Below are 61796 nucleotides of genomic sequence, written 5' to 3'. Positions count from 1 at the left end.
GTTACTGAAGAACTGACCATTAACTAATAGTTAGTTCCTCATTAACTACTCCTCTGAAATTTGATCATGAGTTAATGAAGAACTGACCATTAACTAATAGTTCGTTCCTCATTAGTTCCTCATTCGTTCCTCACTAGTTCCCCAGTAACTACTCTAATTTTGTGTAGCTTAGTTCTTTAGTAACTACTCATTAGTTCCTCATTAGTTACTCATTCGTTCCTCATTAGTTCATCAGTAACTACTCATTAGTTCCTCATTAGTTCCTCAGTAACTACTTGAATTTTGTGTACCTTATTGTAAAGTGTTACCAACAAATCTTTAGCCAGCAGGCACCTTAAACAATTCTTGACTTTTTTGTTCTCTGTTTGAGTTGACACAAAGGCTTTTTGAGTGTCTTTGATAGTGCTTAACTTATAAAACCCATTACTGTATTTGAGAATTAAGTTGGAAGAATACTGTGTTGCACATAAGTAAGGCTAATTGTCATATTTGCATCAGTGTTTGAGAAGCACAATATGTCTCAATTTTCAGAACATTAATTTTTGTCATATAATAAAGGCATAAGGTAAGTGATGGATCTATTTTGCTTTGTCTAAACTGTCATTATTTCTGTTGGTTATTTCCTTCTTATTGTATACTTCCTTCTACAAAAACATTGTTTTCATAGCTCCTGTGAAATACTTCCAGCACCCACAAGTCATGCGGTAAAGATTAAGGCTTTGGAATGTATTTCTGTGTAATCCTCTGGCTAGTCTGGCAGCCTTGTGTATTACTACTTCCTTTCACTTTGACGACCCCTGGGAAAATCTCTAGTCCCAGCTCACCGGCTCATTTCACAGTGACTGGAGGAAAACACTTAAAATATTGGCAGACATACAAAGACTTCAGCCCTAGAACTTTGATTAAATCAGAGGAGTTGTCTGTTACATACACTGAGCAAATGGCTGTGGTCCTTAAGCTATTAAATATTTTGAAACCAAGACTGTTAACTACCAAAGACCTGTGTGGAATTGGATTTTGTCACTATTCCTGTAAAACTGCCTTCTCTGAAGTTACAACAAAGACTAGATGGATGAAACCAAATGATAACATTGCTAGAAATCACAAGCCAGCACATGCTTCCCACTGCCATGCAACTATTGCTCATGCCAGCATGCTGTTCATAGGAAAGGTTGAAAGTACCCACACACCTGGATGTCAAACAGATTGCTAGAACCAGACTTACATTGGCTTGTAATGTAACTGCTTTCATGATTTGTCCATCAAGCAGTCCACTCAATTCAAAACACAACACATGATATGTCATTAGATCGAATAATCCACTTACAATCATGATACATATTTAGAATAGCACAAACTGATATGAGTTATAAAAACTCACCCTCATTCTGTGTTTGGGTTTGATCCATTGCTCTGTACAATAACTCAGTGTCACTGTCGAACGGGTTTTTTCTTTGCTGCAACAAAAGAGGATTGATAAATAAAACACCTGCAAAACACTGAAACATTGACTCACACAGACCTTTTAATATGTTTTTATTTCCCCAATTAGAATCCTACCTTTGTGGGAGACTGTAACATTGGTTGAGGTGTATCCTGTGGTGTTTCATATGGATTCTGGTTTTGATACCTATTAGAATAAACAAAGATGACAAGATGCTTTGACAGTTTCTGTTGCGCAACCCCAAACTTTCCACAGCTTTTCCGCAGATTAGGAAAATCTGCATGCTCAGACACGTTTTTTGGTCAATAAAATAATAATCTCCAAAACAAGGCCTGTCCTGGGTTTTGTCTCTGGAAGTGGCTGTACAAGCTGCAACAATACTTCTCATCTAACCTGTTTCTGGACAAATAATTACGGGTATACAGTTATCAAGAACAGGCAGGCAAATTCTGAAGGCAGAGCAGAATGTGTATGATAAGTCTGCTCGCTCCTCAGAAGCAATGGAAAACATGAACATGTGAGACCTGACCTTGTAAGACGATTACTATGGGGCCAATTACTAAGTATCCATTTACTGTGTGAACAACTCCACTCACTGGCAATCACACCCAAATAATCTGCTCTGCTTGTGCAGCATGTGATGGTTAAAAACAGACAGCACAAAGCCTATGTTTTGTTTATATGTAGACTTACTGTTTTCTGAATGTTCTAAGTTTGAAATGTGTACTTCAGAGATTATTTAAAGCTGCAAGAGGCAAGGCTTTTCTTTAAGTATACACTTGCTATATGTGAACCAAGATGGAGTTTTGAACTTGCTAACAATGTATAAAGAGCAAGCACTGGGTAAAATCTTGCCATTTAAAATCCCTCCGTTATTCTACTCTTCAGGATCAGTCTAGTGATATTCTTTATTGTCAACAAATCCCATATGCAGAGCCAAACCAACAATGAATGTATCCAATAGGCCTACTGTGTGTGTGTATATGAAGCCATGATATATCTGTATCATAGAGCGTCATCATCATACACCCAGAACAGTCCGGTCTCACAGAGGCACAGGAAATTGACACAAAGTTTTAAAGGTCCAGTGTGTAAGATTTACAGGGATATATTGGTAGAAATGGTATATAATATTCAGAATAATATTCATTAGTGTATAATCACCTGCAAATAAGAATTATTGTGTTTTTGTTACCTTAGAATGAGCCATTTATATCCATCCACACACAGAGCAGATCCTCTCCCACAGAGTCATGTTGTTTTACAGTAGCCCAGAACAGACAAACCAAAGACTGGCTCTACACAGGGCCATTTGCGTTTTCAAGTCAGCCTCTGAAGTTCTCCAACATGCTTGGCACACAGAAGTTTCAGTTCTGCCACCTCACTAGATGCAACAAAATCCTTCACACTAGACCTTCAATAACACATTACACGTGGTTGGCACGAAATGTCACACATTACATGCTGGCAACACATAAAAAAATTGAAGTCAATCAGGTCTTTGCAGGGCAGGTTGGAGGGGTGATGGATGGGTCAAACAAACATGAACTTTCAATGAGGAAACCCCTGTTTGTGTCTTGTGTGAAAGCAAAAGTCAACGTAGGTACATGACTTACACAGGTAGGGGAGACCGGGGATGATTGTAACACTTTTTGTTTGAGCAAGTTTAACTCAGTGGTTTTTTTTGTTAGAGCTCTTAAATTTTGATACGTGGTACCCATATTTGTCCGGTATAAATAACACACACTTTGACCTCTACTACATCATCACAGATTATGGAAATTAATGTCAAATACAAAGAGGTATATTGTTACAACGTACCCCAGTACCAGGGTGAGTTGTAACACTAGCTAGGGATGGATGTAACAATTAAATTATTTAGCTTAAAAAAGATTCACAATAGGCTAAATGTATTCAAGCACTTCAATGAATAATAAAGAAGGAACAATAAACTTGTAAGAATACAATAATTATAATATTAAAATAAATAGAAATGTATAACATAAATACAAAAAAGGTTGACGTTTGAACAGCATTTGAACAGCTGAACAATGAACACTTTCGAAGAGTAACTATTATCTGAGCAAACTAAGGCATAATACCTATAGCCTATTTTTAATCTGATTGGCAGTTGTGGCAAATGTAGATGTCCTTGCCCGGGGTGCAGGCTTCGTGGGCCCAAAATCCACACTTTTTAAGAACTGTTACAACCCTCCCCATGCCTAGCAGCCATGAAAGAGCTAACAGTTTTTAGCATTTAGCTTCAAAGCTAGCACTACTGAAACACATCAAATTAAACTAGAGAATCTACTACTTGAACCTATGTAAGTGAAACAATTGTACATACAACACAATGGACAATATGCAAAAAACAACTGTGATGAAAATGTTTGGTTTCTCACCTGAAAAACTGTTTTCTGGCTCTAGAACAGACAAATTTGGACTCAGAGACATGCGGCTTCACCAGTGAGCTCCAATTGTAAATGGGCATGGACTATGTTGATGATGTCACCACAGCTCGTTTCTAATTGGCCAAACTGAGAGTGTTACGACTATCCCTTTGTTACAACCATCCCCGGTCTCCCCTACTTATGTAACTACGCAAAGTATGTACATTTATGTCACTTAAGTCCCATATGTAAATATTTTAAGCGAAACCATGATCCTTTCCTAATGTAACCTTTTTTTTGGGTAAACCTAACCAAGTGTTTTTCTTTCCCTAAACCTAACCAAACTGCGACTGTTCTTAAGGTTGTGTCCATTTCATGTATTTCTGTGAGATTGTGTTAACCCATAAAAACTCACTACAGCACAAAATGTGTATTAATCCACTGCTGAAAGGAGTCCTTAAAATAAAACTACATATTTATGTTTGGTTTTGGTCTTTTAATGGGATTTGCTGGCAATATTGTTTTTTTTTTGAAACACACACAAACATCCTATGTAAACATTTTAAAAAAGTGGAAAAAGTTGTAAACACAGTGATGCTGAACAGTTGCTTATGTGCACATCCAGCAGATACAAAGCAACAGTAACACTTATCTAGACTTGAGCTTTTGGCCCCCTTTTGAATATAAAGGTGCTATTCACTTTTAGCTATGTTTTTGGTCTCTACCAAAGGCAAGTATCTGTGTCTGTGGCTGCTAAATGCTCTACTATGTTCAACAGCTAATCATTAACTGTGTCTGTCTGCTGTTTGGTGCTGGACAGGTAGTGTACAGCCGCTTCCCTGAAAACAGCTGCCTGCTGCTGCTGAAAGTAATGCTGATGATAGTGATGAGACAGAACTGAAACAGTAAAGCTGTAGTTTTGGGGAAATTCAAATCTCAACGCTCAAAAACACGCCAAGCAAATGTGACAATGGGTGTCCTCTGCTCGCAGACTACTTCCTGCTTTGGTTCTCTGTGCTCACCTTTGATTGCTGAGCTGCATGTGAGGCTCCTGAAGGACTCCACAGAGTACAGGTGGGACGAACACTTCTTTGTTTTCACTGCTGACAAAACTGGGCTTCTCGGGCAACACCTGGGAGAGCTCCACTGAAGCACACAACACACAGCTACTGTTAAAGAAAGTTATCCAGTCATCATAACACACATTTTTTAATATTCATTACAACATAATAATGGATTAATAACCTTTCATATTTATGTAAAAACAACCTAGTTGTAATTATAAGTCTCTATCCTGACCAGAAAAAAAAAAACATACAGCTACAAGCTACATCCCCTACAGAGCCTGCAATCATTCATGTGTAATAATTCAAGAAGTCTTTGTAAACCCATTCTTTTCTTTGCTCTGACCTTTTTTGTCTAGAATGCCCCGTGTTGATTTTGTGGATTATCACACAGCCTCATTAAAACATAATCACTTGAGGCAAAAATAGGCTGCCCCTTTTTTAGTTGAACTCCAGTGTGAGTTGCATAAGCAACCTGTAGTAGGATAAGTGCCACCTGTGGTGAATTTAACTGGTAGTTTCCTGGGCTGACCCACAACATCAGCAAGAGTCCATTCATTTGAAACTATCCCAGTAGAAAAAAAGTTGGCCAACCCAACTGTCAGAAAATGTTCGCACTGTTTCTGCAAACCAAGGATACGTTACATTCACATGTCTTATGTTAACAGTGTGGTTAATGTGGGGTTAAATTTAGGCACCCAAACCCCTTGGTTATGGTTAGGGAAGGATCATGTTTTGGCTTCAAATACCTGGTTTGAGGGCACAATTCTCGCAGAAGAAACACCAAAGTCTCTGTAAAAAACAACCACTTTTCATGCCTAAAAAAGCGCTGAAATATAGCAGTGGGTTGCTACAAAACAATCTTGTTTGGAGCCTAAAAAGCTTCTCGAAACACAGCGATGACTCACTAACACAACCAGTTTTGTTGTTTGTTGGTCTTGAACTTTGGTCTGCATTGCAAGGTGTCTAGCCTAGTTATGACACGCCACCCACCAGCCCCCCCACCTTCTGATGACAACATTTTATTATGGTGACTGGGCAGGAAAGGCTGACTGATATAAACACTGGTCTCAGATGCATATGGAAAAAGTATGTCAAGGCTTTCTGCCAGAAAGCCCCGAAGGCAGAAATCCATTAATTTTAACCCAAACCATGATCTTTTTCCTGAACCTACCCAAGTAAAGGCATTCTAGAGGCAAATTTATTCTATTACATTTGGTTTAGTGCAGGTAAGTAAAACAGTTTCAATGAGTTGAGACAAATGATGAGAAGCTGGTTAAAGCAAACAGCTGGGGTTGGAACTGTGCCTGGGATCAGTGGATGTGTCAGCTGAGTTTACGTCCCGTCAGCAGAAACTGTGTTAAAGTGAGTGTCAGGGTTTTATAACGGCAAGCCAAAACTACAGCTAATATCCATCTTATTTCTAGCCCCATGATACCTTGTGTGAATTATGGGTGCGGGAAAAGATTTTACTTAACCTCCCATAAAAAAAGATGTATTTCAAGGCATCATGCTCATTTTACAATGTTGATGCAAGAGAAAGGCAATGCAGGTGACAGAGGAAAGACTCACATATAGTCAGTGGTTTGTATGAGTGTCTCATGGAGGCCCTGATGATCTCGGAGCCATGGATACGATCCTGATGACGCAGCTGCTTGGTCTCGTAGAACCATTCTCCAGTCATGTATCTCAGCACGCTCTTGTCATTCACAGTCCTCTGTAGCTTCCTGAGTGCAGACACATTAGTGGGAAATGAATGCAATAAACATTTTCACCTAAATCTGGAATTTTTAGGTTGCAGATAAATGTACTCTCTACAGTTCTTCAGGACAGACATCAGTTTGTGCCTCTACCCAGTGCTTGAAACATGGAACAACTGATGCCAGGAACTCACTGAACACGCTGCTCCTCAGCCTTCTTCAGCTCAGCATCTCTCTTCAGCACAGCCAGGATGGTCTCCTGCTCCTCCTCCGTCAGAAAACTCAGGTCGATCATGGTGAATGCTGCCGCTGTGTCCTCAGCTGTCCACTGCTTTGAGTTTGTGTCTAGGCACTGAACATGATCACCACTTCTAACAGTTCTTCCTGAAGCTCCCAAAGGTCTTGTTCTGGTTCTTCAAGTCAGTGTCAGTTGTTAACACAAACTGTGAACTGTGCTTTATCCATTGCACTAAATGATGCTGGTTAACGCTCTCCTTATTGCATTTACTCCTCTTTTGGATGTATTTTGCTTTAGCTGGGGTTGTTTCCTGCGGCCATGTTCGACCCTTTGTAGACCAGTTTGAACCTGAAAAAAACCCAGCAAAAACCAAGAGGGGATTATAATATCTGAGATTTATACAACATACATACATCCCTCAACAGACAGCACACAGTTTTGACAATTGTTTGGTCCGTAGGCATTTAAAGGAATACTTTTCATTTTTCATGATTGTGTGTATTTTGTCAGATTATTTGAATTGGCAGGCTGATGAGAAGCAAAAAGCTAAAGCTACTTTAACAGCTAATATCTATGATAATATCTGAATCAATGTGATCGCAGTATTAAAGTGATCCATAACAACATTTTAGCTCATTTTCTAAAATTTCTAAGGATAGCCAGCTTCAGTGACTTTATAAGCCAAAAGCAGAACAACAGGCATGTCCCAGCTGTGTGCATCACGTTTTAGTGTCCCATGGAAAGAATCTCTGTTGTGTTTTGTATCATGTGCAGTGTGTTTCAGTATTTGGTTGTGTTTCGTCTTTTTGCAGCCTTTGTTTCCCTATATGTTGCTCATATGTTGTTAAATTGGTGCAGATGTTTTTTAACGGTCCAGTGTGTAGGATTTAGGAGCATCTATTGGCAGAAATGGTATATAGCTCAATATTCATAACTATATTTTCATTAGTTTCAACTGAAAATAAAATTGCTGTGTTTTTGTTACCTTTGAGTTAATACAATGTTGTACTACAGTAGCCCAGAACGCAAAAAAAAAAAAAAAACTAGATAGGGCTATACATGTTTTCATGTCTGCCACTATAGTTCTCCCACAAGTTTGGCACCATGGATATATGACGAGAAATGGATACAGCATTGGAGGCGCGGCCTCGTTCATCCCTGTGATAACTGCTCAGTGGCGCATAAACCAAAAAGTTTGACTTCCCAGGTGTAAAATAATCCAGATCTTCCACAACACTGGACCCATAGAGCAAGCACATTGGGCACTTCGCCAACCAAGCAGCTAACTTTTGCCAACAGGGCCAGCATCTTCCAGTTTAGCCCTCTGCCGACTTGAATGCTGACAAAATTTCATTGTGTTGCTCAGGATCAAATCCTGATGGTATGCTATGGGGAAAGTGTTTTTGGGTCCCATTGGCATCCTGTGATGACCTGGATGTTGTAGTTACACAGTTTGGTCACTATGTCAAACTGCCTTCAAAGTCTGACGCACTTCCTGGGGGCCTGCTCGGCACACAGGAGAAGTTTCAGATGGTTGCAATCTGCAACCTCACTGCTAGATGCATCTAAATCCTACACAATAGATGTTTTATTTGTAGTGTGTTGCACTCACAGGGCTGCCATGATAATGAGTCCACAATAAAAACATGTATTGGCGTATCCCGTTAGAGTCCGGAGCAGCAGTTTATGGCTTGATATTCAAACCACCACAACAGCTATTCACACTGTAACTACTACTCTCTTCCTCCGTCTGGCGTTCTTGTGTCTAACACACAAACAGTACCTACCTACTGTATCAGAAATCCTATCAGTGTGTGTGACAAAGATAGCATGGTAATGATACTCGCATGAAACTATCTGACAAAGAAGGATGAATGACTGTAGTGATCTTTGAGTTTGTGAGCTGTACTCCAGCCAACAGTCAAACAACTACAATACATAATACAACTTTCACACTTTCAACTCACATTTTTTCTTAATCTCAGCAGAGCTTCTGCTTTCCCTTAAAGAGAAAACAAAATCTCTCAGAGGAATGCCTGCATGTCCCAACAATGTCCATGTTCACCCACATAAGAGGCGACTGTGGGATTTTTTTCCCCTTACCCTCACTTGATTGGTTTAAAGTTCATATCAGGTTAAAACGAGCATACCTACATTTGCTAAACAGTCTCTTTACTTAAGAAAAAAGTAATGTCACTGAGCTGCTATGGAGAAAATGGGAGTTATGTAATGTGACTTTGTTGTAGAAATAGTTGTGCTTGCACTATGCTTGGCACCCATTGTTTATTCATTATCCAACTTAAGTTGTAATCGCCTCCTATTCTCGAGTACAAGGCTGCGTGGAGACTGAGCTGTAAGAAGCCCTGACTAACATGTTTTTTTTCCTGCGTAAGCTGCAGGTTTATGTGGGAGTACTTAAATTTTTTTAAACAAAGAAGAATGTTGCATGTCCAGTTTCTCTAAAAACAGAAAAGTCTTGCTGAAGGATAGATACGTTATTTCCTTGTAGGGGTAGAGATGAATCTTTTCCTTGTTAGTGTTGGACTTCCTTGAGAAAATTGAAGATTTAACAAGTGACATTGTTCTGTTGTCCAAATATATTGACTGTAAAGGGGATATTTTGACCTGCAGATGACTACTGACATGACAACAAACTAATGAACTAACTTCTGCCTGGTGTCTCCTCTGTCTCTGTAGCACCAGCTTTCAAAATTCAAAGCTGGATTCGTGACAATACCTTTTCTAACTTTTGTAGTGAACAAATACATAAAGGATTAAAAGCAATGACTAACGGTGATTTAAAAATGGTGACCATCAGGTTACTTGTTTGAAAAACAATACCAAACCTCAACCACTTAGCTCAGTTAGTCTATAGCACCTCCAATAGCTCTGTGGTCCTTTAAAGAAGATTGTGTAACTGTGTTTTCACTGTGCAGCCTGTAGGTATAAAAAGGCATTAACATAATGTAAAGAAATGTAGATATGTCTTTAGCAATCAGGTGTTCAAAAACTGTTAACAGGTAGAGTTTCCTAATTAAAAAATCTACACCCTATTCCTATAAGGACTTTTGATAAGACTAATATAATGACCTTATAGTATATTGTTACATTTGCAGTCTGCATGTTGGAGTGACACAGCCGAGAGGTTTGGCTGTTCTGATCAACATCACTGCTCAGCTGGATTTCCCTTTCCTCTGCCTTTCACTAAGTATTCCTCCCAAACTGACATTACAGTTCTCAGTCTTAACAGTGTAAGAACATAAACATGCAGAGGAAAGTGAGGTACCTCATTTACAAGAAAAGACAATACTTTCAGAGTGTGAGGTTAGAAAGCAGTCAGCTCACCTCTCGATGTTGCTCCTCGCTGGGTGAAAACCAACCTGTGACTGGATCCTGAGCTGCTGCAGGTGGGAGGAGCTGCAGAGCCACAGCAGCAGCAGGCAGCACAGAGCAGCTGGAAGAAAGGTCTCTGTACAGGTTGATTTACCAGCCTGCTCTGCTTAACACTGCAGGCTGTCTCACTGGAAATATATTATTCTTGACCTTTATACCTCAATACAGTGTTGTACACTGCTGTGATTTAACCACTGTCTGCTCTGTGCTCCTCAGCATTGTGAATAGCATTATACCATTATCCTTATCACTGAATTACATGAATAATCAATTATCACTGTAAAGTACGGTACAGACGTCTTGCTTGATTAAAAACCCCACAACATCAGTGATTAGGTAGACTGGGATTGGTTGGCACACGTTTTGCTTTCTGCTATATTTTTCTGCTCTAATTTATGTTAGTATGTTCTGACCAGCAGCAAATGAAAAGTTAAGGTCTCAGCTATAAATAAATTAATATGTTTTAATGTACACAAATATTTTCTAAACTTTAGTTAATTCGTGATGTTACGCACTTGTTCCAACCAACACCATCACTGGAGGCTCACATCACATCACTTGGTTGGCACATATTATGGGGTTGTTCTGCACAGTGTTAGAACGCTATAAACATGAAGCAACCAATACAAACAATTTAAACATTTACAGTTACAACTGTTACTATTACAGTTGGTTGGCACGTGTGCCAACTAACCCTGCCTACATTTGACCCAACTTTGTGATGACACTGGCCAGCTACCATCGCTCATCACACTATTAACTAGAGGCAACAATTTCCAATAAGTCTAACACAGTTTTATGATACCTTTTGTTCACATACTGTTTTTTATTCTGGTACTATAATACAGAAAAAAGTAACTCAGATGTTTTTTAAAAATATTTTTTGGGCGCCTGTTCGCTTTTATTTGATAAGACAGATATAGCATGAGAGGGGGAGGGAGACAGGGTAATGACATGCAGCAAAGGGCTGTGGGTTGGATTCGAATCCACAGGCTGCAGCTAAGAAAAAGCCTTTGTATGTGGGGTGCCTGCTCTCCCAGGTGAGTTAGAGGGCACCTTGTAATTTAGAAGTTTTAGAACAGTAGATGAGTGCAGGTGAGGAAAGTAAACATTTTGATGTTAAATTTTCTTTCTGGGGTGCCCAGTGGCTTACACGGTGGAGTTAGCATCCCATGCACAGGGGCAGCGTCTTTCCACAGTTCCAACCTGCAGCCCTTTATTGCATGTCGTCTCTCCTCTCCCTCTCTCCCCACCTTCACGCTTAGACTGCCCTGTCCAAAAAGGGCAAAAAGCCAAAAAAAATAAAAAATCTTTAAATATTTGTTACTGTGACCAGAAAACCAAACCCAAACTCCCCTAATTATTGTTTTTACTTTATATATCATTTTGATCACAAAATGTATACAAACTTACATACATACCTGACCCATATACAAAAAACAAAACAAAGCAAAAACAAAAAAACAACAAAAAGCCAGACTGGATAGAGATAAATACAACAATGTTTAGCCTATTACATCAACAAATATTAAAAATAGCGAAGAGTAACCAAACTTGGTGTCATGCGGTAGGGACTTCAACTAATAGATGGGAAAAGAAGGTGTCTAATTGTTGGGCCCCATAGTACTCTGCAACTAATCCTGCAAACATGCAAGGCATGTGAACATTTATGTAAACGTTGCACTCATTGGTTCTTCTCGGCCGTTTCAAAGCACTGTTGCAGAACTGCTGTATGCAATTGTCTACTGTATATGCCAATGTCGGTGTATTTTAGGTGGTCTTTGTAGTCATTTGTAGTTGCATATATAAACTTTTTTTTTGTTTTTTTCTTTGTAGTAATCTCATTGTGTGTTCTATATTGCTTGTTTTAGAGCTGTATATTTTTTATTTTTGTTCTATGATGTCTGTCTGTGACCAATGTTGCTGCCTGTCTTGGTCAGGAAACTCTTGAAAAAGAGATTTTTAATTTTTTTTTGTGGTTAAATAAAGGTTAAATAAAATACTTTTTTTTCATTTCTCTCTGTAGTTTTACATTTGTCCATTTATTCACTCCTGTTTCTTTGTTAAGGAGGCTGGAGGTACTANAAAAAGAGATTTTTAATTTTTTTTTTGTGGTTAAATAAAGGTTAAATAAAATACTTTTTTTTTCATTTCTCTCTGTAGTTTTACATTTGTCCATTTATTCACTCCTGTTTCTTTGTTAAGGAGGCTGGAGGTACTAAGCACAAACAGCAGTTAAATATTTGTATCTGGCCACACTGGAGTTTTGGTCCATCAAGCGAATAAGCAAAAAGCCAGTTTAAATAAATTCTAACTCTAGCAGAGAAAAAGACTATGTGAAAAACAAAAGACAAACTATTCTCTGTTCTCACCTGAATCTGCAGCTCTCATGATGATGCTTCCTGCTGCAGCAGGCAACTGTTTCCAGAGTGAACACTGTCAAAAGCCTCTGTACACCACCAGCCCAGCAGCAAACAGCAGACACACACAGTTAGAGACAAGCTGGTGAACACAGTGGAGCATTTAGCAGCTAAAGAGTAAGATAACAACCCCAAGAGTTGGTAAAGACAGAAACAGAGCTAAAACATTTGACTTCCTGAACTTACATTCATCATGTGGACACAAACACGACACAAAATGAATGGTACTGTTCAGCATGCATAAATAAGCTGTTGCTCATGTTTACCATGTTAAGGTGACATATCAGATGCATTTAGAACTTGTTTGCACTGCCCCCAAGTGGCCCAAACTCTATTCAGTTAATCCATTTACAAACAAATATGCACAAGTACAATAAACCACACAGAGCAGTAAGAAGACACACAAAATCCAACCAGTAGCACACAACATAAACACAGCATACCATCACAGCTATTCCATCAGCTGCACCTGTTGACCACAAGGTGGCAGAAGAGCTTAATTTTTGACTCCTCCACTGGCTGATCTAACATGCAAAGATTTCTCAAACTGATACACCCCGATTGTCTGATTGTTTGTCATATCTATCTATCTATCTATCTATCTATCTAGACCCACCCTGACAGACAGACATTAGTTTACCCAGCTTCTCACTGCTTCTTAATGAAAGACAGAGCAGTTGGTCCAGTGTGAGGCAGCATCAGAATGAGTGCTCGTTATAATCAGTGAAACCAAAGCAAACCCTGCAGCACCTCCATCATTAGGAATAGTTGTCCCTGTCTTTTCCACAGTGGTTCACAGTGACAGGGATGGATGAGGGGGATGCCACAGAACATCTGGAGGAGGCTGGACCAGACTGGCTACATCTCCACACCTCAGGACCTTTGGGTGCTGCCTGGCAGAAGAAGGAAGAACCCCACAGCATACCAATTCACTGTTTTTTCACCCAGTTCACAGGAAAGTCGGTTTCTTCACATTGTAAATGGAAATTTATTCCTGCTTTTATTCCCTATTAATCCTGTTTACGAACATGTTATCAATAATGGCTTTCAGCACATTCAGACTGGTAAATGCCTGTTGAGATATCTGAAATCAAAGCTCTTTTAAATACAAATTTTTGTATTTTGTATTGTAAATACGTCTTCATTTTCCCAGAGGAATCTGTCCAACTCATTTTGGAAGGGAAGAACTAGTCAGACAAGGTTAACTGTCTGAAGACGACTGTGAAAACGAAGGCTTCACTTCAACAGTAAGCCTTTTATTAACTTGCCAATTAATTCCATCATGAAAGTCGGTGTCTCACACAAACACACACTTGCATCTTTCTACTGCTGCATCCAAACTAAGGGGAAGTGGCAACACGACAAAGAATCTTCTTATTGCTGGTTAAGAGGCTTTGCCAAGCAGGATGTAGCGTTTATATCAAAGTCCTTCTGTGTGTGTGTTAAGTGTGTGTTGCTCATGGATGCACCTGTGGGTTCAGCAGCAGAGGCCTCCATAATGATGGAAGGTGGGACACCAGCATCCCAAAGGGTCAAGGATACTGCTTGGATCACCTGGCCGCTCAATTTCCCCTAAATCAACTTGGTTACTTCCTGAATGCTGCAATTAAAGGGAGACTCCACAAAAAAAGGTATTTATTTTCATTTAATTTGCAGCTGACGTAGCTGTGTGCAGGCCTGATGGAGCGTCATAGCCAGTCTTTTTGTTGCTAACCTCAGTAAACATGGTTATACAATTCTAGATGATATCCTAAATAATACACTTATTACACAATCAGTGTCCAAAACATAATTTTCTTTGATAGATAAATAAAGAGGCAGAGGAATGTGGAAGCTTGCACTTTATTGGAAAAATCAAACAAACAAAAATATAATCTGCAGGGACAATGCAGCAAATATGCTCAGTTAATGGATTAAGGGCCGCTTTTATGTTCAGATCATCTTTCATACCTGCACTCGCCCAGTCCTGTGATTGGCAGGAAAAGTTTTATATACACAAAGCACCGATCAACAGTGCTCTATTCTCCTGCACAACTACGCCTCTCTGGCCCCATCCACACCCCTCTGTTACTCGTCTGACCTCAACCTACACCCGATGCCTCCCTTTGCCTCCACATTGTCCTAAACGAACCCTGTGCTGGCCTATGGAAACATGATCTGAGCATGAAAGGGACCCTGCACATTCAGGTTGGAAAAAGGGCAGCCAGGAGCTTTGTTAAATGTAAGAATAAATGGCATGCCAAAAGCGTCAAAAGCATAAATGCAGATTCCTTTCCAATGCAATGCTGCCTCAATCACAAAATGTAGTGCTTTTTGCTGATGTGAAAAATGTTCCCTCGCCAAATTGGTAGAAATCGACCCCACCGATTTCACGGTGTGAATGAATTATTACGTTCATACGCATCCTCCGTGTGACCCCTCGAGCCACAGATAACTGTACAAGGCATCATGCGAGTACAGAGAATATTTAGTGCCCCAACAGCAAAACGTGTCATCTCTTTAAACTTTATATTAACTTCTTTTTTTAAAAAATTATCTCAATCACTCAAAATCCAATTCTACAATCAATCATACCTATAAACCATAACTATAAACCTGAAGACCTTCCGCAAGGAGGAGGTCAGTGACTAGTTACATTTACTTTTTTTGTCATCTTCTATGTAGGTAATCATAAATAAATACAAACAATACACAAGGAATGTCTACTGCAAACAATACATACAAAAAATAAAACAAAGATGTGTGGTATATAAAGAGTTGCAATTATGTTCCTAATTTGGGGATGTTTTAAGAAGGTAATCATGATTGATAATCAAAATAAGTGACTCTCCCAGCCTCACCTGGAGAAAGAGGAACAAAAGAAGACAAACAGTGTGTATGTGTGACAACGACTATTTCCCCCCCAGGTGCATAAACAGCGATGTTAAAAAGCTCTTCCCTCGGGTGATGTTTCTCTTAGTCCAGGATAAAGTAGGGGCTGATCCCTGTCCACATGGTTTTGAATGGCAGCACGCACTCTTCTTCTCCTTTCATGACTTAGACATGACTAGATGGGCACAATGTCCACTGTGATGCCTCTCTGAGATGGTCAGAGCCGCTCCCAGTCACCGTGATTTTATTCAAGTCTTATTTGGGCCTTTCATTCTCAGAGAGAGGTGAGTTCATTAGAAGCAAACTGCAGGTTTGCTCGTATAGTTGAATTTGTCGTGAATCATCTTCAGACGGGAAAGACCCCCCCACCCTCCTTCAGGTTACATAAACTGCATCTGGTAAGGAAAAAAAGAAAAGACAGTGTCAAGTCTTTTTTTGGAACATGGAAAACAGTTGTAGATCCAACAATGCAAGACCAGTAGCTACGGGCAAATATGATCCAAATCACAAAATGGCCAAGTGCAATATCCAAATGGTAGTAGCTGCAATTTTTTTGATGAAAGTAAATCATATCTCAGACATGAGGGAACATGCTTCTTTGGTACAGAGCCCAGCAAACAAACAAAAAATGATCATCTATTTTTTTTCCCCAGTAAAAATGAAATGCAAATATGCCCATTCCCATTGAAATTGCGATTCATATCGCAACCGCGATATTGGTCAAAAATAATCGCAATGTGATTTTTTTTGCATATCATGCAGCCCTATCAGTAGCCAGACTTCTAATGTGTTTCCAACCTAATGCTATGAACGTAAATAAATTAGCTAAAGTGTGTCAATGAGGCAAAATTAAGATGGTGTGTGAAGCTTGGACTGAAAAATAAGAGCTCCAATTCACAAGAGACTAGTCTGACAGGTCATTTTAGTTCATTTCTCTTCGAGGGTTAAAATTTGTCTGGTCTGTGCAATCACCTCATAAATCACATCAACGGACATCTTTTTCTTTTTGTTTCAGACAATGAATCAGATATTGCTGTCGACAAGGCACATTACAACAGCTTAAGTGCATACTGTTTGTCCATGGACATGGAATTCATGCCTACATCAAACTACAAATGTAATTCTCGATCTCTCGCATCTCATTATGACACTAGTCTTGAGAAAGTAGAGCTTCAGTCTCCTGCAGCGGACGAGACGTGTGTGCAGAGTGCAGAGTGCGCAAAGCAGCCAGCTGGGGAGTCACATGTGACAGCATCTCACAGGGAAGTGTTGTGACTGGCACTGAAATCAGCCATTTAATGGGCAGTTCTGCTCAAACAGAATGGAAATAAACATGCGCTTTGTTGACACACTCGGGACCTGGAGTTGCAATTACACACAGATGACGAGCTGTACCTAAAGATGCTCTATAAGAAATTCTGCAGAAAGAGCTGCGCAAAGGGGTCCTTCCCTGCTGCTCTGAGGGGGCTCAGACTGGAAGGACTGGAAGTTGTGGGTGACTGAGTCACAGAGGAGAGGATGGAAACAGCACAGGAGAGAAATGGAGAGCCAGTGATGAGAGAGCAACTCCAGAGGATAAGCTACACTACAGGTGTCTGATCAGAAAATAAAAATGATGCATTACTATTTTTTTAGCAATGCACACAATGGTAATAATGTGTGGATGTCATGCACTTGGTCACATTTTGTTTTTAATCAAACTGTTCCACCTTAGCTAAACTAAAACGTTGCAATATTTCAACCTTTTTCAAATTCTAGTGTTTCCAAACAGGTGTTTTTTGCATGAAAACAGGTGGATGGAAATGCACTTATAGAAAAATTTAGAAGTTTGCAGGGAAACGCAGTGTAAACTGTAGATTGATTAGACTGTGACATTTGACAAAAATAAACTCTTAACCTACGGGGAACCCTTGACTTGGCGTGGAGGAAAACTAAAAGCTACCAGCCAGACCAATCATTGAATAAAACATGGTCATCCAGGGCAGAACAAGTGGACCCTTGTAGATGAAGTGACTATCAGGTATTATGGAAGAACCGAACACAAACATTTATCTGCTTCAGACAGTTTGGGTCACAAAGCTCAGATGTGGAAGGAGTAGGACACTGTAGATGTAGACAGCCATTACCTGTGCACCTGGATTGGCGCCAAAGGGGTTGGCTGGCCTCATCACAGGCTGGGTGTACATCACAGTGGGCTGTGTCATCATCATGGAGCCCATGTGGGGAGGCTGATGGGAGAGATACGGATTAATGCCCTCTAAGATAGCACATGAAAGTACTAACACTCATGTTTAATGATGAAATAAATACTGTACATGTTGGTTACTTTTCAGAATATGCAGAACCCTTGAAAACTAATAATATTCTATAATAATCTTCTGTAATATAATTTTCCATACATCAAGGAAAGCTTCACATTGATGGCATAAAACGTGAACTCTTTAAACTCAGACCATAAACATGGGCGGAACTCTGGGGAGGCATAACAACGTGAACAAGTCTTGGTTCTCTTGTGCTCTATGCGAGCGTGAGTCCGTGTTTAGTTCAGTGTGCACCTGATCCACTAACTGGCCCTTATTTTAGCAAGAAATCCTAATTTTTGAAATGGTTCGCCTCTCATTCCCACGTTTTCCCCCAAACTAAAACAGTGCAGCAAACCAACACAGACTGGTAGTGAGCTGGGGAGAGAAAATCCAAAATGTAAAGTCTGTATGCAAATACAGATTATCTGAATTGATTATACCGATGTTGAATTGACAAGAATATGGTTGACATGTGATGCCTTTTTTATGTGTTTCCAGAGTTGTGTCTTTTTGCAGACACCTAAGGAGTTTTTAATATATCATATTTCTTAAAGGGAGTTTGGCGCAATATTTTTTCTAGTCTTGCAAATGGTGACACTGCAAGATCTCCAGTCCTTACACTTCTTCCATATTAGGCCTACCATAACATACTTTGAAAATACTTTTTTAAAGAATTTTTAATCGCACACTAAAAGATTTTGCATGAGAAAATCTACTCCTACTTGCATGCTAGCAGAGTCTGTGTGTGTGTGTGTGTGTGTGTGTGTGTGCGTTTGTGTTTTCGTGTGTGTGTGTGTGTTTGTGTTTTAGTGTGTGTGTGTGTGTGTGTGTGTGTGTGTGTGTGTGTGTGTGTGTGTGTGTGTGTGTGCCCCAGCTGACTTACCATTGCATATGCCATCATGCCTGTCGGTGTGGTTGCGGGGAAGGCCATGACAGATGGTGCCTGAGGTGACACAAAAGACAAGATGATTCCCTCTACAGAATCAGGACACAGCCTCACCCAACTCACATTTAACTGTTTATTATTAGATCTTAAAATCTGAGTTAGACTGCATGGTACAGTCACTTACAGTAACTACAACAACTACAGTCTCTTCTGGAATTTGTCACAAATAAAGCCTTTGGAAGAATTTATTCAATACCAATTTTAATCCATTTCATATTCAACTCCCTCTTCTTCTCTGATCGCAGTCAAATGATTTTTTTCTTAAGAGAGCAGTCACATGACAAATCTGACCTTGGTCAGACTTGTCAAGCTTGATGTTGCTTTTCACTGCTCTATTTTAAACTCAGTGCCCTGTATGTGTGCATAGTTTTCATTGCAAACCAAGAAAGCAGTTTGAATGGGAGCATGAAGGTAGACGATGGCAATATACTGCAGACTGCAAGTCAATGACAGCAGGATGCAGCCAATGTGGGGGTTAACAGTGGATAGAACCTTGAGTACATCCCTTTAAACAGTTTGCATGATGCTGATCTATTGCCTAGAACTAAAATGCAATAAATCAATGTATTTGTCCAACTAATCCATACACCACACTTAGCCATTTCAAGGTGAAAATTGCATTCTAACATTAATAAAAAAAATAAACAACTGCAATAACTTAATTTTGATAAGTAAACACCCCTTTACTGAATCATCACTTGTTCTAAACTAAAAAATGCCTTCAGGATCATACAATAACTCAACATCCGACACCTGTGTGAAATCACTACAATTCACTAGATGACATAAATAAAAACAGCTGGTTACCATGGTCCCTCTGTTTGGAAGTGCACACAAAGACAGCATTATGGGCTACAAAAACAAGTCCATGATTAAGTTGTGGAAAAGCACACATCAGGTGAGGGGCATAAAAAGATTTCCTAGCCTTTGAAGATACCTCGACTTTGTGCACTGTTAAGACCATCATTATAGAGCAGATAGTACATGGTACACTTACAGTCTACCAAAATCAGGGTGTACACCTAAACTAGATTACCAGGAGGGAAGACAGAGGCTACACAGAATGCAATGGCAGCCTTTGAGGAATACTTTGCCCATTTTCATCCAGCTGTGTATCATAACAACTGTGGGTGTGGTAAACTTCCCTTCATCTTGACAGTGCCCAGACCTCTCTGCTCTTTTGTTTCGTGTCATCCAGTGGATTTTTGCTGGCTCTAGGGCTGAGGCTTCAACTACAAATTGCACTCCTCAACTTTATATGTCCGCCACAACACGACGAGTATAGAAGTAGATTGAAAGAGAGCTGCCCCTCTCTGTCTCTCAACAGAGTGAACTCAGATCAAATGGTAAAACTAGGCAGCCCTGATCAAATATAAACCAAGATTCGGTTACTCTGTTGCATATTTCTCACCTTAAATGTTTCTAGAAACATATTTTAGCTTACAGTTTAACCCTATGGGCCCAAACGACGCAAAGTGCGTCCAAATTCACACCTGTTCTTCTCTATGGATTTTCTCCACAACGGTTCGTCATAGCGAGAAGCCACTCGTATCACGTGAAACAGTGGAACCACAGCTTTCTGACAAGAGCAAGCTGACCACTTGTCGGTAGTCCAATGTTTTCACAAGGAAAAAAATGATAAAGTTACACTAAAATTGTGTATAACAGAGCTTTCATACAGCTCTGCACACACATTACTCTTGGATGGATTACTCGCGAATGTAGGGTCGCACAGAAATGCCACACATATCACAGGAAAGCGCAGGACCAGAGCTTTCCGATGATACCACACACATCACTGTGCTGTCATCCCATCACGCTATAAATACAGATCAATTGTCTACAAAATAAAAACCTGACGAATTTCTTTACAATCCATTATACAGCTCTTGTTATCAGTCACTTCATATAGTGAGGAATATCGTATCTCACCACGTCTGTGTTTCTCCCTGTCTATCCACGTTTGTAGTCCAGCTTTCAAGATGCAAATATTTCCATATTGTCCAATATATGGTTGACACTCCATCAAACTTTGTATGACAAAGTATTTCTGCAATTTGCCTTTTGTTCCAATGATTGAAGTATTCATAAGAAGATCAGCACACTTCACGTCAGGTCAGTTCAGGTCAGGTCAAAGAGCAGCACGGAGCACAGAAAAGTAAGTCAAGATCATGTAGAAAAGAAAACGTCCAGAATTTTTTTTTACTGCAAACAAAGTGGCAAATATTATCTTGGAGGACATCATTGCACTTGGTTGACTATTTTTCTATTATCTTAGATGTAAATTGCATATGTATGTAGCTTTTACAATGACTGTGATATCAGCTTAACAGTAAAGGCAGTAAAAAAATACCCCCAAAAAGGCCTAGGGCCCAAAGGGTTAACTATAATACAAATATGTTTGTTACCAGCCGGCCACCATATTGTTTTCTGATGGGCAACTTGCATTACATCGCCCTCCCGTAGCAGTGCGTTTTGGTAGTTGTACGTTTTCTACCCCTTGAGCAAAAACAAAGGCTACAGCCCTTTTTCTGTTTTCTCTGATCATGTAGCACCAGTTTCAAGGGTATTTGTGTCCTTCTACCGCATAGACAGCTCTGTTTTACGAAGAAATAAAAAACCCCAAACCATCTTTCCAGCAGTGAAATACTTCTCTAAACGGCCAACAGTGTTTTATGGCCAACAGAGGGCAACAAGTGCATCACATTACAATCAAAGATATTGCACACATTCGACCTGTGTGAGAAGGTGGCAAGAAAAAGCTGTTTCTGAAAAAGACCCACCTAGAAGCCTGTTTGAAGTTTGGCTTTTTTGGCATAAATGCCAAATGCTACAATGAGTAAAAAAAAACAATGCCAACCATCACCAAAAATACCATCCCGACTGTGAAAGACGCTGGTGGGAGCATAATGTTGTGGGGATGTTTTCCTATACAAAGAGACTGGGGAACGTCACAAAATTGAAGGAAGGATGGACAGATCAGAAGACAGGAAGATTCTGGAGAAGAACCTGAGGAAGTCTGCAAAAAGTCTGAAAATGGGTCATGCATTCATATTCCAACAGGACAATGACCCAGAGAACGAGGCCAAAACTACCATGCAGCTTGCAAAGAACAAGGTGGATGTTCTGGAATGGTCAAGTCAAAGCACTGACCTAAATACCAATAAAAAAAACTCTGGAAAGACTTGTAGGTTGGTGTACATCAGTGAAAACCAACAAACCTCCCTCTTCCAGCTAAGACCGTTCTGCAGTGAGTGGGGCAAGATCTACAAATCCCTGTGTGCCAACCCTGTGCAGAGCTACCCAAAAAGACTGGTTGCTGAAGTTCAGGGCTGGTTATCGTTCAAAAATTACAATACCAGTACCAGTGATACCATATCAACAGAGAACTCCATTCAATACCCATAATGCAAATGGATGGAGTGTACTATAGCAGTACTTTTGAATGTTTTGGTGGCATCTCGGCACATTGAACTGCCAACTCTGCCAATACACCATGCTCACAGATTGTATAGGTTGTAACTGCTGCTGCTGCAGGAGTGTGAGCTCTGTGCTGGAGACAGTTGTGAGAGTCCACCTGGCTGCACACACACAGTGATGGGGCTGACTGTTGGTAGTCAAGCCGTTTCCATGTCGGTCTGAGTTTGTGGGGACTGTTGGATGTTAGCCACCATTGCTGCGTTAGCTCCTGCACTCTTAGGAAATTGAGACATTTCAGTTTTGTTCATTAAATGCACACTTTACTTTTTCCAAATTACAATGATTTCACTGCATTCATATGGTATCTTGTTTACTTCGGGTCCCACTTCACAGTATGAAGGGATTGAGGGTGCTGTGTCCAAAAAGCACCTATTTGATCAATAACACTATAAACATGTTTCACATTTAGTGTTAAATCCAAAACATGAAGGTGGACAGAGACTAAAAAACAGCATTCACGCCACGAGACACAAACTTTCTACTGAAAACATCTAAAATACTACCACAAAACTGCATTTAAACCAGTCTTTAAGGGTTTCTAGTCTTATCAGAGCTGTTATTTTTAACAAGAGAATAACAGACCGAAGTAAAGGAAAGCCAATAGAAGAGTGTGTTGAGTCCTGGGGGCAGAAGTTGGTTGCTAGCAGGTGCTCGTCGTGGAAAGAGATTAGAGAGAAACAAGTACAGACCCTTTCCTTTTCCTTGCTTCCCCAGCAGCCCCTGCAGTGATAACAAACCCAGATTTGTCTAACGCCCAGCCCTCTCGGGAAGGATACATTTCATTAACTATTCAGTCATTGGCGAGGGAGGCACAAGTGAGTCAGACATGACGCTGGTGCCAAAATTGCTGCTTTCATCACAGACTGTGCTTGTTTCATTGCACCGAGAGCTCTCCTTCAGAATTCCTCCTCGCTGACAATGTTTGGTTTGTTTCAGGGACATCTCACTCAATGTTCCTCAGATAGTTAGTAATGACATGATAAGGCTCGGTTTTTGCATCACGCTACTGGTTATCCTTTAACGACTGATGGATGTTGTGTGTTTCTGCCTCTTAGTGAATCAGCTTCTTTCAAGTCACAAACTCTTTCTTTCTGGCTTCATCAGAGAACACTCATCAGCTTTTGATCATCCTCTGACATTTAGCCACATCATCTATAACTCATGTGTGCTTTGAGCATGATCACAAGCACTGAGGCTACAGTTAGAAGGTGTTCTGCAGATTACTGTCAGAAGCTCTTTTTGAACATTTGACCAAAGTGAGATTGTAGCTTGAATGTTTAATACGGAAACACTAAACTCCAAAAAGCACGATGAAACACAAGTGATAGAAGGTAGAGAGAATGACAGGAGACACAGGCTGCCGTTACTTTGTGAGTGTAGATCTCATGTCTGAGGCTTGTCATTTCCCACATTAGGAGGAAGTTATAGACTCTACTCAGGATATGAAAATGTTGCATGACGAATCATGGCCACACAAAAGATTATCAGGGTTTCCCTTACATGCAGTGCATGCAACACAGTCCTTTGTCCATGTTGGTCAATAAAGGTGTCAGAGGTGTCAGGTGCATTTACAATTTCTTTACTGATAATTTTGGACCTCATGTGGCTACATTTTTGTGGGTTGGTCCTGATTGCAACAATCATTTAATTACTTTGACTGGCAACGTCTCCAATAACTCAAAATGTTGATTTTGAAAAACATCTAAGATGCAGGAGAAAACAGAAAATATAACAGCACAATAAAAGCACACAGTCTGAAATCAGTCTACAGGCATGTTAAACAGTAAGGGAAAGTGAAAAATAAGCCAAAGCTCCAGACCCACTTAAACTGTCATTTTAACAACCAAAGTCACTCAACACTGTAAACCGGCAAGTCAGCAAGAAAAGAGCTGGCAGGGACAGCTTGCCTGGGCATTTCTTGGCAAACAGAAAACAGAGACTTTAAATTACAGTAACCAAAGCTAAACACAGCTCCACTGAGCCCCTCTGCCCATGACTAGGTTGTCCACACAGGAACGGTGGGCTGATGTTGGAGCCCAGGCTGCTGTCTGCTGTGGCTGCAGTGTTATTCCAATACTGACATGCTATGGCTGCTACTGGTGGCATGGCCTCTGGACAGAGTGGTGCTGCTGAAGATGAATATCAACCACTGCATGTCAATGTTGGTCAGAGAGTTTTAACCAATTTCAGCCATTTCTCAATCACAATAATAACAAAAGATGGACTTCGATGACATTGTGAAGTAACGTAGGGTCATTTATTGCAAATGAAAATCTATTTGACGTGACTCCGGCAGAAATCACGTTTACAGGGAGGAAATGTATGAAAGTTTTATTCACATTATCTTTAGCCACGTTACATCATATCATTCTAATTAAATAGCCCGATAGTCAGTCATGTTAGTCAGTCATTTACCATTACTATTAGATGAGTCGACCATACCATGCCATCAGTTGGCATTGGCAATGGCATTTAAGGTGCATTATTACCCTGTATGGGCGGTTTAATAATATTGAAGATTTATCATATCTCTATCTAGGAAAGTTGTATTGAGATAACTACTGTTATCGTTTTATCAGCCTGCCCTAGCTGAGTGCTGCACATTTGGGTCAGTTTTGGGTAAAACACTTCAGCCACTCGTCACTGTCACTTTTTACCCAGCCGTCTAATTACAGTGTAAGAGGGGTGGTACAAATACCACAAAGACCAACTGTTACATTGCTGAACAACAACAACGGAGGCAAAATCAATAATGAACCCACACAGACCGGCAGTTCATTCCTCTCTCCCTCTAAGCGTAAGCCTTCCCTTCATCCAGAGCAAGTACTCTACCTTGTGCCGATATTTTTACTCCCATGGATGAAAGTATAACAAAGCAATCACAGCCTCTCAGCTGAAAACTAGGATTAGCGCCTTGCAGTTGTATGCCTCTGCGCACCGTAAAGTTGCACTTATAGGTTACATTCATGTCTGTGTAAACATGTAAAGCCTCACACACATCTTCCCCCCAGCAGCACAGAAGACACATACAATCAGCTTTGACCTGTGACCTCCAAAATCTAATCAGTTCATTGTTGAGTCCAGTGGCATTTGTGCCAAATTTGAAGAAATTCCCTCGAGGTGTGCTTAAGATATTGTGTTTACAAGAAAGAGACAGATTCAAGGTCAAAGTGACCTTGACCTTTCACCACCAAAATCTTATCAGTTCATCATTGAGTCCAAGTGAAGGTTTGTGCCAAATTTGAAAAAAACAAAAACAAAACAATACATAACAACAATGTATCTAATCTAACCATAATGCTTATTTACAAAGCACTAAAATCAGGATAAATTAAGTAAAGCAACAAAAAATGGCCCCCGCAGGGAGAATTCCTGCACAGTGACAGCCCTACTGACGCTGCCATATTTTTAGAACTTACAGGACTATAGAGGAGAGCCACTGCTATAAAAAGGTAGCTAAAAACTTGTTTATGCCCAACTGATCTGCTTTACAGGCGTTTCCTGGTTATCAGATATGCACAGATAGGTAAGAGCCCTACCATGGTTGCAGGGTTCCAGGTGGTAGAAGGAGCTGTCTTGGGTTGCCAGTTGGTTCCGCCTGTCAGCTTCTTCTCGCCAGGCTGACTCCAGTGAAGATCACTACAGAGATCAAGTAAAAATGTTAGTCGTGTTTAGTATGCACCATCAGGGATATGGAGTTAAATATTACTTGAGTGCACTTACTTCTTTGTTGTGCCGTTGCCAATTCCCAGATCTAAAGAGGACAGAAGCAATGGAAAGAATGCACAGTCATGAAAACAACACACCTACTTCACACAAGGCATGATGTTTAAATTTTAATGTTTTTGTTTATTTCCATGCTATCATTTTGTAATTGTCTATGCTCCTCTACTACTACTGTTTGGTACAAACTTCACCTCATCCAATCTGTTTATAACACTGTTAGTTCTATTTATTAATTGTTTGCAGTCATGGTTGCAAAAAAAAAGGGAGACTTACTTCCGACAAGATTGGCCAGCGACGAGTCCAGGTCATTGGATACCAGTTTGTGGGACTGTTGGCCGTTCAGGGTCATGCCCTGACTGGGTGAGGATGCCACTGTGGGTTTGAGGATGCCACCTAAAACATCTTAATCAAAAGGGGACGAGACAAAGGGAGAGGGGTCCAAAAGAAGTGAAGACAATACAACAGACAACAACAAAACAACACACGAAGACAAACGCAAACAAAAAAATGCACACACATGGACAGAGAGAGCATGTTGAGCGTGGACGAGGCAGGAAGCAGGGCTCACAGAAAAAAAACTCATCAAGCCAAGACTGTGTGAGAGAAGTGTGTGTTGAGTCAACTCACCCAGTCATGCATATGCCATGCAAAAAAGCCAAGGCCCCAGAGAGTGTGTTTAACCCCAGGGAGAAGAGAAAAATATGGAGTGAGATTGTGAACAGCCCAGAACCCAGTGAAGGTGTACAAACAGTATGTGCGTAAGAGATTCGAGGTGCCAAATGTGGCAATTTACTCTTGCCAAATTGATGATGATATGTTGGTTTAATTACCATACACTAAGAAGCAAAGGGTGAAATAGTCATTAACATCAATCACACTCCAGTTGTACTGTTAGTGACAGTGTTCATCAAAATTAAGACCAATTTCTCATTAATCACAATTTATGTGATTTTCTCAAAAAATCTGTCCCAGTGGCACACAATGTTAAATGCAGCGTAGAGCCCATTACAGGCTGCCAATGTTTCAAGTAATGGGCTCATTTGTTTGCAATTACACCAATGTCTATCTTAAGTGATATTTAGATTTTAAATACCACACACAACAGATTAATAACTCTAAAACCTAAAATTCCAGTCACAGGTAAAACAAAAATTCTGAAGTGAATAGTTCTATAAATGGGGTGCTTGTTTTCTCATTGTAAATTACAATAGACAACAAATAATCTAAAAACGAGTCCCTCACAGGTGAAATGATTTCTACAGCCTCACAACACACAATAACACGACATATTTTGCTGCATGCTAAAAATAAATGTTCTGATGAGATGGCTGAAGCACAATTGAGCGGATATTCAAAGATAAGAAGTTCCGATGATTGCTATCTTTGATGTGCTTCGCAGGATACGTCAGAAAGGGCCAACGCCCAACTATGTCATTGTCTTATGAAAATATATTGTGCAGTGTAAAATCAATTTCATGGTCAGATTATGTCTTTTTAAAGGAACAGTACATAAGATTAGGAGGATTTAGTGGCGTCTAGCAGTGAGGACGACAGACTGCAACTAGCTCAAACTTCTGCCAGCTAGAATTCCTTCAGTGTTCTTTATTCAGGAGGTTTTTGAGCCGAATTATCTACAAAGGTCTCTACAGTACCTTTCTAAAACAAACAGACCCAGTGATTTAAATTGGTAAAAATACTAAATAAAGCAGTTTTATGTTACAAGTCAGTGTTTTTACAGCACTCTTCATTGCAGATGGGCATCTAACTACAGTGGTCAATGCAAAAATGCAAAAACACGAATGGCCCTATCTGGAGCCATGTGTTTGGTTTGTCTGTTTTGGGTTACTGTAGAAACATGGTGGCGAACATGGCAATCTCCATAGAAGAGGAACCACTCCTTACGTAGATATAAACAACTCATTCTAGGGTAACAAAAACACAACGATTCTTATTTTCAGGTGATTATACAATAAATAAAATATACCAATTATATTATGTTCCCTTGCTGCCAATATACCCCCCTCAAACCTACACACTGGACCTTTAGGAAGTTCTCACAGAACCAGTGAGTCTTGACGTAGTACGCTGTGTGGGTTAAAATTGTTAGTGTGTATATACCATATGCAGATGCTGTGTGCTATTTGTTCTCCGCATGTTAACAAAGGAGAAATGGGCAATCATCTCAATAATCAGTCAAATCACCCAATCAGTAAAACATTTTGAATATGCTCCGAACATTCATAGTCCACAAAAACCACAAACTGACAAACAAATCAAAGTCCAGCTCTTTGATTTTCCTCAACATGAGCCACTGAACATGCAATCTGTCACCCAAACCTTCAGGTGGCAGCAGAGTACGAGGTCCGCTGGCTCCAAAAGGCCAATGGGAAGACAGAAAAATATCAGTGTATGTTGGACTGAAAGACTTACCTGTAGATTCTATGTTGTTGGCATTGGTGTTGTTGCCAAATACTGAGTCAAAGTCAACGTTAAGGCCTCGAGAGTTCTGTGGCTGCTGGGGAGTTGGGGAGGCTGTAAACCCTGTTGAGACAACAAGAAAGTTAACTGTCTGTATCCAAATATTGACACCACAATACCTCTGTTCCTCCCAACACAACCACAAATTAGTAGAAAACTATCTGGAAGATTCCAAATACCAACCACCGTTTCCAGTCTAAAAGTATTTCACAAGAGTATTTGGGAAAACCGCATAACTACTTGACTTACTGTAGTAATCATGTGCTACTCTACCAATGCTATTCCACCCTACCAACAATGTAGTTGAGTATTAAGTGTAAAAGAGATCAGATGATGTCATGCTATACCTTCAGTTTCTCCATCTCCTTTATATTAGGCCTAAGCACCAAGCAGCCACATCAGATGGTGAAAGATAAAGCTTACATGCAAGTGTCAAAAACTACAGTTCCTCTAATGGCCACTTGAGGCTGGCTCCAGGAACGAGTCAATCCCTTACGACATCAATGTTAAAATGCCAAAATTGACAGAAGATATAAACATGTTTACAGCCTAGTATAGATGGTTTTGGTCTCTATAGCTGATTTCCCCATTCATAACAACTGTAGCTGTAGGATGAATTTTTATACAACTATAACTTTTATGTGATTGAAAACTGAATATTTTGGGGGTTTGAGCTGCTGATAGACAAAATAAGACATTTAAAATTTTAAAGATGGGCCTTGGACTTCAAGAAATTGTGATGGGCAATTTTCACTATTTTCCAACATGTTATAAATGATTAATTTTGAAAATAATTATTAGGTGTGCCTTTAAGGATTAACTATCTGTGTTCAGATCACTCAGTTTTCCCCCCCGAGATCAAACTCTGTTGTTGCTTTGCTGTAAAAACCTCAAATATCCATGTGGACATTTTTCCAGGAGATTAAGAAAAAATACAACACAAAATAACAAAAGTAAGGTACATCTGGTGCATTAGGTGAGATTCCCGAGTAGGACTCGTAACACCTTGATCCACCTGGGAATACCTACCTCTGAATAGACCAGCTACAGCAGGGGGCTCAGATTGGAAGAGTGGAGTAGTGTTGTAAAGGCTTGGCCCACAGAAGGAGTCTGACACACAACAGCAGCAGCAGACAGGCAAAGAACCAGGCGGAGAAAGAAGAGGGAGGAAGAAGGGAGAAGATTATGAAGATATGAGACCAGAAAAAAATCCAGCAGTGAGAGAGCAGCAAGGAAGCCAAGCAACTGTGGGAATGGCTTTTTAACAGAGGAAAAACAAAGATCAGGATTTGCGGGACAAAAGCGGAGGAAGCCGACACTTATCACATGGCTAGACTAAATACAGGGGAAAATTCAGGGCAGTGCATAACTGATGGCTAACCACAAAACAATGCAGGCTCACAACCATTGGCTTGTAGGAAGCAGGGAGGGAGAGAGGCGGCATGTTCAGCAGGAATGCTCTGTGCAACACTCTGACATCTCCGAGAGACACCGTGTCAGTCTAGTTCTACTCATGACAATTCACATATGTTACAAAACAGCTCATCTCCCATGTCAGCAATCTAGCAGCCAGACAGTCGTCTGTACCTGTGATAAATGTCTCTATCTGCGCAGCAGTGTCAAGATCAGACGCCAGGGAAGAGTTTGAGTCAAAAAAGGGATTGTAATGATCTGGGGAAAGACAAACAGTCTGCTTATAAAGATGGACATTCATGCAACAGAGTTATGGCCTTTGAAATACAAACACAAACACAGAAAGGAAATAAAAGATACGACAGCCTTAATCAAAGAGAGTTAAGAGCTGAGAAAACAAACATTAGAAACTTAGCCTGATTGTGGAAGGAAACAAATATTTGGTGCGGGGCAGCTTGCCAGATCTTTGATAACAGTGAGATAAGACTAAAAAAATGCTCTGACCAATGACCCTAAACCACTTCAGGCATTTCCTCCCTTTCTTTCCCTACCGCTCTGAAATGCACTATGTATTCACTACATTTCTTTTTTTAATCACACTGTATCATAAGCCAGGGTGACGTTATGAGACTAGTTACATGAGTAAAACACATCAACATGTGGTGTGGACAGAAAATAAAATCTAGACTGTAAAAGAAAAGACAAGATGCAGCAAAACTATCCCACCAAACACTTCATGGCTAGGTGTCCTAGAGGACAGACTGCCAGCGTCTGAGGACGCCGTGGACAGCTGGACAGCATCGACAACAGGTAGTGTGAGGAAAGGGTTTGAGTTTGGAATGGATTCCTCCACAGCTTCTGCAGCAGAGGTGAAAGGATCTGAGTGGGCAGACAGGGAGAAAAGGAAGACAAGAAAAAAAGAAGAAACAGACAGATTATGGTGGAGAGGAGGGTGAGAAAACTGAAAAGTTAAAAAGGTGCATGCAAGATGATGTGCAGGGGAAAATGTCAGTGATGCAGGTGAGAAGAATTACAACAGTGGTTAAGATACAGCGACAGGCTGATATCATGCACAGCTTTCATTGGCCCAAACTTCAGATCTGACGACCAGCTTTATCAAGACTGCTTTAAGCAGTCCACAGGTTAAGGGTCTTCATTATCAGAACGGTCAGAGTCCAGCACCAGGGCTGATATCCAAAGACATTTGTGCTTACAATTAAACAGCTGTATATGATGTCTGTATTCAGAATGAGTGTCTATTTTGGGAATCTTGGCTAACCTGTTTGTGACAAAATACAGTAAGCGCAAACAGGAACAAGGCAATCATATGGTAACACCTACAGGAACTGTAATTATTTAACACTGTCAAGTCCATTTACTACCAAGCTCTTAAACACATACTTATTACCTCGGGCTACATTCACAATGTTGACGTTTCTCAGGCATGAATTAGCAAAAATCAAATGTGCCTTAAAAGGTCCAGAATGTAGGATTTAGGGAGATACTTTGGCAGAAATGATACTTAATAGTCATAACTGTGTTTTCTTTAGTGTATGATCACACGGACCTAAGAACTGTTATGTTTTTATTACCTTACATAGATGGGACATGCCCACAGCAGAGAGCATCCAGCTCAACTAAAGCTGCTATGCTGAATGCGGAAACCACAATTGCCTGCATGGACATCACACAACTCTTCTCTATTCTTACATGAGTGGTTTATTTATTCTTCCATGCGTGTGGCTAAGCGGTCATCCGACAGGTAACATTCAAATAAAACAATAGAATGCACCTGTAGTTAGAATAGTCAAGTTAATTACTTCAGAATGAGTTAATAAAGCATATACGTGTTCAAACACTGTATGACCAACTGCATTATCACTTGGCAAAATAAATACACAGACAGTGAAGTTGGCACCAACCAAACGCCACAAAGGTTGAGTCTGTGTAGTAGACTGAGTACATTACATTGTTTCTACAGTAGCCCAGAATGGACAAACCAATCACTGGCTCAGGATAGGGCCATTTGTGTTTTCAGGTTGGCCACTGTAGTTTTACTACACCCATGGCACATAGAAGTTTCAGTGTGATGCAATCTACAACCTCACCACTAGGTGCCACTAAATACTACATACTAGACCTTTAATACTTATTTTGGAAAAGCTTTTTCCAATACAATAAAAGCAAAAATTACTTGAAATGAATGAGCATGCTATGTCGCCTTATATTAAATAAAGTAATAAACCATGAGAGGCCGTGGTTTATAGTGATTTTAGAATAGCTGAGGAGCTTTGTTGGGCATAATGTGGAGTGGCTGTGGCTCAGGAAGTAGAACAGGTCATCCATGAATCAGAAGATCAGCAGTTCAACCCCTGGCTCCTCCAATCGTCATGTCGAACTATCCTTGGGCAAGATGCCAAAACCACAAATTGCTCCCCACTGGTGTGAGTGGGTATCAATGTTTAACTGATGAGCAGGTGGCACCCTGTATGGTGACCTCAGCCACCACTGTGTGAATGGGTGAATGTGGCATGTATTGTAAAGTGCTTTGAGTGGTCAGAAGACTAGAGGGGCGCTATATAAATGCAAGTCCATTTCCATTTACCAACCCATTCACATATACATGATGACCTGAGAATATAAATCTAGTACACGTTCAACAGATTTAATTACTTATTGTGCCTGATAAATAGTGATGTAACAATGTTTGCAGCCAAGGTTTGTAAAATATCTGTTCACCTCCACCTCCAGGGCAGTCACGCCTGCTGCCATTTGCATGAGTAATGAGGACATTGTGTTTGTAGAGCCAGAAGTTGATGTTTTACAGAAAAAGCAAGACACGAACCACAGTTCAAAATACATGGCCAACACCGCACAATAAAAGACATTTTAAAAGGATACACTCAGTAATACCCATGTTTTATTCTCTCCCTTTGTGTTTAATTCTGTTGTTCTATATCTAACCAAAATGTATGTCTGTCAGTCTGTCCTTTGATTTTCTTAACAACCACGCGTCTGATCGACTTCATTCTTGGTGGGTGTATTGCTGAGAACCCAAGGAAGTGCAGTGTCAAGTGGGAGCTCTTAACATCTACAGGACATGTTTATTAGTAGTGTGTGATTCACACTCCATGAAGTGTACTGAGTGAGAACCCCTATTAACTGTTACAACCACCAAACGGCATGCTGGGTACAGCTCACTCACTGTGGCTTACTACAGTACATTCAAAAACAGATGAAGAAAGAGAGACCAGAAAGACTGGAGATGTTACACTGTAGCAAACTCAAACATTACAAGCATCAGTGATGTAACTTAGGAACTCAAGCTTTTGTTACTAAAAATAGCCTGGTCCTAAATAGCTATCTGTTAGCAAATGAAGTGTGTAGTCTAGCACTGCTAGGGGACACAACCATGTCATGGCAGGTGTATTGCACAGGACCCAGGGAAGTGCAGTGTTGAGTGTGAGGTTGTTTGGACGGGTGGGTTTTTCAAAAAAAGCTGAAAGGAGCAATACTGGAGGTCAAGCAATCAGCCCGTTCCAAACAGGCATGTTTTGAACAGGCACTGCAATAATACAATATTTAATTTGAATTATCATACATCAACCTCAATCCTTCTTTTTCACAAAAGGTATATAAATTCTAAGGAATCATACCACTAAATGTGTGTACTGTGGGGAGTGTCTGAAAGATGCCTGTGTGCTACTGAGTATGTGTCATGTATGTGTGCTTGGAAATGTGGTAGCAGTGTAGTGACGTATTGTGAAGAAGGGTGAAGCTCTCACCTCCCCATGTGTTGGTGGTGGAGAGAGGCAGCGCCTGCTGGAAAGCCGGCTGCAGGTCCAGCAGTTCATTGGCTGCCTTAGAGGTGCTAGAGGGTATGCAGCAACACAAGGACATGGAGGATAAATCAGTCACTCATTAAGAAAAAACACATTAGGTTCAACATAAGGTTGCTATTAGAAGTAAAAAAAGTATGACAGCAGTTTCATCCTAAGTAATGCAGGGTTGACACACAGATATATTCTTCATTCTTATTTCTGTGTACAAATTTGGATGTTTAAAACATTGACAGTGTTATGTTAGCATGTTATGTTGCCCCTTTTTGCATAAGTACTTTTAATACATTTTCTTGCGCTCCATCTAATGTTGTCAGCACTGCTGCTGCTGCAGCGCCCCAGTTTCTGTCCAGGGATCAAAGTTTCATCTAATCTTAGAGAACTCAGAACCTGTGAAATCACTGTGAAATGTTTTAGCCATCTACTTGGATTTAGGTAGTAATTCCACCTCAGGTCATTAAAATCAATTGACTAACCTATTAGCTGTAAAGGCACAACTTAGTAATTCTTTTTTTTTGTCTTCAACGTCCCAGACTTAATTTATGGAGTTCACTGAACAAAATGATCTGATCTCTTTTTTTTTTTTTACCTTTAATTCTGATATATCTGCAAAAGAAAATCTGGTCTCAGTTTAAATGAAAAACCTGTGGCCTCACCTGTTGGTGGAGCTGGGGGTGGAGAAGAGGTCAATGGCAGGTGCTGAGTTGATGGTCCCGCCCACCGTGGAGACAGGGGAGGAGTCTGTGGTCGCTGCAGCAGGATTCTTCTGGAGCTCCTTCAGACGCTGCTCCTTCGATAATTAGGAGAATATTGTTAGCAACACAGTTTTTGTTGAGTATTTAGCTTTAATCTGGCAGCTCATGGCAACGCTACTGTAGTTTTGATTAGTTCTTATTTTTATTCTCATAATTTCTGTTTTCAATTCTCTGAATTAGTGTACAGAGTGGATTTGCTCACTTCAGTTAAGTTTTTTTTTTTAATGTTTACTTTTAGTTTTTATTAGTTTCTAAACCACCTAAACCATGGGAATGCCCTTATACTCTATAGTCTATAGTTGGCTATGCATTTGATATAACCACTGTATGGGAATTCTTCTGACTACAACAAACAGAAAAAGGTACAGAAAAAAAGCCTGCAGGCCTGAGGTGCACTAAGCTGAAAGAAGTGAAGGTGAGTGAAGAAAGAAAATGCACCTTTAGTGCTTTTAGGCGAGATTGCTCTTCCTCCAGGGCTGCCTGTTTTTCCCTTTCGTCCACTTTGGTGAAAGATATGCCTGTGTTGGCCAGGGAGGAGACCGCATTGGAGAGGGTGCTAGCCCTGAATCAAAGGACAGATACAGAAAATAGCAACAAACCAAAAATCAGTTCAGTGTCATCAAAAAACTCCCCAATACCAGTGAGATTTGCCCAAATTGACTTTAACAACTGGAGTTTGGTACCCTTTGCTTTACTTCTCTGTGATGTCAAAGCTGACTTGTTTCTACTGTGTTCTGAATGGTGACACATAAATAAATAGTTTTACTCTGAAGAAAGTTCATCTTTCCATCTTCCATGCTGAAAAAAACCTTCAAAATCAGTCCAATGCTATCAAGTTGCTAAAGCAAACACGAGCCTTAGCGCTGAGCTTGGATGGCAGGGAGCTAGATGAAGTGAAACAGACCTACCTGCTGGCTGCTGTGGAGTCTTTGACTTTCTTTCCCTCTAAAGAGGCCAAGTGCTGCTCCAGGGCATCAAGCAGGCTACTGGGGGCCTAGTGTGAATGTCATTGACACACATTTAGTTTCAAAGACTGAGAAACGCCTAATACAAGATGTCCTCTTGAAGAGGAAGAAGAAAAAAAACACCGAAGCATGCCAAGTTATTGCCAAGAGTCCACAAACGGAGACAAACAGAGTCCACAAATAGTCAGAGACAGAGAGAGAAAAGGTTCAGATACTTACACAAACTGTAAACTGAAAATGGAGAGATAGAAGGAAGGGAAAATACAGAAAATAAAGGTGGCAACAGTCAAGATATTATTAAGAAAACCTTTGGGAGAAAGCTCTCCAATTCTGGCTTATCTGCTACAGTTACAAAGTTCTACTTAATACATAATGAACAACAGACCCTTCAAATAAGTGTATGTTGTGCATAATGCACCAGCTCAGCGGGCAACTGGTCTACATAAGCTGGACCTATCATATCCCAAACTAAAACCCTTGATTCACACCTTTATTTGCTGTACAACGTGCAAGGTCAGGAGTGAGTGAGTTGGAAGGTGTTTGTAAGTGCAATAGTGGGCACATGCATTGCCTGCCTAGCGTGCACAGCACTTGGTGTTAAAACTTGTTAGGCTGGAAGCTGCAGGGGTTAGCAGCCTGTGAAAGGACAAGAATAGCCACATTTTGCAAGTTCATATTATGGAGGTCACTAAAGCACTTGAGCACACATGATGACCCACAGAATATGCACCCAAAGCTTGCAAATACACCTAGACTTATTATGGTATGTCAATATACTAAAACACCGAAATCAAAGGCTGCATGACAGTGTTTCCTCAAAAAGTACAGCAGTTTACATCTTACCACCACAAGTTTATACAATAATGCTGAGTTCTGCTTATTGCTTATTTGGTGAACTGACCCTTTAACATATCAATAATACCTTCAGTATTTTGCTGATACTAGCACATCATATAGAGGACAGGCAGCAGATATATTTACTGCTTACTCAGATGAGACTCAGAGTCATTTAAAGCAGGTACTCCTGCACAGTGACAGTATGTAAGACAGCCATTATTCCATTAGATTTGCTACAAATCTTTTTGTTACAAAGTATATTCTAGCAATAGAATAATACATAATACATAATATTGCTTCCCCCATCGACCATTCTCCCTGTTTGAGTTAAGCAAAGCCAGCACATAGGTGAGGAGCGTAAAGTCACGGCAGGTTATTCAAAGAAACTACAAAGATGCCAAGTGGTTATCTTTAGACTGAGCATCTCAGCTTACCTGAGACAGATCTGGGATGTCCCCTCGATCAATTCCGACCTGCTGCAGGATGAGAAAAAACACCATCAGAATTGGACTGGCAAACATAGCCAACCCATCCAAATGATCCCAAGCCCCTCTGTAACACCCGACAGGCTTGTCTGGGTTCCTGACTTACCTCTGCAACTTTGAGGAACTCTGAGATTCTTGTCATTCGTGTAAGGAATTTCTTGTAGATGTCAAGGCCTTCTTTGCACTGGACTTTCTTCATGTCAAAGTATTTCTCTGTTAACAGAACAAGAAAATAAGCTTGATTAGAAGATTGACGGAAACAATCATCATTTATGGTGTTTTGTCTATTACTTTGGCATTCTGAAGTTTATATTTTCCAAATTAAATGTATAGTCTTATGGGGATAGTAGATCCTGAGGGTATATACATAAAACTATTATGTCTCAGCAGATACTGATATATGCTTGCAAAATCCAAAGGGAAAAGGAAAGGTGACTGGAAACTATGAAAACAAATCATTATTCACACTAATGTGTTTGGAGATTTGCATAGTAAATACTGAAGTTCCATCATATGATCATGAACACTGGGGACTACTATACAATTAAAGTTACTATTCAAACTGCCCTGTTGCAGCAGTCTTTCCTGTTTCACAGTGTGCAAACTTACTTACTGACACCTTTTTTTTTTTTAAATCAACAAGGAGGTGAAACTGTGATGGACTGCCTTGGTAAAAGCTGAGCAGTGCATGCTCATCTCACTAAAGCAGGAGAAAAAGAACTTTGCCATGTATTCATTTATGGGTCAGAAAAGAATTCATGAAGTCTGCTGGGAAACAGTTTGTGACAGCCCCTTAAACTTTCTTTGAAATAAGCTCATTACAGGCCTGCGGTTCCAGGAAGCCATCAGTTTTTCAGTCCTCCATTTTTCTGTTAATTTTAAGACTTACATGATCTTTAAAAGACTGCTGACGAACATTGTAAGGACGTCTGCAGTAATTCATTAAGCCGTTCGCCCCATGGCCTCTGTGCCTCCTCATCTGATTAGGGCTGGACAGAATGGCATTTTTTGGGCTCTGGAGCTTTGGTTGTAATCAACAGTGAATATTCTATGATTTGAACATGTTAGGGGGTGATCACACAGAAATGAGACACTAGAGACGCGGACGCTTCAAAGACACTTGAAACGCTGGAAGCGCTTATTCAATGCGCGCTAGCTACTGGCATCTGACGCTCAAAAAAGTTGAAAATATTTTAACTTTTCAGCATCTACGCGTGTCTAAAAAGAAGGGTCTACAAAAATGCGCTTCTAAAAAGATGCCGGAAAAACGCCCGTCTAAAAAGACGCTTGAACGCCAGTCAGACGCGCCGTATCATAGGAAAACAATGGTTTTACTGGCGTCGCATTTCTAGTGTTTCATCTCGGTGTGATCGCTCCCTTATATGTACTTTTTTGTGCATGTGATAATAACAGCTTGTGACTCTTGTTGTTTTCTTTTGTTTCTTATTGTGAATAAATTATAGAGCTACATTAATGGTCATAATAATAGGCTCTAAATCTGTGACAATGCCTGACAAAACGCTGTGAAACAAAAGTGGAGAGCATGGAGCAAGGAGGGGCTAAGCAAGTGGATATGCTGCATGCAGGAAGGCTGTGTCTGACTCAGAATTATGTTAGTCTAATTAGATTTGGCTGTTCAATATGAATATTTGACCATTTGTTCCTTTTTTTCCCCATACAAGAGTTTGAGAGCTTGGGTTGGGTGAACAGGGTTCAGCAAGATGCTCCATGTCAGTGACATTTACATAGTGCACTGAACAAGCTAACTATGCTAACAACAGATCTGAAATGTGCAGCAACATTTTTTGCCGACACTACATATCAAACAAAAGCCAGAGAAAGTATTGTTTTAAGGTGTTGTAGACTGTAAATTCATCACTTCTAAGCAGAAGGCAGATAATGACGCTATCTGGGAGCGTGACGGGGCAAAGCCTCTCCTCCTCTGAGCAGCTCCCTCTGTGTCCACAGCTGCCAGTACCAAAAAGCAGTGTGAAAGTAAGGAGGGCTCACTCTGCAACTAAATCTGGGGACTGAAACACCCCCAGTGGTGAACTGTACACTAAGTGACAAAAGGAAAAAACAAACAAACAAACAAAAAAAGCTCAACTTGAAGGACTCTCAATTTACTTAGGGGTGTCCAGCTGAGGATCCAACAACACACCTAACCAACAAACAAATATTCAAATAGTTGAATATTCAGGTCTAGTCTAAATCTGTATTTACCCTTCAGGCAATTGAACAGGACAGTAATGAAAATCCTACAGTCCAAATAGTGAATTTGCAAACCCAAATGCTTGTTTTTACCCAGGAGGTTGATTATTCCTTCATTGTATGCTGCAAACAGTCGGATCGCATCTTTGAACAGAAGCATGAACGCTGCGTTGATCACACCGTTTGTCAGTTCATTGGCATTGACCTGGAAGAGAGGTGGAGGTGTTGAACAAAATCAGTTTGAGGTTTGTCTGAGACGACCATTTTAAAAACCCACAGAAATGTGTCAGTTCTAGATGCCGACCAGTGCAGCCACTCCTGAGCACTCACATTGAAATCAAGTAACACATCCATCTGATTCTGGATGATAGGGATGGTCTTGAGGAGTTTCTCTGTGTTCATGGTTCTCATCACTCCATCAGACCTGTGGAAAGAGAAGAGAAGATAAGAAAATGCTCTAATCTAATACAGATCTCTTTGAGATCTTTGAGCACGCTGGCACTGATGGAATTGGGCTCTCTAGAGTTAATTGTTCATTACTCATTATTTGATAATTCTGCACTGTAAATCAACATGGCTGATCCCTATGATCTCGCAGTCATTGACTCAACACAACATATGTACAATTTCAGTGAATACACCTCTCTCACCACAAGAACATCAACATCGAGCTTTGTGGCTCAGGTACAAGTCAACACCAACACCCCAGTCTGTCAGTAAAAGTGAAAGTTCCTTACCCTCTTTTCACTTTAGTGAAGTCGAAAGCGACTTGTCTGTAGGACACGGCCTTCTCATTCAGGTAGCGGCTATACCTCCTTATGAACGTTGACATATCATAGCCTAGATTACAAACAGAAGTGAGGGGGTCATGATGAATGTCATGATACGGATGGATATTGGCTGAGTATTCAAAGACCTATTGCTGAACAATGTGTATAGTGTTGGTTAATATACCTTGTAAGCCACTTTTGTCCAGAAAATTGCTGAGGTTGAATAGTGTGTTCCTTGACGCCAGGTACTGTATAAATCTCTGCAAGAAAAACACCATATGAGGAACTCTGGATGCTTGCAAAACAGGCATTTACCACAAGTGAGAGTTTTGAAACAGCTAACTGTTGTGCAATGAACAGCTTTGTTTGTGGGCATGTAGCATGTGCACTAGGGGTGAAAATCCCAGAGTAACTCACGATACAATATTAACACAATACATTGCCCACAATAACGATGGTATCACAAAATAGCTATTATGGGGACACCTGCTACATTCCAGGGCTATCATCTACGATACATCATGATGTTGAGAAATAAATACCCCTAAAAAGGCAAAAATCAGGTACTGTGTATTTAGCCACTGAATTGCAGTGTTGGTTTCACAGAATTTGACAACTGAGATGAAACAATGCACAAAAAAAAAAAAAAGAGTCTTAGGTTAGTGCCTCTTTAACACAGGGTCGCAAAACACAATCACGATTATTATAGTCAATACTGAGATCACAATTATTTAACATAATCACTCATTGACTTTGGAAACATCATGCATTCACTGAACTTTTTTAATAGTGAATCTTCTTGAACCTTAAATATAATTCATCTATGGTCGCCTCATTGACCATAATTCTTCCTGTAACAGTTAAGGCACTCAAATACTGGCTTACTGTCAAGAAAAAATGAATAACAATAATGTCAGTAATTCTCCATTATAAGACTCTGATTTCTTGATAATTCCTGAACTGCAGCTACACAGGGCAGGCACAACGGGCTGACTAAAATGCACACACGAGGGCACATTGTTGCGGGGCTCAAGCACTTTGACCATTATGCTTTAATTCTGCATTCTCTACGATGCACAGTAGCCTACATGTGAGTGTGGCTGGATACCTGCTGCGATTAACTCTAAAGCTTCAGTTATTACTTTGGCATGGTCCAAATCTGCAGTGGGAGACTGCCTGAAAGCTGTGGAGAGAAGGATTCACCTTCCACTTTGTTTTTGTCTCATTCTGCTAATCAACACATTTGGGTGATGCCTTTGTAAATGAAATTTTAGCATCCATCCTGAGAGCTCTGCCTTTTAACATTATGAGAGCTCAACAGGTTGCACCTGCAGCAGTCACAGTGGCAGCAGGTTATTTTTAGCAATGAAGTCACTAGAGGGTCTGATCGGTCCCTAAATCTAGCAAGGAAGTCGCCAAGTTTGCAAAACTGAGTGTACCGCTGTAAAGAAAAGAATGTACTGTAGCTGATCCTGTTTTTTGTCCCAGCTGTGTTTTAAAAGTCAAAGTGGGCCCAATCTTTTGACTTGTGCCTCCCTCATTTGTTTTCCCCTGCTTGAGTTAGTTACTTAACCTACGGTACCTGTTACCGTTACCCTAATTTATTTGATATACGACCCCAGCAAAAGTCATTCAGAAGTGACTCTAGGAAGTCGAATTGGTAGAAAACTCCATTATGACGGCCTGCATGTTTTAAGAAATACCAATTTTTGCAAATTGAATTGAGTTTGAAAGTGACAATATTTTGTCCCACCCTGAATGTGCATGAATAAGAGATGATAACAAGCCACATCATATCCTGTGGATAAAACAGTTGTTACTTTAAGTCCTGACCTCATTGCCGTAAACCATCAGATGGTGTGTGGCGGTGAGGGACTTGAAGACAACCACCCAGCTGGTGTTGGTGGTCCTCTCAAACAGTGTGTCAGCCAGCTGAGGGATGTTCACATTCATTTCATTTGTGCACTGAATCAAGTCTGAGGGAGAGACAGAGAGAAAAGGAATGGAGGGAGGGATCAATGTACAGCACCTCAGAAGCACAAGTTTGCTGTTGAGTGAAAGCAGATATTTTTCTCTGTGTAGCGTCCTCGTTTTCTTTTATCAGTTTCTTTCATAACACCATGCTGATGACCACAATCAATAAAATACTGAGGGGGCAATGGAATGCTGGTGAGTCAAAGTTCAGGTAAACAAACTTTCAGAGCAAACATTTCTAAAAATCCATGGAACAGGAATATGTTACACACTTTATTTAAGTGAAAGGTATCATCATCTTAACCTCTTATCAGTTGCTTGTTACTTGTAAAAACACAACACCTCAAATTTAATAAATCAGAAAATATGGATGAGCTCAATTTCACTTAAATCAGACATTTAGAGGTGGTAATAACAAAATTGACAACTTCTTGTAGCACTGGGAAATGAGGCTTTATTTCGGAAAATTGGACTACAATGTTTTCACTGTGTCTCCGTGCTATCCTGAAAAAACGTCAGTGGGCATGCCTCCGATTTGTCTACGGACAGGGTATACATCCTCAGCATGGCTGCCATGGCAGTGCGCCACAACCATCTGGCCTGAAGTGAAAGCAAATGCACTACTTCCTGGTTGCTCTTTCCATCAAAGCCATGGGACTGATCAATGGTGCCAGAACACATCAGAGCGCCCATATATCTTCACACACACAGCCCTCTCTTAAAGGAATACTTTGCTGATTTTCAACCAGCTTTGTATCATAACAACATAGGCAGTATGTGTAAATGACCAGTAGTAAAGTTCCCTCCAGCTTACCAGCGCCCAGATCTCCCTGCTCATCTCCCGGTTCGAATCATCATATTTTCTCTGGCTATAGGGCTGTTGCTCAAACTACAGATTGTACTTTTGCATTTTCTTATGCCCACCACCACAAGATGGTATAGACGGGGATCAAGAGAGATCTCTCTCTCAGCAAACCAAACTGTGAAACTGTGCTGTGCTGATCAAATATAAACCAAGATTTGCCTATTTCTTCTTCAAACATATTTTATTTTAACGTTTAACAGTAATTCGAGATTGTTAGTTACCAGCCAGCCACCATATTGTTTCCTGTGTCATAATACACAAGCTCGCATTACATCACCCACTAGTGGGAACGTTTATTGGTCCAGTGTGGCCCAGTGCATTCTAGTAGTTGTAGGTTTTTTACCTCTTGAGCAAAAGAAAAGGCCACAACCCTTTTCCACTGTTTTTTTTTTCTGGTCATGTAGCACCAATTTCAAAAGTATTTGCATCTTTCTACTGCATAGACAGCCCTGTTGTGCGAAGACCATCTTTCCAGCAGTAGAATTCTTCTATTACCTGCACATCTTGCACTCAAACTTATTAATAACCTATGATGCCACAATATTTGATCTTTTGCAGTAAGGGGTAAGAGTGTATACTTGAAGTAAGAAATATGTGCTTGCTCAAAAACCTAATGGCTCCTTCATTGAAAAATATCTACTATGTGGATGCATCACCATTCATTCATCTCAGCCTTTGGGTTTTTCTAAACTGTGACATCCCTAGAGATCCCACTAAGCCGAAAATGACTGTGAGTTAGGTGAGAATGGACGTAGATGGCGGAAAACAGGAGGATAAGGAGCTCAATTGACTGCTGTGTTCATATGCCAACTAAACAGAAACAAGACACATTCTTCTACAATAAAGCCAAACTTGTATTGCATCTGAAAAATCCTGAGCAGTAAACCGTGACAGTCACTAAACAACGTCATCTGATTTTTAGAGTCCCAGAACATGTAATCAGGTGTCAAATTTTGATGGAGGTGCCAATGGAATTTATTTATTTTGTCCTCTTCTAGAAAATCACGTGACAGACTAACTGTTGACAATGATCCCAGCTATCCAATATTCATACCCATCAGATGCCAAAAAAGAGGCTTGGCAGGCAACGTAAATAAATATTTAAGTGAATTTTATATTTGAAGAGAGATGAATGATCCTCTCCAGGCCCTACTGATTCCTCAAGATGTGAAATAAAAAGCAACACTCACAAGCTCTAGTTTATAATCCCACTGTTTCTAATTTTGTTTTTATTGGATGTGGTATTACTGGAGATCAAAATTAAATCTGAAATGAGTTCAGGCTCAAACAGGGCACCAAAATGAACTATGGATAATAGTGAGGTTTTTACTTCACACCAAACAACTGTCACAACCTCAGCAGAAATCTTTCCAACCATCTCACTCAACAGAGCCACATCAATGAAATGACAGAAATAGCCTGTTTAAGTTAATAGCTAATGTTAACTGTTGTGTAAGAGGCGGCAGTGCTACCCATTGAGGCCTGTTTACATGGGTGGTCTATGAATCCTCCTCAGTGTTTGTCGAAAGCCACACAAAAGGATTTTTGCTTTTTACATACACAATAGGCCACCCATGTGACAACAAAGGCCTTTTCAGACGCAACTGAATTGGCTGTGGGGAGTACAAGCTCACCACCAACTTTCTCCACTGGTGTTCCTGAAGTTTGTTTTGTAGAAGCACAAATCATAACAACCTGCACTTCTTGCTCATCAGATACACACGTTATAATACTCTAAAACAGTAGTTCTCAACTAAGGGTCCAGGGACCCGCAGGGGTCATTGAGGGAGTTCCAGGGGACTCCAGAAATTGGGGAACAGTTTATTTTTGCTACTTAATTCACTCTATAAGTGAGCCCAGAGTAACAGTCATAAGAGCCACTATTTTTCTATAGGTTTCACCTCCTCCATGGTTATCTCCTCAACTGTAGTTTACAACTATAGAATTCTGGTCTTAATCATATCTAACAACCACAATCTTTTCAGATAGAGGTCCCTGAAGCAAGATCTTATCAAACAGGGACCCATAACCTAATGTTTATCAATTCAGGGGTCCTTGACACAGAAAAGGTTGGGAACCACTGCTCTAATATACTTCTGACTGAAAACACTGAACTCATCATGCACAGATAAACTGAAATGAGAGTTTCAACTGGAAAAGTCTTCTTTTGTACAGAGAGACAAGGTCACATTATATTCCCCTGGTTTCTTGTCCTATTCCTGTATGCAGCTGACCTTCTGTTGTAAGTGTTTGGTCTCACACATGCTGATTTTCATTCCATGGTTGTGTATATCAGGGCCTATATAGCATGTCAGTATTCTAATGTTAGCATTCAAGGCTGGGAAGCTGCAGCTTAGACTGATCAAAGTTGAGCTCATTCTGACAATGCAGTGCAAAGCCTGACAAGCAGAGTCTGAGGTGTCCTTAAATGGCTGATGTACAGAGGACATACCCTTTGGATTAGATAAAAACATGACCTTTACTCACAGGCTCTGAAAGTGACACGCTACAGTGCATTTTAAAATTATCTGAATTTTAAAAAACGGACAAGTATTTCATGCTTGAAGAAATGGATGACGAAATGGCTAGTGAGGTCACTTAAAACAATTTATGGTAAGTCAGTTATCAAAAATAGCAACTGTCCCTTGTAACATGTGAACAGAATATCAATTCACAGTATGTCTGTACATGAGAACTTGGCCTATAAATAATAGGCTATATCACGATACACAATACCTATCTCTATCCTATATTTTTAAATCTCCTCTAAACTACTGTAGACTACTAAAATACTTAATTAACTACAGTTACAATTAAGTTAATTTAAGTAGCTACTATCATATAATAAAGTTGAATAAAGTACTGCTATATAGTTTAGTTTATTTATTTGCACATACGTGTGTATGGCAAAGACAGAAGAAACACCAAAAATAGCTTATGGAAAACCCTCCCCTACTAAATAACAATAATCATACATAAAAAGAAAAGATAAAAACAAAGATTGCATGCAACACACCTTGCCTGCTTACACACTAAAATGCAGGCGAGAGTGGTATGATTGGGTGGGGGAGTGTATGTGTGACGAATCATGCTTGAGTCTTTGTTTCCCCTTTTTGTGTCTGTGAGATGGGAATCAAAATGTCATGTACTGGTGGCTTAAAAGAACTGACATGAGACTTTAAGCTCTATGTTAGCGATGTAATCAGTTTTTACATAGCACGTGGAACAAGCCGCAATACATCCAGTATAATTAATATATCGCTGACCCCTAATGAGGACATGAGGGATAAGGCTGCATCCAAACAAGAAATGCATAATGAGTAATAAAGGTTGTTCAGTGCTACAAAGAAGAAGCCATGATGTGACCTCAGACATTTCTATTAAGCTTTGTTAGAGTTCCAACACTGCTGCTTAAATCTTAAACATAACAGCATGTAATATATGTGAAACTAAGTTCAACAAGCTGCTCAACTCCAGTTCATCAGAAATCTGTGGTTTTATAGTATGCATGAATGACATGATATGGCTTGAAATATGTTTCTGTTGTTGTTCTGTTGAACAAGTTCAAAAAGAGTTACCTCCTCAAAAGGAAGAACTCTGCCTTGCATCAGTGATTGTGGTTTGAGATCAGTGGCTTGATTCTTCCACTGCTGTCTCCATCTCTCATAACTGCCTCTGCTGCTAAATGTCGCTGACTGGGTTGAGCTACCTTGTGGTATTCTGAGAATGTGTCAAAGTAACTGTTTGTGAAGTGGCCATTGTGTGCGTTTTGTTTTTCCAAACCCCACTGACTTCCTTAAAATGTAACTAAAAGAGAACTGAAATTGTTAAAAGCCGAAGCAAATACACTCTCTTGGAAGGCCGCTTTTCTAAAAATCATCATCCTTGCGCAATTATTTCCAAAGTCGACATTAACACAGCTCTTGGCAAATACTACTTTTTAAAAGTCTTCTGTCAGCAAAATTCCTGAGACACAGAGTGCCATATAAGACAAAAAGAACTTTATTTCCTGCTCTCTTTCATATGCTGGCTAGGCCACTATAAGCACACATTAAAATGTCATTATATGCTCTGTAACAAGAAGCTTATAGAACCCACACATAATCTGTGGGCTGGAATGGCCTGCATACAGTTTAGCTGGCCAGCAGACTCATTCTTGCTGTAAAATTTTCATCAGTTATCATTTCACTAATACTATATCCAGACATATTGGAGATTCATGAACTTCCTGAATTTACTGTAACTACAAAGGTAGTGCGATCAAAGTATGAACTTTTAACTAGAAAAAAACACTAGAGGGGAAAGAGGAATAGAAATTATGATGACATTTGTTTGCAAGTTGCACCCTGATGATATAGTTCTCCACAGAGAGGATGGTAGTACATATGGTATCTTGGTGACCTTTTTTTTTTTTTAAGCTCTGCCAACTCTGCCATCTCAGAGATTGCTCAACTGATTCCGGCCGCAATGTCAACACATGAAAGGTCAAGAAAATGTGACCTATAACAGGAAGTCAATATAAAACAAGGCAGCTGGTAGAACTCAGACAAGAGCTTAGTTATAGGCTGCAGGGTTCTAAGGATTTTGGGAAGGTTTGTGTCCATGAAGATTTTCCAAAAGGAGTAGCATGACAGGGTGGTGGATATAAGAAGCTCAGTTAGGATGGCTGCATAATCAGATGAAACTGACTGACAGTCCTCTGAGAAAGGAAGTGATGAGTAAACTCTTTCGCAAAGAGGATACAGGCGGTAAGTGCTACTGTGCAATGGGCTTGCAGTAATCGCAGGGTAAATGAACACACTTGAAAAACACTTCTTTTTGTTTCAGCACTTCTATTTGAGACAACTGTTTTATAAATTATCAAATATCCATTTGAGACAACTGTTTTATAAATTATCAAATATCCATTAGAGGGTCACAGATGGCTGGAGCTGATCCCAGCTAACACTGGGCGACAGGTGGGGTACACCCTGGACAAGTCGCTGGTCAATCACAGGGCTGACACAGAAATGGACAACCACTAACGCCCACATTCACTCCTATGGCCTGTTTAATCACCAGTTAACCTAATCTGCATGTTTTTGGACTATGGGATGAAATCATAGCATCTGGAGAATACCCCCAAAGACACAGGGAGAACATGCAAACCTTACAGAGAAGGCTCTCAGCTTGTGAAATGTCTTTTATTGACTCAACAAAGCCACAAAAGTTGTATTTCACATGAAACTGTATTCAGTTTAGACTTTAATCTGAATAAATTAAGTCAATGAATAAAGATGAGCCAATAACAGAGACAACAAATTACTGGCCATTCTACAATCATCCTTTCTATCCTGCTACAATCACTTCTTTCAAGGTTTGCTGTAAAAATTTAGACATGTGGCCTTTGTGCAGATAAGTTATTATAAATTATTAGCATATTATTATTATTATAATATCATATATTAACTATGTCAGAAACCGTTTCAAAAATATGCCAAAGAAAATATCTAATGGCATTTGACAAAAGGGGCTAACAGGCTACCTACCAGTAAGTACATTAACATGCACTCTACTTTTCCACTATTCTTCTGAATATGACAATATTCTGAATTCTGTCTGGATTTTCTGAATTAGGCCTCAGGATAAGATAATGATTATTGTAACCAATTTCTTTTAATTTCTCATGCAGATTACCATAGTAATGAAACAGACAGCTTTGCTACTTACTTAATTTTATGACTGTTCCAAGATACAATACAGCTGTTTCTTTACGGGGGCATTACGTGACCAGGCATCAATCCACATCAGCCACAGGTGCTTTCCCATGTGCATTTGTTTTCCGTCTACATCATTAGCAGCCATAAGCTTAAAGGAGACTATGTTTATCATTGAGAGGAAATGACTCTTTTTCCTGACATTAGTTTCTTTCTTTCTTTTTTTGTCCTTCATTGATAGGACAGCTATAAAGAGACAGGAAACGTGGGAGAGAGGTGGATGATATGTAGCAAAGGGCCACTGGTTGGAATCAAACCCAAGCCACCGTCATTTAAGATGATATAAATCTATCTATTATTGCATGAATTGGTTAGTAACTACCAAATAACATATGATCAGTCACATCTAAAAGGTTTTGTTGTGTCTCAATTGCATCTGTTAAATAAGAGGCTTCATTCACCAGAGCCCACAACACATCAAACAGACTCTGTTCAAAAAGATTGCTCCACCAGCGGTTTAGTTTTTTATGTTTAAGGTTACAATAAAAAATATACAAACCACCAGAAAGAGAACCTATACAAGGACCGACTGACTTTTAATTAGTGATCTGTGGTACAAATAGCTGATATAAGACACAGCTGTCAGAACTTTAATTTAAGCTTCTACTTGAGCAGCTTTGGTAAATGTGTGTACTTCCTTTCTGGATAACGCCCAAGTAATTCTCAATTAGATGCATCTCAGTTTGGAAATCCTGTGGACTTTAAAGATAACATGATTATAACATGTCTGGGGTGTTGAGGGCATTCCAGTGGTCAAGTGTGGTTGCTGGTATCATGCGTGCTTGTAATCAGCAGCGTAATTGCCAGGAAATGCATCAAATGTATGCCAGCCAATCTCACATTTGATCAGCTCAGCTTCCCTGTGCTCTGGAGAGGGGCTGGGTTATGTAATGACTTCCTTTTGGCTGTTTACCCTTAGCAATCTAAGGTTTGCTTTAGGAACTAGAGGAACACTTCCTGCTTCAGGAAATGTCTATCCTTATGATCCAGTTACTCTGAACATGATGTGGGCTAAAGCGCACATGGAGCGCCTGAGACTCGACCCACACCAGTGCAAAATTCAGATACACTGTGTGGCTTCACTGGAGAGCTAGCAGAGACAGGCTAGAGCAGGGTGGGAAATTAACTGTTTTGTTTGGCTGGTGAGTGAAGCAAATCTAGCAGCCACTTGCATATTTTACCAGTATTTGGCTTGTAGCTGGAGCCAATTTCCAACCCTAGGTTAGAGGTGTGAACGACAGAGTAAAGGGATTCCTATAAACTGATATCTGCGTTTGGTATTGGAAGCATTCTGGTCTCTGAATGTATGTGCAGATAATCTATTATTACGATAAGCCAAAATGTTGTATGGACCTGTCTCAATTTGCCAATCAAAATGTATATAATGATCAGTGCACAAAAGGGGAAGTCTTGCCCTGGATATCCACTGGCTATACCGGAACCGCCCAAATATTTGCCGTTTCCCCCAGAGGCTAGCCCTCAGACCGATAGCCGATGGGTTCGGAGATTGCCTATAATCTGCTTTACAGACAGGCAGTAACAGAGTACTTGCCAGTTATTATTTTGGGGTGAAGCATTCTGTGTCGAGAAACACAGAGAAAAAATCAGGTAACAAACAGGTGTCACATGTTGACAAAGAATTCTCCACTAAACTGTAAGCTCTGGTGGGCTACAGGAGCAAACACATCATGATGGCTAGGTTGAGTCGTGCTATTGAATCTCACAGGCCTTTCACAGTCACAGCGAGCTCCATTCAGCTCAGCTGGTGGACGGGGCGTCAGCACTCTTTTTAAGAGTCGTCACTTGATGCCACTGCAGTCACATGCTGCCTGTGCAGCATTGCATTCAGCATGGGGAGGGTAAAGCTATGGGGCAGGGCCTCTGGGAGGGTGAAAAGGTACTTTAGTGTGCATGCAATTATGGTTTAGACAAAGTCTCAACACGTAGCCAAGACTGAGGTCTCATGGAGTACAAAGTCAGGAGGAAAGACAATGGCCACCACCTTCACATCTGCTGGGAGGCCTTAAGACTGGGGAGAACTAAGGAGGTGAAACATCTTCATTACAGAGCACTGTTATCAAACACCATCTTGTTCTTTAATGATTTGCCTAATACTGGGATTTAACACATCTACCCTCTTCCACATTCACATTTTGAACAGTCCCAACTCCTCAATTAAACCTGTCTTTATTCTCCAGAACACACTGTCAAAATGCAATTCTGTAAGACCTTTAAATCCTCTGCTTAAACATTTTACATGACTAAAACTCTTCCAGAAACTAAGTTTACATCAACAATTTCTGCAAATCAGAAAACCCAGACTCCTATATTAAGTAGTTTTACAGAACAACAATGTCCGACCACAGTCAGCCATGTAAACTTGCCTTACAGGCCATGCAATTCCAGTGGGCAAGAGTTAAATGGTGCCAACAGAGAACCAGATGAAACCAAAACCACAATCCAGCCATCAAACTCAAAACAGGTGAGACATGAATGAGATCTTTCAAAGCTCCACAGTTTCATTCCATACAGATTTGCATGTAGGCCAAGGGTGTGGGTGAGGCTGTCGGAACATAAAGGCCTCGCTCAGTAACCTCGTAGACTACAAACTGTAGCAAACAGTAAACCAATGGATTGACCAAAGGTGGAAGAGGAGAGGCTTTCTCAACACTGCGTGCTTTAAACTATGAACTGTATAAAAATGCTGGGAGTAGCCACCATGACATCACCCATTGGTTTGTGGACTTCACTTGGTTTTGAAGCCTTGAGTGTGGCATCTTAACTGTTGACATCTTGTTTTTTTGGTGGAGCTGGAGAGGAGCATGAGTGAATATGACTCCCCATTTCCACCAAGCACTTTCAGTATGGTACCTTTGGGACCAAAAGTAACCCTTTAGACATGGTACCTAGACCCGAGGTCCGTTTAGCGTTTCCACCGCAAACAATACTCTTAAATGTGGGTGGGGTTGTTGTTACTCACTGTTCTGTCCAGCTGCTGCAGTATTTCCTTTTCATCTGTGACATCATTTATCATCCACAAAACGAGGTTGCACACTGACATTTTCAGAACAAAAAAGAACAGGTTGGAGTGAGTCTGACATAGGATATATTTAAAAATAGCGGGTTTGTGTATTCAGTCCTTCTCAGGCAAGTGCAGGGGTTTACAAGAATGACGCTCCGCAAAGCTTTTTTCCCCCTCAAAATGAGGGTTTGAATATACATAGTTCACATTATCTGGTCGAAATTAGCATATATTTTTAAACACTTGAAGATCCACTCATTACTAAAAGTGTATGTCATCCAAGAGAGACAATAAAAACAAATGGAATGGTCAAAGTTGTCACAGTAAAAATTAAGGTGTGCAGATGGATTCATGTTGTCAACTCATGCATTGAGAAACATTACAAGGAAACATTACACCTTAAAATTTGCTGGCAGACATCCCAGTGAATTAAGTTTTATTTTTCTCAAAATACAGCTGCCGCGAGAGGCAGCAAATCTTCCTGTATTTTACAGTTATAATTTACTATGTAAAATTTGCCACAGTATGAACAGTGGTTACATGAGCCTCAAACCCAGCCACAACTTAGCCCTGAGCAAGAGTGACTGTCCTCTATTGACCAATCAACAGATTGCAGTGTCTCTAGCACCACCTTTTAGTACCAGATCTGTGTGCTAGATAGGGCTGCCACTAACGATTATTTTCATTGTCGACTAATCTGTCGATTATTTCTTCGATTAGTCAACTAATCATTTCATCGAAAAAAATGTGTTAAAATGTTGAAAAATGTCGGTCTGTCTCGCCCAGACCCCAAAATTACGTCATCTAATGTCTTGTTACATACTCACGCCAAAGGGTTTTAGTTCACTGTCACGGGAGAATGTGTAAAGCTGCCAATATCTGAACGTAAGAAGCTGCAGTAAGAGTATTTTGGGGTACTTTTATAGTACTTTTCTATGAAAAATCACTCAAACCGATTAGTCGACTACTAAAATAGTCACCGATTATTTTAATAATCGATTAGTCATCAATTAGTCGACTAATTGTGGCAGCCCTAGTGCTAGATATCCCAACAGAGGGTTGACCAAAAATGGGGAGGGTATAAACTGTTCCACTGGTACCATCCACAACTTTTTACAGTGGAAACGGAAAAATGCATACTGAACTGAACCATAACGCATTGCTTGGTGGAAATGGGGCTAAAGACTGTTGTGACACCAACAGACAGCTTGTCACTCGTGGAGGGCATGACTGTACTCATAAGAAACTTTAAGCCTTTACAAATTTTAATAGGTGAGTTACATAAAATGCACCCCCTGTACAGTTATCATGAACAGGAATAATAATAATAATAATAATAATAATAATAATAATAATAACTTTATTTATATAGCACCTTTAAAAACAAAAGCCTACAAAGTGCTTTGACAAACAAAGCAAGCGCAGGAATATCTATAGCAAGAGTCTCAAAACAGTGAGGGCAAACAAAAGCAGGACAAAATTAAGCTCAAATTGAGGTAAAGTTAAGCAAAACACAGACAGAATGATAAGACAGAATGTTAAAAGAGATAAGAACAATAAAGGCAATAAAACTATTATTTCTAAATACTAGAAACAAACGAATAGAAGGATAAAAAGACAACATTGCATAATGACAATAGAATAACAAAGAATAAACAATTAAAAGTAACAGAATAAAATAAATAAAAAGAATAAACAAAAAGAATAAATAAAAAGATAAAAAGACGACATCACATAAAGGCAAGTCTATAAAAATGGGTTTTAAGAAGAGATTTAAAAGATGTTACTGATTCTGCAAGCCTTATCTCCTCAGGCAGGTCGTTCCAAAGTCGAGGGGCCCTGGTGGAAAAAGCGCAGTCACCTCTAGATTTAAGTCTCGACTTTGGAACGGCCAGGAGGGCCCTGCCCGAGGATCTAAGGCTGCGTACTGGCTCATATGGGGTCAACATTTCTGCTGTGTAGCCAGACTCAGACGGGCTTTAAAAGTGATCAGTAAAATCTTAAAATCAATTCTAAAACGCACAGGTAGCCAATGGAGGGAAGCCAGGATTGGGGTGATGTGATGCCGTCTGTTAAAACCAGTCAGAAGCCTAGCTGCTGCGTTCTGGACCAGTTGGAGGCGGGAGAGTGATGGTTATGGTTTATGCCAGAGAGGAGTGACTTACAGTAATCGAGTCTGGAGAAGATGAATGCGTGGATTATTTTTTCTAAGTCAGAATGTGGGAGCATGGGTTTGATTTTGGAGATAGTTCTTAACTGATGGAAGCAGGACTGGACAACTTTATTGATATGAGGTTGGAAGTTGAGGTCTGGATCGAATATTACTCAGGACAGGGGACCAAGGCTATTTTCAATGGGACTGGTGGAGGTTGGCGGAGTGAATAGTATGATTTCGGATTTGGAGTTATTGAGTTGAAGAAAGTTTTGGGCCATCCAACAGTTGATATCATTGAGACAATCTAACACAGCAGCTAGGCTTCTTGGGTCATCCGGTCTCAGCGGGAGGTATATCTGTGTATCATCCGCATAGCAATGGAAAGACACGCTGTGGCGGCGGATGATCTGACCGAGCGGAAGCATATAAATAGAAAATAAAATTGAACCTAAAACTGAACCTTGCGGTACACTACAGGTAATCTGAGTTTTCAAGGATGTGTAATTACCTATGGTGACTGCAAAAGTTCTATCTAAGAGGTAGGAATAAAACCAGCTAAGTGCAGGAAAAGTATTTATAGAGACCTAGAAAGACTGTTTTTGTACCAGGCTGTAAACATGTTTATTTCTGTGGTAAAGTTGAGCACTTCAACATGAGGATCTATGGGGTTTGACTTGGAGCCAGCCTCAAGAGGCCATTAGAGGAACTACAGTTTTTGGCACTTCTGTGTTGGCTTCATTTTTCAGCCCAAGAGGTTGCAGTCAGGTGTATGCAGTAGTGTTTCTAGGATTTGAGGACATTCGGAGCTGAATTCAGACCTTGGTAGAGTGGTCAGGGAGATCCTCCCCTGGCACTTTTTCTGATAAACAAACTCTGATGCTTTTTTTTTATACACTCAGGCACCATGTTTATAATTGAAGTAAAAAAAAAACCTGGCACCTTAATGGAGACCAGATTTGGCCCATGGGCCGAAAGTTGAGAAACACATTGTCTTTCCCAAGATAAGTTCAGCTAGTCAATGTATGGAATGTTTTTAAACAAAAACAGACTGGTCTAGGTTTCAAACTGTGCCCTCTGTTTTAAGTAGCTGATAATAGTCTCAATCATCAATGTGCTCTTGATGTGATAATGGAAACAAACAATGAGCATGCCAAATATACACATATCGACCACACACATAGCAGAGCTATGTTTGCTAAACCATTTGCACCCTGTAACAGGAAGTGGTGAAAATGTCTTGTTGGAGGTGTGTAACCTGTAATAAACCTCCAATCATCGACCTCTTTCATACAAGCAGCCTATTAAGGTATGAAAGATATAAAAGAACTGCTGAGCAAGTATCACTACTGCAAAGCTTTCTTGCTTTCTCTCGAGTAAAAGCAGTCATCACGTTACTGCATTGAGCAGAAAGCTTTAGAATACTCAGACATTTGCTTATGTGAACCAATCATAATATTCAAAAGGAAGTGGTATACTCTACTTGAATTTCACATCCGCCTAAAAGAAATCCCCAACATGAACAAAAGTGCGTGTTCAGTCTTTAACTAACTTTTCTGTTGCAAAAGTAACAAAATACTGCTTACAAATGGCCTACTATTCTGGATGTCTGCCTTGTATGTAATATCCAATTAACTAGGTGGGGAGGCAGGGGAGAAATAAAGAAAAAAAATTGTAAACAGAGCAGATAAAAAAACAACCTGTTGCAAGATTGGCGAGTATGTGACCCCAATATCAATTAACACACTGGTACCTGCAGGTTCTAAATAATGCACCACAGACCACACAACATAGGGCCCAATCATATGCCTACAAATCCTATGGGAATATCCTCTTGAATCAAGATTTTTGAGGCAGTACCAAAGGTCAACCACACTGCTGACTACATATATTCATTACCTCATGAGAGACCTTTGAGCACTTTAACAGCAGTGTGTAATGAACTTTGCATAACGGCAATTAACACAGACAAAAAACGGATCATTGCTGTGCACTTGGGCTGCCCGCTACTCTCAGGAGAGGAAATACTTGACATTACAAAACTGTTGAGCTACAAAGACCACATGTCTAAAAGTCTGTTCTGTCCTTGAAAAAGCTGGGGTATAAACTGTTCTGAACCCACTTGGTGCAAATTTTCCCAGAAGTAATTTCACACTTGCTTTAAACAAACACGTAGGTAAATAAGCTGAAGTTGGCAGCAGAGGGTGATTTGTTCACCCTTCACTTATTGCTGTCTGGTAAGTGTACAGTCTCTTTTATGTTATGTGACTGAGTTTATCTAGCATGCCAGTGTTAAAGAATGTGAACTGTGGTCCAAGGCAAACTCGAGGAAGATGGTGCAAAGGGCCATATCTCACCTGCAACCTAGACAAGAGGAACACAGGAATTGCGGCTAGACACATTGGGGCTATATCTGGCTGGTCAGGAAACTCCAGACACAAGTGCACCCTTCAGACCTCTTTAAATACCTCAAACCTAAGTGAGATTCCTGCTAGGCAGTGGGTCTCTAGATTACCTCAGGGAGAAACTTCAGTTCAGCAGTTCCACGGAGGAGCCACATATCACCTGTTTGTCTGGAATCAGCAAGGTCATTGGGACATGGCCTCATTACTGTATACTACATCAGCTAAAAAGGTGTGGTTATTCAAAAGTCCACATGTTCCAACAAGCACTCACTCCTCACTCAAGCCAGGGCTAAAAATACAAAGTACAAGGAAGTGGATTCTACACCAAGGGGCTGCCTGCAATATACAATATACAGTTTGTTACTTAATCAGTTAATATAACAGAAAATTTGACTGTGATGAAACACACTTTATATATTCATAACCTTCTTACAATAGTCATCCTACCGGGATCTTTGCATATGCCACTATTTAAACTACAACCAACTAATGTGATAATATCTAGATATAAATATCTCTGTGTAGGACAGGCATGCCATTTAGAACCTTACACCATGTATCCAATAGACTTACTGAGGGCTGCTATTCAAATAAAACTGCGATGACCAATTTTGCACAGCAGGTACACTGCATGTTGGCTGCTTGTGGACCAAAGTGCTACCAAGTTCTGGTGCCTGGTGTGCCTTTTCGGCAAGGCTAGTAGAAGTAGGCCAAAATGTAAGATAGTCTATCCCTGAAGATAATCAACTATATGAACAAAGATGACGAAGATGAGTAATACACAGTTAGCAAAAACCGGAAAGACTACACATTCTACCAGCAATTGGAATGGAGACCCAATGTGCCAAAATGTGAAAACATAATGTGGATTACTTTTTACTCTGTACTCTACTATACTATACAGAGAGGAGCAGCAGATTTGTGCTCAGCTGTCTGAGAGTACTTATTTTTACACTGGAAACAAGATTGATTAGCTGCTCTGACTATTATTAAGCTGAGAGTCCATGGACAGTCCTGATGATACTGGTTCACAAATAGAGGCGATGTAATAAATCTGAAAGATTGTGCAAGTTTTGGTGTACAGTGGGTTAAAAGCAAATGGTACCGGGGAACCAGTCATCAATGCTATTAGAACTGATAAGCTCCAAGTGATCTATGTATGCTGTATGAACTTATAATAAAAAAAGAAACAGGGAAATGTATACACATGATCTGCTTGACTTGGAAGCCCCATGCACACAGCATCGTGGAGGTCTGGGAAAAGATACATACTCCAACACGACTGAAAGGTCAGAAACTGCAAAGGCTATGTCAACTGTCTGGCAGTAAAACCTCTCCAAAGGCACTATAACAGAATGACTGTCCATCCAGCTGGACAGGTTCCTTTATTAATAACAGTTCAAAACTAAAACAACCTTATTCTTAAAGATAGTAACAATAGATCTGGCCGCGACCCTGCTGAAAATGTATGTGTTTGTGTGCTCTTAATAAAGCTATATAAGTCCACAACCTCACAGCCACTTCCTGAAATAAGTACAAAGTCAACAGACACTAGAATTGCTGGCATAGAATATTCTACTGAGCTTAAAGTGACGCAATTATCATACCATGTACTAAAAACACACAGTCCTAACACAAACACAGCTCATGTATCTGTAGCCTCAGTATGTGACATTATCAAAACCAACCTAAAAACATACAAAACTTAACTTGTATGCATTCTGTAATGTTGGGAGTGTATAGGATCCAACTTCATTAAGCCAGAGCTACATTGTGAATCACACTACATCAAAATAAATGTTTTGGAATAGACTGATATCTAATTGCTGCATTTTATGTTTTAAAATAAGATAGTGGGACTTACTGGCCATTCTTAAGACTGAAATATCACTTTAACGTGAACTGTTTGGAGGAACCGAAGCACCAAATTGAAGTGATACATGACATGTCAGGCTATTATCTCACAGACTTACAAGTTAGCCTTTTCAACTCATTAAGTTAACTTGCTAAGGTTACATATTTTGTATTGACATTAAGTCACTCTTCAGAGCTAGCTAGCCAACACGGCTTCTTACACGAATTAAACAATTTGGATATGTGTAATGCCCAAATAAGTAATGTAGCTGTCTAGAGGTTTTGGTTGATAATTTAAAACAAAAATGTTAAAGCGTTACAACGAATTAACGTTAGCATTAACAAGGACTCGAGCTGCTAACACTGTCATTTGCAAACTACTTGTCAGCTACCAAAAGCGGTAAGCCTTGCTACTATTACAGATAAAATTAACTATTTGTATCTATCGAATGTCTGTAGAAACGGCTATTAGTTGTAATAGTAGAGTAACTGTTAGCATAGTTAAGTTAATGTAACGTTAACGCTAGCGTTAAGTTACATGTAGGCCTCATAGCCAAAACACAGCATTCAGATTCTGACGTTAATTCAAAAAAGCTGAGCCGAAATGAAATTACAGCTACAGATATATCGGCAAGCAATAAATACCATACTTACAATCCAAATGTTTCTTTTTTGGCCCCATTATTTCATGCGTGGTCGCCTTGCACACAGTTTTGGAAATCGCCGACCCGGTGACACTGTGCTGAGCGGCGGTTATCCTGTCTGTAATGCTCTGTCCAGACATCCTGTATCGGATCAAATAAACGATCACCGTTACAGAAACGTTTCCAAATCCAGCGGAATAGCCTGGGTTTTGTGGACGGTGTCGATCTTCAAAGGCTCTGTGCCACCCGACAACACTGGAGACAAGAGAGACAGAGACAGAGACGATACAATGAGACGACGAGAGGCTTTACATTTCGCTTGTAAGCTAGCTGGCTAGATAACTAATAGGAGATAAAATCCCACACGTTAGTTAAAGACACTGACTGAACCTAAAGTACGAACCAGCTATAAGATCTCAATGACTGTAAGATACGAACCCAGTCTTATAATCGATCCTTCTCGTCTACAGCCTCTTCTCCTCTTCCCGTACAAGTCTTTCTCACATACCGTAGATAGACAGAATAAAAATAGATGTTAGCTACTTCCGGATACAATTTTCCACAATAAAAGCTCCATTGAGGGAAAAAAATTAAAAAGTAAGACAATGAAATACAACCATGATAACCCATTTCAGTGTTAATTTCATACATAAATAGCAGCAAATCCTCGCTTTTAGAGAGTGCCAAAAATAAACCGTCACTATTATTAATAAAATAGTACGTTTATTTATATATGCATATCTTCACAAACACACACGTGCGATGTCGGCGTGCCGCTGCAAATTCAATCCCAAATAATCTCTCCCTATAAATGAAGCTATGGACTAGTCCCAGGCTTCATTCGTGATAAAACAAACAAAAGCGGTTTACCACCCATTATTTACACCATCTTTATTTTGTTCTCCAATATACCACTTCCGGACTTGTCACCGTTAACTGTGTCTAGCTTGATACGGCTCTCGTTGTCGTTTACTTTGGTTCCCACGCTGAACTCCGTCCAGTATTTCACAGCGCCTCCCCCTGCTGGGTTTAAATCATCGTTTAAATGGACTGAGGGTTTTGAAGGAAAATGGCGGGTCTATTTCCTGGTCAATCCTGACCTCTCATAACATTTGCATATGATGCACCAAGTGCAGACAGGTGACAGGCTTCTGTTATGAGGGTTGTCTGACTCCACCTCTGCCCTGCGTTTATCTGAAACTCATAACTAACATGGCTTATGTGTGCCTTTGGCAAGATATTACATATGGGCTAAGTAGATATTGGTCTCAGTGACTTGATTGTTGATTAAGATTGATTTTTTTTTATCAGCATCTACAAATCAACAAGTTGTTGAATGTTAAAGATTACTGCTGTTAGCCTACATTTTCAATCTGTTTTATATGTGTGTTTTAGCCCATATCAGTGGTTCTCAAACCTTTTTTATGCAACTAGCCTACCCTAATATTGAAACACAATGGGTCAGAGAACCCCATTTGATAAGATTTTGCTTCAGGGATGTCATTCTGAAAATATTTTGGTTGTCAGTGATTAGGAACAGAATTCTTGTTAACCAACTTTAGTTGAGAAAACCACAGAGGAAGTGAAACCTATGATCGGAATAGTCACTCCTCTGACACTGAGCACAATGGGTGTGTAATACACTTGATAGATTTACAAAAAGTATATTAAAAAATAAGTTTTTTAACAAATTTAAACAGGGCTATGAGCACTAGTGTGTAGCCTCCATACATTTTTGGGACTTTTGGGCATGGGCATATAATGAGCCAATGGTCCCCTGGGCACAGGTATGCATAGGGGCCCGACTACCTCTCCTATACTGGAGCACGTCACACAGACTTTGTGGTGGCTGTGCGTCCCTCTGTAGTCAGTATCTTTTGTGTTTTTTGCCTCTGTGGTCATAAGTTTCCTTGTCATTATTTTGTATCACTTTGGGGTAATTTTGTAGGTCTTTGTCATTGTTTTGTGTCTCCTTGTGCTTGTTTTTCCTGGTATTGCTATTTAGTGTCTTTTTGTAGTTCCTTTGCATCTCTATGTGGTCTTTTTATGTCTCTGTGTGGTCATTTTGAGTCTCTTCCTGGTCAGTAAGTATTCATTTTAATGATATTTTGCAGGTAATGGCCAGGGGACCCCTTGACACTTTCGGCCCCTGGGCCTGTGCACAGTAGGCCCAAAATTAGTAATCCATCCACACTTTGGGGTATATATAATGTACACGTTTTGCTTGTTTCTTTCATTTGTATTGAGTAAATCTGAAGTGAAGAGCACAAAACAGTCAATGTAAAGAGTGGGTACAAGAAGCTAAGGCTTCACCTTCTCAGTCAGCGTAAACTTGCTTTGGTTTTTCACTGCTTCAAAAGTAATGCCTTATAATTAATTCTCATTTTTCCTCATGTTTATTTGAATTGCTTAGGTTGGAAAATTGCAGAAATAATATCTAAACTTCTATTGTAAATTGACAGTAAACTATTCCCCGTTTTTCTTTGGACACCCCGTAAGTCCCTTAAAGACCCCTGGAGGTTCAGGCCCCTGGCTGGGAACCACTGCCTTATTCCATTTGTGATCAAAAGTGAATTTTGCTACTGATGTCAGTAGGCTATGGTCATTGGTGTGTGTTGATCATTGCCATAACCATTTGGAATTTTATCAACTACCATTGGACTAATAAGGGACCTATATATCACATATGCACTCTAGAGAATATGGAGGTACATGCCATGTGGGACGGTATACCATCTTGTGAGGTATGCTCTCTGTTACGTCAGTTACCAAAGTGTATGCATTCAGTCAAAAAACGACATAGTTCTCACTGTTGGGGAATGGATCTATGTTGTTTATCTTGATTTGTTTGTCCAAATGCTGTTGCTTGACCACCCTAGCAGGCATGTCACAAGATGGCGCCACATCCAACAAATTTAACACGGCTTGACGTCAGCTTCACATTGCCTATTCCACATTTACACAACAGTTCTTACTTTGTTTAAAAATCCAAATAATAGTGGCTTTGGTGATCTAGTGTTTAGGTTTCGATGTTCTGGTTGTTGTAGTATGGTTTAAATCTTGGTCATCGTAGGAAACTTTTTACATTGTTTGATGAATTCTTCACTTACGAGTTGTTAAGACTTCAATTTAGTGGAGTCAGCCCATAGACAGTATGTAAAGATTGACAAAATGACAGCTCCATTAAAGTGAGGCCATAACATCTTGATTGGCCCCTGGTGGCTGGCTGCAGTACATAAAGCTTATAAAGCTCGCCCCCATCATGTTGGTGGACAAGGACATTAGCCAAACTAAAAACTCAAATAAAAACGTCAAATAAATGTTTCAAAAAGATGATTTCTAATATATTAGATAGTTCTATCTGCTTCTGATAAGCTTAGTTTTAATTAATTATTT

At 40.1% G+C, this 61796-nt stretch overlaps 2 protein-coding genes across 14 annotated transcripts in view; both read right to left on the bottom strand.

The window, feature by feature from the left end:
- Positions 1–10230, bottom strand: part of sytl2a (synaptotagmin-like 2a) — a 25783-nt gene extending 15553 nt beyond the window's left edge. For 2 of the 3 annotated variants that reach the window (XM_050041246.1, XM_050041248.1), the window contains exons 1-6: positions 10182–10230; positions 6793–7184; positions 6471–6625; positions 4857–4980; positions 1561–1630; positions 1382–1457 (exon numbers count right to left, since the gene is read on the bottom strand). In XM_050041246.1, the coding sequence (XP_049897203.1) occupies positions 1382–1457; positions 1561–1630; positions 4857–4980; positions 6471–6625; positions 6793–6893 (526 nt within the window). In that variant the 5' untranslated portion in view covers positions 6894–7184; positions 10182–10230. The other variant, XM_050041247.1, reaches the window with a different exon arrangement.
- A 4245-nt stretch (positions 10231–14475) lies between these two features.
- On the bottom strand, positions 14476–58980 carry picalma (phosphatidylinositol binding clathrin assembly protein a). 11 transcript variants are annotated; one of them, XM_050036844.1, is made up of 23 exons: positions 58839–58980; positions 58411–58655; positions 41562–41704; positions 39913–39988; positions 39696–39798; positions 39289–39382; positions 39052–39163; positions 36854–36960; positions 36697–36738; positions 35369–35454; positions 34899–35022; positions 34362–34495; positions 33652–33737; positions 30593–30745; positions 30041–30124; positions 29483–29563; positions 28406–28516; positions 26249–26377; positions 25973–26003; positions 25789–25888; positions 18707–18766; positions 17647–17748; positions 14476–15915 (listed from the first exon to the last, which is right to left on the bottom strand). In XM_050036844.1, exons 2-23 carry the CDS (start codon positions 58538–58540, stop codon positions 15901–15903), a joined length of 2103 nt encoding a protein of 700 aa, XP_049892801.1. In that variant the 5' UTR covers positions 58541–58655; positions 58839–58980; the 3' UTR covers positions 14476–15900. The 11 variants fall into 11 exon arrangements, with proteins under 11 accessions (XP_049892801.1, XP_049892817.1, XP_049892822.1 ...); XM_050036860.1 differs by having other exon boundaries at positions 26249–26368; XM_050036865.1 differs by having other exon boundaries at positions 26249–26347.
- Between the last annotated feature and the right edge of the window lie 2816 nt (positions 58981–61796).

This window comes from Epinephelus moara, chromosome 3, assembly GCF_006386435.1.
Source record: "Epinephelus moara isolate mb chromosome 3, YSFRI_EMoa_1.0, whole genome shotgun sequence".
Classification (NCBI taxonomy): domain Eukaryota; kingdom Metazoa; phylum Chordata; class Actinopteri; order Perciformes; family Serranidae; genus Epinephelus; species Epinephelus moara.
Note: the sequence above shows the minus strand (reverse complement) of the source record. Positions and strands in the feature narration are given on the sequence as shown.

What these genes read in the sequence shown, in the direction of transcription:
- picalma (XM_050036895.1), bottom strand. Translation starts at nt 58,540, where the DNA reads ATGTCTGGACAGAGCATTACAGACAGGATAACCGCCGCTCAGCACAGT. An exon ending in CTCGCCTAAAAGCACTAAAG is followed by an intron (nt 34,496 to 34,898) that starts GTGCATTTTCTT and finishes TAATTATCGAAG; the next exon opens with GAGCAGCGTCTGAAGGAGCT. An exon ending in CAACAACATAGAATCTACAG is followed by an intron (nt 26,378 to 28,405) that starts GTAAGTCTTTCA and finishes CTTTTGATTAAG; the next exon opens with ATGTTTTAGGTGGCATCCTC.